Source organism: Scomber scombrus, chromosome 8 (assembly GCF_963691925.1).
Source record: "Scomber scombrus chromosome 8, fScoSco1.1, whole genome shotgun sequence".
Classification (NCBI taxonomy): Eukaryota; Metazoa; Chordata; class Actinopteri; order Scombriformes; family Scombridae; genus Scomber; species Scomber scombrus.
The window spans coordinates 11,591,068-11,648,300 of NC_084977.1; the positions used below are offsets into that span (position 1 = coordinate 11,591,068).

The 57,233-nt window shown below is 39.8% G+C and overlaps 1 protein-coding gene across 1 annotated transcript; it reads right to left on the reverse strand.

Annotated features, from left to right (window-relative positions):
* Positions 1-282: 282 nt before the first annotated feature.
* Positions 283-49,276, reverse strand: polrmt (polymerase (RNA) mitochondrial (DNA directed)). Its single transcript, XM_062423809.1, has 21 exons — positions 49,111-49,276; positions 47,461-47,559; positions 46,323-47,146; positions 45,668-45,801; positions 38,153-38,339; positions 34,904-35,053; positions 31,711-31,878; positions 31,065-31,235; positions 29,096-29,335; positions 26,458-27,243; positions 26,030-26,152; positions 23,584-23,706; positions 22,686-22,865; positions 21,551-21,637; positions 20,143-20,256; positions 11,317-11,369; positions 8,029-8,127; positions 7,575-7,647; positions 5,882-5,973; positions 4,587-4,660; positions 283-1,404 (listed from the first exon to the last, which is right to left on the reverse strand). The coding sequence occupies exons 1-21, from the start codon at positions 49,250-49,252 to the stop codon at positions 1,355-1,357; spliced, it is 3,969 nt and encodes a 1,322-aa protein (XP_062279793.1). The 5' UTR covers positions 49,253-49,276; the 3' UTR covers positions 283-1,354.
* Positions 49,277-57,233: the final 7,957 nt, after the last annotated feature.

Consider the following 57,233-nt stretch of genomic DNA (forward strand, 5'->3'; position numbering starts at 1 on the left):
GGTGATAGATGTAATAATAAAATGAGTGATCAAAGTCATGTCACCTGCACATCATAAAATATGGAGAGCATCTCTATGTGCATGTTGCCATGCAAATCATCTGAAAACCTACAGTCTAACCAGCAATATGTATGCCCCTCAAAGATTATTTCCATTTCATTACATTGTCACTCAGCCAGCTTTGTTTGGCTTTGTTTGCCTTTGAACATCGACAGCACCTTTTGTCTGAAACTGCTGTAACGTTTCCAGCGATGATCAGATAGCGCTTCTGCTATTTTTACATCTAGATGCGGCACTGGCCCAGAAAAATAAGAACCAAGTTGATTAGTGAAGCCTGCAAACCCTTTGTGGTGCATCTAAAAGGCCTTCATCTCATGATACACAATAGGATTGAAATATGCAGATATAGCTAAATAAGTAGCTGCCTCATTCATCCTGTTTAAGCACACCAAGAATACCAGCTCTTTCTTTGATCCATCAAATGAATAACACTTTTCATTTTAGGAGACACATTTATTTTAGCGCAGTCGTCAAGTGCTTAGTCACTCTGAGAAGGTGAGAAACCAGCCTCTTGACTCATCCCTCCAAGTTGCTCTTTCTCTGATAGTCCTGTATCCCCCATCACAGTAAAGTTCATCCTTCATTTACTCTTAAATGCCTCTTCAAACTTGTCCAGTGAATCCTGTCAGAGTTGAAATGTTACAACATTGTGTCAGAGAGCATCCTGCCATCCAGTGAGTGATGGGATCGATGATTAGGTGGGATGGTAGCAGCGGCGGCTCCGCGCTCAGTGGAGGTCTTCACAGCATGACAATGAACACTCACCGACGCACACAAACACACACACACCCGCACGCTCACATCCAATCACTGGCAATCACACTATGCAGGTAGAGCACCTTTGCTCAGTCTTATCGAGCAGCTGAGGTGTTGCTGACGATGGCGAGATCGACATGATTCAGTCTACAGTATAGCTTATGAACATACACACACACACACACACACACACACACACGAATACGGTCTAAGAGGTTATAAGAGGTGCTTTGTACTGATTGAAGTCTTTAACATTCCCATCCGTTGCCGATTCCCTCATCTCTCGCCTGGATGAGTGTCCCTCCCTCAACATCAGCCCAACAGTCAGTTAATCAGGCGGGTTCACTGTGTGTGAACGACTCCAGTAGTTCCAGCAGCTCATGCCAGCCTGTGGACCAGGAGCCAGGCAGGGCGCGGCTGGATCAATGCGCTAATGTCTGGGGGAGACAAAGCCAGTCCAGACCAGAGCCTTCAGCCTCCCTGCTGCACTCTGTCAATTCTACTCATCTCCCTCCACTGGCTCGCCTTCACCAGCCTCTCAGCTGAAGAAATAAGTGGATTTTTTCACCTGCTGGAGATCAAAATCACCTAGAGAGGCAAGAGGCAAAATGTCAGAGCAGGTTTAGGTATGTGGAGAGCAGTTACACAAAGTGAATTATATTATGTGCAGCAACTTTTAACATAAACATGACCTCACATATGTAAGTACTGTAACTTTCATTTCCCCAGTTTCTCCAGCAGGGAGTATTTTTGAGGTATGGTGTGAGGTATGGTGTGATGTATTATGTTCAATAATTAACCAAATTAATGATTAAATGGAGGCACTGTTAGAAATGTGACTGTTCAAGAATGAAGAACTATGTTAAGAGTTTTTGCAACAGCATTTGTGCGTTATTGGGACACAACTGTGTTGTTTAAAAAAACAACAAAAAGTGAATGACACGTGGGCTTTTTTTCATTGAAACTACAGCAGAAATCTTATCTGCTATATTTATTTGCAAGGATTTACATTTATTATGATTCAGCACTGCAGAGATACACTCATATTCTTTAAGACTCAAGTGTGTAGTCACATGATGGGTGTAGCCCATTTTATTTTCCTACTTGATGGAATGGTATTGATGGTATTTGTACTTTTTGATAGTACAAATTATTTTTTTTTTCATGGTTTGTTTCATGTCATGTCTTTCAGAAAAGCCTAGTCAGCTAAATTATTTGTTGAACAGTGACAAGCAGAGCAAGAGCACTAATTCTGCATTATATTGTTGCATCTATTTTATCATTATAATGATTTACTGTATTGTTTTTATTTAATTTATAAATCAAACACATACTTAATTTGGGTTATGCTGTGAGACTAGTCCATTGTAAATTATTTAAGCTATCATTGAGGGAGAACATGATACATTTAAACAAATTTGCGCAATGATTAATCTATTATTAATCATAAATGTAGTTAATGGTCAGGCAGCGTGATGTTAAACTAAGAATTTGTTCTGGGGTCCAGTCTACAGGCTGAATTACAATCATATGGAGGAGGAAGAGGAGAACTTTTTCTTTTTTAAAGTCAAGTCAATACCTTTCATTTTAAATGAGATACTGCTTTTTAGTGTTACTGGGCGCCAGTACATTTTCTATGAACTTTTAATACACCACTTAAATACTAATTTTAGCTCTGAATGTGTTCCTGTCTTGCACTTTGTGCTTTGCCTCTCTGACAGCTGTGCTCACCAGCAGGAGCTGCAGCCTGAATTATTGAGGAAAGCCCATAAAAAGTTAAGAACGAGAAGCTTACTGATGCAACAAAATAATGCTGACATCAATCATCAAACTAATAACTGATCAATACAGGTATGTCTAAGTTCTAGTCTCAACGTAACACATGGGTGGTATTGATATGAACTCTGTTATATAGCACTTAGTTACAACAAAAACTGTTTTTCATGAATATGCTCATTCATGCAGCAAGCGAATCCTCCATATTATACATTTTGTAGTTGACTACCTGACTTGTATTGTGTTTTTTTCTGTGTGGAGTGTCTACTGTCTTTTATCTCATGATTTATGACAACATAAATGTTTTTAAAAATTAAACATCTTTGCATTTTCTGAATTCATTTGAATGGAGGGAGAAAATGACTTATGATAGATAAAATCCTCATATAAGTTTATATGGATTAAAGATAGTTGATCCATTATCAAATCAGTTAACAGTAATGTTAACCGACGTAGGCTGCGACTTTTTTCTCAATTAATCAATTCATTGTTTAATCAATAAAACATCCAATGGTTGATAGTCGTCACAACTTCCCAGAGCCCCCTTGCTTTATAAAAACAGTCCAAAAATATTAAATTTATTTTTAATTTTATTAAATTAACTCGCAAATTCTCACATTTGAGAAGCTGGAACCAGAATATATTTTTGAAAAAATATTGTAATGACTAATCAATTATCAAAATAGTTGCTAATTTATTTACTTTTGATCAACGAATCGATTAATCCACTAGTCAGTACAATGCTAAACTGACTTGAATTAGTGCATGAAATATAGATGTTGTTTTGTTTGGGTTATGTTTATATTTATACATAAATATGAGGCTGTATGAATATATTTATTTTATTTCCATTATTAGACATCTCATGGGATATTATATGTATTTGTATGAGATCAACATAATGTGCAGTTAGATGCTGGCGAGTGACCATATTTGAATCTTCAGATTGTAGCTGATGTTTGTGTCCGAATATTTCCATGACAGATGACCAGACATGAATCATTCATTTATGGCGAGGTTCAACAAGTTTACACACAGGCACAGAGGAACGACAGGAGCACACTGAATAACTTAAAGCATTTACTGTCCTCATAATCAGCTGCTGTGTTGCCATCAAAGCCAGACTCTAGCTGTTGAAACATCAGCCTCTTTGCACAATAATGGAAGTTATTCAGTTTGCTCTCCAGCCTTTTTTCCTGACTCTGTGGTCACCTGATTCAGCTTATCCCCCTGCTGGATTACACATGGTGAAACCTGATTCACTTTAATAATAAGTTCAGGACCCTTCATTGTGAAGATTATAATGGATTTCAGTCCAGATTCATCGAGTCTGGTATTGAACATTGAACCAGTGGGCATTCAGGGACACACACACACTCACTAACACACACTGAGATACACACCACTCAGGAGCACACCTGACTGGTCTCAGCCACATAAGCTGATTATGCAGAAGAGGGACACAATTAACAGTAATCAATTTATACAACCCAGCTGTCAGTGCCAAGCAGACAGTAAGTGTACAGATGGAGATTGTGCGAGGCGGTTTTGTAGCAGCAAAGCTTTCATCCACCCGACCGACAGAGACGCTGTCTCTGTACCTTCACTCTGGACACCAGTGGTATCAAAGGAAAACAGGGGAATCTGGATCTGCTAGTGGCTACACAGGCAGAAATAAATACATCAGTCATGATTTAAACTGAATTTTAGCAAAACTCAATAACTTTTCCTGTTTTAAACGTGGACTACAGATAATGGGATAAGTGTACAGAGAATAAGCAACAACAATTAACTGTTGCTGTGACCACATATGCCAAAGATTGCGCACAAACCCAATTAAATAATATCCCTGAAGGCTTCTGCTAACCTCAAACAGAACTTGAGGACACACAGAACCTCTTCTAACCAATTAAGAAAAAAACAATACCCTGTTTGCTGCCGCCCCCCTCCCTCCCTCCAGGTGTTTGGGACAGCTGCATACTCTACAAACTGACCTGTCTGGGGCACTTTGGCCAGCAGCAGCACCAGCCTCCTGTACTCCTGGTATTTCTTGTTCTTGGCATCAGCCCTGCAACAAAGGAGAAGAATAAAAAGTTAAGACTTTACACATACACATGGAATTGTCTTGGTGCATCTAGAAGTTAGAGGTAACTGGACTTTCTGTTTGTATTTAGAAACATGCCACAATTCAGCCAAATGGCTTCATCTGTTCATACGACCGATAGTCCCTTTATTTAATCATTTAAACCTCTGCAGGTTTTTTTCACATCAAGATGTCACATTAGAGTTACTACATTGTTTAGTTGTCTTTAAAACCAAACAGCCAGTCTTGCAAGTCAGTTTACTTTGAATTAGTACATCAGAATGTGATGTTCTACAGGTGGAGCAACACACTTGTTTGTATGAGGACTTGAATGGTACACAGACAAATGACTGACTGTTAGTACTGTGAGAAGTTGAAGTACCTAAATGTAAACATTATTAGTGTTTGTATTGATGGATTACACTCGTCTTTGTGGTCACTGTGGTAATTCTCAAAAGGATCCTTCTCGAATAAAAAAAATCCAGGTGGAGTATTCAAACCTTTAAAGCAGTCTCACTGTCCAACAATGTAATTAATTAGTGAAAAATGTAAGTCCAAAGTCATTGTATTGCAAATAACGTGTTTGGGAACAGTAATGAGTCTGTGTGTGTGTTTGTGTGTGTGTGTGTGTGTGTGTGTGTGGGGGGGGGGGGGGGGGGGGGGGGAACAAAGAGGGCAAGTGCTGCTGTGGAGTCAAGCCTGTAGAGAAGGTGTCCAATTATCCAGAAGAGGAAAATCACAGTCAGTGATGATAAGCATAACCCAGCCTGAGGCCAGAAACACACATTCAGTATGAAAAAACATTTGATAAGTGGAAAGAGAAACTTGTTACGCTGATTTAACTTTTACAGTCTTATAACCTTTTATGTGTGTGTCACTTTTGGACTGATTTATGATGAGTGTACATGTCGGAGTTGCATGTATTCTGGCTTTTGTCTAAGCCATTAACATACATAAAGATCATTCTGTGTAGCGCAAGTAAACTGGCAGAGCTTAACGTCAATGATGGACAGAAAAAGAAGGAGAGATTGCAGATGGAGGGATTTAACGGAATAATACTTTGCATCAGATGAAAAATTAAATTAAAAGAAGGTAACTTTTTATTTCTATTATCATATAGATGGATGAACAAATATGATATGATGGGTGTGTATGTGAGGATGCAAATTCAAACATGTTCCTGCCCACAGGTGTGTGAACACTCACGCGAGCCCGGTGCAGTATTTCTGTAGCAGGAAGTTGGACAGCTCTTGAAGGATTGGCTGGCTGTGCAGTGCGACAAACTGTTCCCGACAGACCTGACAGGAGGAGGAAGAGGCAGAGAGAAGTGCACATTGACTTACTATGCAAGTAGAATGGAGGGCATAGTGTGAATTTTTCACATCTCTGTTGACACCTGTGGAAGTGATGTGTTCTTATTCTCTGTACTGGTTGCAGGTTATCAGGAAAACCCCCTGTGATATTGACAGGTTTCCCACTTGCAAACATTCGAGGTTGTGCACATGACACATGAACTTGTAGTGGGGAAGAAGCAGCTGGTACAGCACCAGTAATAAGAGAACCAAGGCTACACAATGTTTTTAAGGGGTGAGCTTGTGGCAAGCAGCAACTCTGTCTCTGTGGCTGAAAAACAAGTGCCAAAATCTACAGTTCCTCAAATGGCCACTTGAGGCCAGCTCCAAAAGCGAGTCAATCCCCACAGACCCCCATGTTAAAATGCTCAACTTTGCTCAAGTTTAATTCACTCTCAGGAAACTATATCAAATACAGGATTTATGAGGTGTTATTTATCACCTTCAGGAGGCCAAGATTTTTTTTCTCTGAAATATTACAATGTTAATGTGACAACTGACCACCACCTTATTAAAATCCAAGACTCAAATTTTATCACTAGAGCTAACAGAGCGGTTTCCTCTTCTTGGTACAACAAACAGTTTCCATGCTTTACTTTTACGATTCCTGCACTTTAGCGCATAAAAACAACCCTTTGTGTGGATGTCCTCATAAGCTCTCAATCATGCATACACAACACAATGATGTTCCTGAGAAACCTTTCTATACTGGCAACCTGTGCAGTCTCACCCAACACCTGCTGGGAAAGTCTCCAGCCTCATGTGACAGGGTAGCCAGTTGAAAAAATAAATGGATGAAGGAAGGATCAGTTGCCATTAAACTAAACTAGGTGTTGACTAATATATCTATGCAATACCCTTCCTTTGCTGCTGTGTTCAATTACCTGTGTAATGAGAAAGGCGTACACGCACACATCAAGAGACGGAGAATATGAGAGAGAATAAATGTACTGAGAGGGAGCTGCTTCATTGGCTGCAACTCCTCTGATATTGGGTGAAGACATAAAACTGTGGCTGTGCTCTGAAGCCACATCTACAGAAAATTGGAGCTTTATGGTAATTTGATCCATTTTATTCTATGCTGTGTCTCAGTCTGGGCCTGTTGACAAGCTAGTCTCACCAGGCAGGGGCAGACAGTTATTTATTCAGCAGCCTCTGTCTGATGGTGCTACCTGCAGCTAGCAGGTGATAAATGTATAAAGCAGCTGTGTAGTTTACCTTAACAGGAGCAATAGTCATAGATGCCACAAATTACTCTTATTACTATCATCCACTGGAAAAGTGCTAAAATAATCTTATCCTCTATAATTTTTCTGTTTCATTTCACAAAAAATGAATTGAAAAGGAGCTAAATGTAAAGACAAGAGACAGAACAATCGACTCACATGTGCCACTTTTAGCTTCATCAGCAAAAAGAGGAGAATATTAAACCCCGGTGATATATGATCAGACAGGATGGAAACAGCAATGAAAGATGACTTGGACGAGGAATGGTGAAATAATCTAGATAAGTGGAAGGGAAAAAAGGTTGTACTGTAATTAAATACCTTGTTCATGGTGTCCACGGTGAGGGCGTGTGTCCAGAAACAGTCGTGGACTGAGACGAATGTCAAACCAGCGCTAGGAGGATAGAAGAGGAAAGAGATCATGTGCAGAGATTGAAGGAGAGAGTAGACAACAACATTAAAAATAAGTAGACTTTGAAAGTAAAAGTGTACAGAATTGTATTACATAGACAATAACTGCGAAAACCATAGCTGACATTCATTTAAAGCCAGTGTGAGTTCCATCATTAATTATCAAACCTGTCTAGAGGCCAGTTCTGACATGAGCTTATATTGCGAGAAATATCATGAGACATATCATGCAACACCCATCTGAGGTGGTAATTGCATTCTCAAAGTTAGCTGAGGTCATGCATACATAGAGAGTCAATGTCAGAGACAAAGTATTACATAATACATAATATTATTCTGCAAAGACAACCTATATCACTGATACCTATAGCAGTAGAGAGAGGTCAGCATCATGTGTGTGGAGTCCAGAGAGTGGATGAAGTTTGGCGGGAAGGCATTCTTCTGTTTAACTGTGTCTGGCCTCCTGAGGAGACAGAAAGCCAAGGAGAGACATATATAATAAAACAGTTCTGCACTTTCTGTAATGGTGCCTGTACTTTGATGCTTTCTAATATCATGGGATGTTTCAGCCAAGCCAAGTCTGAAGTGGCCTCATTATGAACCGTGCTGACAGATGGTCTGCAATTCTACATTTGTTTTATTTCTCTTTACGTTTGTGTACTTATTGAGATAAAGTATTTTAGACAGCACAGCAGCAGTGTTACTAACCATAAAAAAACCCAACCCTTCTTTTAAGGGTGTTTTTAAGTCAAAGTTATTATAAATGTCCAACTAAAGTAAAGTAGTTATTACAAGAGAGATTTACATTAAATCCATTACATGTGATCCGATTTAAAATCAAAGGTGTCAGTGACTGAGGAGATATGGTGTGTCAATTAGTGAGTTTAGAGGTGCTAGTAGCTGGATTAAGTTACCAGGTTTGTTGTTTCCAGTCTTTAAACTAGCCTTTAACACAAGTATTTATGTATTATGTATTTTTCACTGTCTTTCATTTTTTCACATTCGCCTGATGGTCAGATGCTGATACAGAAAGTCTTACTAATAGTAATGATAATACCACAAATATAATGTCATTACATTATCAGGTAAAGTAATTAATAAACATATTAATGACTGCATAATTAATATTATCAATCACATTCCCCTGCTATGACTAGTCAAATTGACTGCTGTGAAGGCCTATCTGTGCGCAACTATTTCAATATAAATGTTTATTTTCTGCTACTGTATGTGACCTCTGGAGGACTCTGTGGCTCCATGCTTCTTAAACAATAGTCATTATACGAGCGTATATAGAAGTGACATAAAAAAATTAGTACGAGGTAATAGAAATTCAATGTTGCTGCTGCTGACGATACAACTGGCTGTTAAATAAGCATTCTCCCAATCTTTATCCCCATGTTCCCATTACCCTGAGCCAGTGCCATTCAAATCCTCTGGGCTGCCACAGACCAGAATGCTCCTCTAATGGGAATGGAGAAAGAGTGGAGAGAGTCTGGGCCAAACCCAAAGCTAACACACACACACACACACACACACACACACACACACACACACACACACACACACACACACACACACACACACACACACACACACACACACACACACACACACACACACACACACACACACACACACACACACACACACACACACACACACACACACACACACGAGGCCTGTCTGTCCGTCTCATTTTCCCTTCTGTCCATTTTATTTTTGGCTTGGAAATGTTTTCTTCAGAGTCCTTTTAGTTCTGCTGTTTTGGGTTTGAGCAAAACAAAAACAACATTCCTGAAAATAATTTGTTTCCATGCTTACAAAAAAACCCCATCTCTCTTTTTCTTTCCTCTTCGGTGTCACATACACACACACACACACACACACCCCTTAAATTTCATAGGTCTGGCTTGACTGGAGAGGTGCTAAGTCAGTACTTTAAGGGTTAGCACAGCTCTCTGAAGTGAAACCACTCTCCCTACGGAGCACAGGATCAGGTTGAAAGTTTACTTCATGTCACAAGTGATACTGAATGTTGGCACAGGACTCAACATTTCATATTTTCCCACTGCAGTTTAGAAGTGCACTTTTCAAGACATGAGGGACAGAGAAAAAAGGGAGGATAAAACAGGGCTTGTAGTCTGTCACCACTCGACTTGCACTTCTATTTACATATTTAATCCTGGAAAGCTTTTTTTTAGTAAGTTTAATTACATTAAGCGCAATCGTGTGTCTGTGGACATGCATGCATGTTGTAGGGGGAAAAAAACTGCCTGATTGTATCAGATCTGAGTCTTAATGTCAGCCAGTGAAACACTGATGGATTCTCTGACAGCAAATTTCAAGTTTTAAGAGAGACAGCCTCTCTAAGCAGCATCCTGCCCCCCCCTCCCCTCACTTGGTTGGATCTGCAGTGTACTGTAGACGTCAGCCTAAAGTAGACAGCTGTCAGTCTTTGTCATCTCGGTCTCTAGTGCTCTCACTCCATCTCTGCACAGCTAGTCTTCCTCGATGTCTCTCATTCTGTCTTTTTTTGTTCTCTGCTCAGCTCTATCATCCTTCCTCTGTCGTCTCTTTAAAAACTCCATCTACAATTTATTTTTATTTTTCTTTAAAAAAAAAAATCTCGCTTCACCACCATGACAGTCATTCACACCTCCTGAACACATCTAAAACTGGCTCTTTTTCAGAGAAGACCACAAAATCATGGTCTTCTTTCTCCCCAAAAGGTCAGATATCATCTTCTGGAAGTGAACTACCACTCAGTGAGTCAGACCCATGAAGGCAAAGATAAAACAACAATAATACAATGTGAAATGTGTTAAGTTCATATGTGAAATCCCAAACTCATTTATCTATCAGGCATATGTGCGCTGCAGTAAAAACAATACAAATTTAATTCTATAAGCCACCTAAGAGTTGAAGACCTACTGTAGTTGATATACGTATTTAACAAAGTAGGGCAACGTTTTCATAATCAAATAGATTTTTGTTGAACTACCACTATTTAACACATAATTAATGATATTTTGTACTTTTTCTCATGTTGTGTCCCTCAATGCAACACGTACCTCCCATTACAGAACGAATTTGGCAGTAAAACGAGTTCACATTACAATACACATCCATTAGTGACGCTTCTTCACAAAGAAGTTTTAACTACTTTTCTTTCCAATTACTTTCTGTTCGCAAAGTCTCAACTTCTGAAAGTGGGACTGATATGTTTTCAAAGACGTTTCACTCCACAATACTGATGCCATTTCCTACTTTATGACAGTTACATCCGATTTTGAGTAGGCAATTAGTGAAAATAGCCGCTGGAGACAGTGCTTTATGCCGTTGATGTTAGTGAAATTTTAAGCTAATTGCCTCATGAGAGCTCTACTTTCTACTTCCAATTACCTTTTAAAGCCAAACAGAAAGTTGTCAAACGGTCTGAAGCTACATTTTGAAGACCTGTTGTAAACACATTTTCCCCAGCCAACTATCTTCTGTTCTTGTTCCAGCTCGCTAATATCAAACTAACTGGTGACATTTCAGCACAAAATGTGAGAGAATGATGTGATAGCATTATATGTACTGTGGGTCTGTGTTAGTGTGACAGCAAAGAACCAGAAGAACAGAACAGATGTCAGATACAGATACTTACTCTTTGGAGTCATGGGTGATCTGGAGGTTGATATGCTGCATGGTACTCTTCAGCTGGAAATGCATACAAAGACAAAGAAATAAAAGGGTTGATGATGGTACTAACCTCAAGTCCAAGCACAACTCTTGATTTATATTTGAAAGACAAATAATGACACTCAGAGAGGGTTGTGGAAACAGATTTTTCTGACAGTCGACCGGTATTCGTCCCAGTATGCCAGTTACACTCCTTGCCATAATCTACTGTTTGGGCTGTAAAAAGGTGGATAGATTGTTTCAAGCTTCACACAACCCCTGTGAAAGGTCCAATAACATTTACAAGAGCTGTACGATTAACGGACAAAGGCCTGCAGGGAAATGTTGCACCTGACATGAGATTTCAAAACTGTATACTATGAAATACAGAGAGATTCACCTGGTTGTTGTGGGCTTAATCAACACTGTGTGAACTCGTTTGGAAAGGGCTTGAATGTAACTGATGTTCACTTACATGTAAAAGTTCTGCACTGCAGGTTTAAATTTTTAACATTTAAGTTTTCCAATTTTTATTTTAAGCCGTTATGCTCTGGCTCTGTTTCTTGCAAAGACTGAATGAACAAAAATTTGAATTTAAGTTATGGGTGTGCTACAGATTAATTTATTTGGTCATCAGTCAGTTTCCACATGAGGCGTTTAATGTCACAGCAGAGAATATGAGATCCCAAAGTAACCACTAACATGAGTCACATTTCCAAAAAAGTGAAACAGATTCATTCCTTGTCAGGTAACATCGCAATTTTAGTTTTAAAGAAAAACCCCTTTTTTTGTTTCTGCTTAAATTATATCTTCTGTTTATAGTTTAGAAAAATCTTTAACTGTTGTGTCCCACCCTAATATCTTGTTTCAATAATAATTACATCACATTAACTTGAATTACAAAAAAAAAAAGAATTACATCACATTAAGGATTAAAAGATACTAATTCATGCAGACACAAAGTGGCTATTTTAATCACCTGTTCTCACGTTACACACACACACACACTCTGATGCATCTAAAAATGAGTTTTCATTTAATAGGATGGAGGGCTACAGGCAGAATTAGTTCATGGTGACGCACTTCCACCATGAATGGGAAAGAAGAGCTAAAAAAAAGAAAAGAAAAGAAAAGAAGCAGCATCAAAAAAAAGTAGTTATTGATGAGGCACCAAGAGTATGCCACAGAATAAACTTCTCATTAAAAGTCAGTGGCCATCACTCATCATGACTCATGAGTCTATCAGATTTAATTAATTGAGGGAAAACTCAAAGAGCAAACGTGAATGGAACATATTACTTCTTCAATTAAACAATCCGCTATTTCTTTACATGAGAACGTCAGAAAATCCCTTCAATAGGACAATTACCCACTTAACTGTAATAACTAACCATCAGTGCAAAAGGAAAGATAAATTCAGATCCGCTAGCTATTTGCCAGTATGCACACTGTGAAGCCATCAGGCAAATACCTCCTTGCTATTTGTTTTATTCAGTCTTTTTTTTCATGCTCCCTCAGACCACAGACTTTACTGACAGTTGTTCCTTGTGGAGAGAAGTGTTCTAATCTCTCGAGCCCTGAGGGTCCGTCCACTCAGCCCTGCCAAAGCATCTGTGGCGGGCCAGTCTTCCCCTGACCCTTGGAACCATGCCTGGGTGGGAACGACAGGCTACTATCAGGAAAGAGATATGACTGGCAACAGGCAGTCAACTTCTCGTCAATGAGAGCACACTGGATTAGACTGTTTACCTTGAGTTCAGCTTACACTAATGTATCTTAGTGTACAAAGCACATTTCTGTCTAAGTACAAAGACGGTCCTTTTTACAGTGATGGGAAGCAGCTTTGAGAGGAAAATGTTTTGCTATTTCAATTAAACTACATTCAGAACTCAAAAAGACATTTAGATCCATCTGTACTCTAAAACATTGTGTGCTTTTAAAAAGTCATTAGACATTACTGGTAGTTACTATTCAGAAGATTTACCCACATTGATATGAATGAATAGAAAATATGTTTGTTCTCAATTATTAATAGATAAACATGGGGGTAGATTTGCATTCAGTTTGTTCTTTTTAGGTTATGAGAATCTGCTGTTTGTAATGCAGAGATGCAGAAAATAAATTAATTAGTGGTTCAGTGGTTACAACTGAGCCTTTTAGTGTGGAGTATTCATGCATTTGTGTAGGGTTTTTGTAAGTCTAAATTGCCCTTACTATAGCTTGCACCCTGCCTCTCACGTACAGAAATGCATGCTGGGAAAGGCATTAGCCCAACAGCAAGTCAGAGAAAGAAAAGCTAAAAGTTAATGAATTCAGTTTTTATTTTGCTCTACACTGCCAATTCACATATTTTCCAAATGTGTCTTTAGGAGAGCCACTGCCATTCTGACACCCACAGGAGCCTTCAATAACCTTGTCAGGCTCAACAGTAACTTTTGGGGCACTTGTCCTTCAGACACATCAATTTACTTTTCACTTGTCCAGGTGCAAAAGTCACTTGTCGGGGTTAAAATGACATAGCACAGAAACTAAAGACGTTATAAATTCTGTTTCACTGAGACTTTAATGCTGTTGTTCAACAACTGTGATGTGAAAACAAAAGACTTCCACACAGTTAGAGAAATAACAAGTGTAGGTCCTGGTATACGTTTAGTAACAAAAATCTAAGAGCACCACGTAGCGTTTGTGATGTTTCGGTCTTGAGGAGTTATATCCCCATGTATAGTGGGGAAAAACATTTGTTTTAAAACGGTACCCTGAATCGATTCAGTAATTAATGTCACATAACATGAAGACACCGGTCCCTAGGGGCCAGTAAATTTCTCTTTCACGTGCCCTCCAAAACTTGTCCAAGACAAGTGGACGAGCCTTACTGTCAAGCCCTGCATGTGTTTGGTGCTAACGTTCAGCTGCTTTATTTGATCTTGCTTGCTTCTCTGTTGGATGAACACAACAGTCTTTGAAGTTCACACCCCTCTGCAATTCTAACTTCCCCATTCAGCCTCTGAATCTGTAACGACCCCCTGGAAAGCTGGAAACCAAACACTTATGTAGGATGCTCTCTCGGGTGCCATACAGGTTTTAGGAGGAGTGAAATATCTTGGGGGTCAGACATTTAAAAAGGGAAAAATGCAGAGCAGAATTACAGCGTGCTATTTCAACAGTGTGCTTCTGGAAACTGATTTTTAGTAAAGTCAGCATTAACAAAAATGTTGAGCAGGGCATCAACACCTCAGCTTATAATGACATCAGGTGACACTTGTTGTCCACTGACATACTGACAGAGTGAGTGTACTTCAGATGAATTTTAATTGCATTTGAGGCTTACAGCTGTGAATGAATGTCTCCTTACTGCAGTAAAATCACAATGGGTGCTGTCAAGTTTCCCAACTGTTGTTCCATTGTTCAGTGTTTAATCTAGATGATCTCACCACTTCAGTCTGTCTCTGTTGTTTTTAAGAAGAGACATGTTTTTGATCTTGCCCAGCACTGAGATTTCATGTGACTGCATTGATTCACATTATTCACACCGCAATAATTGTTGAGTTTGTCATCACTAATTAGAGGTGCAACACATGATTATTTTCATTATCGATTCATCTGTTGAGTATTTTCTAGATTGATCTATTAGGTGTTCCGTCTACAGAATGTCAAAACATGGTGGAAAACGTAGGTCAGTGTTTTCAAAAGTTTTCTATTGTTATGATTAACAGTCCACAATCCAAACTTATTCCGTTTAGTGTCACAGAAGGCTAAAGAAACCTGACAATATTGACATTTGAGAATTTTGGCATTTTTTTTACGATTATTTTCATCGTCGATTCAACTGTTGATTACTTTTTCTATTCGTTACCTGTAGTTCTGAGAGCCCAGTGTGACATTCCTATTCAAACAGACCAACTGTTTAAAATCCAAAGATATTCACTTTAAAATTATTTAACTTCACATTTTAGAGGCACAAACCAGAGAATCTTTTCCATTTTTACTTAAACAACTGTAATGATTAATCGATGATCAGGATTGCTTCCATTACATTTTTGTCCTCAACTCTACGATTATTTAATTAGAGATAAAATGTCAGAGGTGCTGATAATTAGCTGCATGAAAAATAAAAAAGGAACGATATAACTGGATTAAAGTGACAGGTGTTCACATGGTTGGAAGTGCATTAAAGCTATGTTCAGGGAGCCAGCAGGATACTGGGTTTGGTGGTTCTGGTTGATTGCTTGAAGGTCGTTGTGTGATGAATGACAGAATCACACAATTATCAAGAAATGGTTTTAAAATAGAAGCGCAGCATGGTAAAAACCCCATTAGTTTCTGTCATGGCTGCTATCTCATCCATCATTTCTCTAGGAGGACATTGGGGGGGGGGGAGAGAGTGTCTGTCCATCATCTTCCTCTTTACATCCGCTCGTTGCATCCTAGCATAACCGGTTGAGGAAAAGCAGAAGCTGTGATGTAAAAAGGTGAGGGTGAACGAAATGGAGGTTACCTTTGGTGTGAGTAATGGACTGCCACACTGTAAATGAGGTCACTTCTGTACAATGTACTTTAGTTCATTGTAATGCATGCGTGCATGATCTGTGTTCAAGACCAGACCCTGAGGCTGTGATGAATGACACCTTGGTTAAACCAGCTGTTTAGGCTGATGTAGTCTATATCATCTGAGAACCGCACTACAGATGGTCATGGATGCAGAGAGGGGAATCCCCCATTCATCACATAGCGGTTAATAACACACGTCTCATCTATTCAAGTGGAAGCAGTTCTCCATTACACCTCACCTCTATGCTGGGATACCTGCTCCTCTACCTCTGAAGACAGCTGCAGGCTCATAGTTTCTCACACACACACACACACACACACACACACACACACACACACACACACACACACACACACACACACACACACACACACACACACACACACACACACACACACACACACACACACACACACACACACACACACACACACACACACACACACACTGACCTTTTCCAGACCCTATTTCTTCCAAACTTTCTTTTTCTGCCTCTCGGGGATGTCCTTGAAACTCAAACTGAATTTTTGATTTCACCTCAAAATGCCACAAGATTCTGCAAGATCAACGTAACACCACGCTACCCCTGGGAACGGCTCGCTCCTGTTCCAAGGCAAAAGGAGGCGTGGAGGGCATCACGCTGACATTTAGAGATACATAGTTCTCCGGAATTTGAATGAAAAGCAGACTCATTCTGATTGTAGAGACTTTCACCATCTCTGCTGTAATCCTGCTTCTATAAGAAGGAAAAGTAATCGAGCCAGACAAAAGGGATCATCTGCTTAGTTGGGTAGAAATGTGGGACTGGAATCAAAGAAATACATTTAAATAAACTAACTGGGTTTGTTATTAGCAAGATGGATTTCTTTAAAAATGTACTTAGGCATTTATTTTGTAACACATTAAGTCTAAGTTGAACTACGTATCATTGGTGATATACCACTAGGGATTCAACCCATTCACGAATTTGTGGCTGGACTGAAAAAATTGCCCAGATGTGCAAAGGTGATAGAAACCCATTCATACAGAGGCTATAACTAAAAAGATGCATCTACTAAATACTTACTTGGAGGAGGCTGATCATCATGCAAACAAGTATTTTACATTTGTAATTTAATTTTGTAGAGACCTGTTTTCCTGTTAAAGAGTCTCCTTTTGTTGAAAACAATAAACACATTAACTTCCCAGAGGGGGGTGAAATTATTTATAGGCACTGTATTGTACTTTACCATTTTACTATACTAAAAATTAAGCATCAGGGGAAATCACCAATTACCACTAAAATCCCAAAATAACCTAACTGATTCTTTCCGCATAGAGGACATTAGATCACAAGCTTTTTATCACCCTATAAACTCACAAATCCAGTCAAATCCAGCCAATCCAGCTGACGATTCCCCTGTGCCACCATTAGCTGGGAGTGAGATTTCACTGTAACCTTGCCTGGGAGCGGGAATGAAAAATAAACAAGGAATCCGAGCCAGAGTGACCTCTGATCCGATTAGTATCTCCCAATCCTGTTAGGCAGCCGCCCTGATGTATATTCATGCTCCATTCAGTTACTGTGTCTCACTCTGATTTCCTCACCTCTCATCAGTGATGAAAAATACTCGATAACACAGGTGGACATTTATTCTCATCCCTGTGTGCACACTGTTAAGAACCGGGAAACACAGACACGAACCTGCCTGATTATGTGATGCTACTATAGCTACTTCAAATTCACACTTATTGGTTTTCTTACTGTGCATCACGCCTCATTTTGAAATCTTATCTCGTCTAATTACTAATGACCCCAAAAACACAGTGGCCTTGGATTTAAGAGGCAGAGAGGAGACTGGGAGATTGAATTTAATCCAGCTACGCCGGGAAAAGGTGACCTTCCTGCAAGTTAGTTTCATTTTTGTTGCTCAGTGATGCAAGTGGATTAGAGAATTATTGCAGGGGATGAAAAGAGTCATCTGTGAAACGTAAGCTAATACCTCATTCATCCATGAACCCATCTCTTCAGTCATTCATTTATTCATCTGAGGGCCTTGAAAAAGAGCAGAGGCTAATCAGTTTCCTTGTCCTGGCTGGACATTAAAAGAAGCAGATCAAATCAAGAGAACGCGCCCTACATCTACAGAGAAGGATGCACCCACAGGGGAACCGCCATCTGCCACCCTCGCTCTCTTGCACCTGCTTATGAGGTGTCACTCCCCCTCTAAGCCAATCTTCTGCTTGATGTCATACTAAAAGAGTAGGCGGCATGCTGGGCCTGCCTATGGGCTTCCTGCCTGCCTGTGCTTGGCATGTGCTATATGTCTGTCTCCTCCTGTCACTTAGTTAATGAGCTTGAGGATATTAGAGGTCAAACGGGTTTAATATCAAGGCACACATAAACATATGTTGCCTTTTCTTTCCATGCGCACACACACACACACACACACACACACACACACACACACACACACACACACACACACACACACACACACACACACACACACACACACACACACACACACACACACACACACACACACACACACACACACACACACACACACACACACACACACACACAAAGGCACATTATTTACAGACGTGCTGGCACTCAGACATTTTATCTCCAAGACACGCTTCTGTCAGCATCTCCGTAGCAACGGAAAACTTTACTGATGTTGTTGAGCTCCATAACAGTTGGGACACTCACAGCAATCACAATACACCATCAGTGGTGTACTGATGCACCAAAACCTATCGAGACTTGGAAAGCTCAGCTGGGACATTCCACCCGCAAAAAGCAACCGGTGCTTAAAGCTCCATGATAGGTTGGGTATTCTGCATTGTAAAAAAGACTAGGACAATAATTGTCTTAGGGATGTAGCTTTCCTGTGAAGCAGAAGAAAAGCAGAGAAGACAGACAGGGAATGTGAAAGGGAGAAGAGTGAATTAAAAGAGCATAAAAACAGTCTGTGGCAAAAACAAAGGACTGGGTTGTGGATACACTAAATCCAAAGTCAGCTGACCGCATGTTCTACGAGCTCACTATTTGCTTTGAGGTATAATTGTGGACAGAAATCCAGCAGCAAAATGTTTTGAAGTTGTTCAGATAGTGATGTTGATTTTTTACTCTGCACCAACGACTCAGTGACAACCACAACATCCATCCATCCATCATCTATCCCCACATGTCCCCTTCAGTCTCACAAGAGTCTTTATGTAATCCTAGTTTGTGAGACTATCATACCAACAACAATCAACTTTTTGTTTTTGTTTTACAGTTAAGAAATCTTGAAGCCCTTTTGATGTTCATGTGTGAGCCAATGAGAGCACATTATTTATCATTTGAAAATAAAAAGGCCGGTCAAATCACATCCAAATTAATTGGACATTGGCAGTTCCCCTAAATCAAGCAAATGCTTACTGAGTCTTGCCAGACCACAATAAGTAAAGCACAATTGTGTGGGGTGGCTGTGTGAGGACAACAGCTTGCTCTTGGTAGATGTAAACACAACATTTAAACGTGAAATATAGCATATTATAAGCTGATCTGTTAGGGAAGCTGCTGTTCTTCTTATACCGCCCTGTGCAGTTTATACCTGAATATGAATATGTGCACCGGGTGACTGGATGCCCACAGTTTAAAACCAACCAACTGCCTCACAGCGAGCCAGCCAGCCTGATTTATTATCAGCTTCATCAGAAATTCCATCAAAGTCCAATGAAATATAACAAGTGGAAATTACACAGTGAAATGAGGGTTATCGTGTGATGATCCAAAGCACCTTAATAACTCATGAAAATATTATTTAGAGGCGTTTATTACTGTCCAGTATGTAAGGAAGAGATTATTGAGTGCTGTGTTCAGTGTATAGTGTGTGCTCTGAAAAGGCCAGCTGCAGATTATTTTGTGAATGTTGTGACAAAGAGCGAAGACAACACAAACAGGTGGAGAACCTCAGAAAGGTCAGCCAGTGAATTTCAGAAAATACAAACAAATGAAGACATCATACAGCATATGACAATACAGTGGTGAATTCACAAAACGCTGCAGCTTAACATCCAGATAACAGGTAAATACCTCCCACTACTGATATCAATATTACTACCAGGAGTAAAAGTTAAGCTACAGAAATAGCACAATTACTTCTTGAAAAGGGCGCTGCTTAATTACGTGTGAAATCATGTGAAAGCTCTGCAGTGTATTGAGTGATGAAAAGTGGAGGCATTTCCCACACATTCACCTTGACTCCTGTGCTTTCTGATAAGACTTACCACTTGGTTGCGTACGCGGTGGTAGGGCTGGATGATAGGTAAACCCAGGGGTGTCACCCACTCCACAGTGTGTCCAGACTTGGAGATGAGCCTGGCGCTCTCGGTCAGCCAATCCTGTATTAGAAAGGATGCCAGTAGAGGTGAAGTGAGGGCACACATTGGATTCAAGAGCATACTCAAGACAAAAAAAAAATAGCACTTAACCAATCAAGAGAGTGAATATCTGCCTATTTGCTGTGTTTGTGTGTGAATTTAGATAACAGAGCAATCAAGCGAGTTTGGACAGCTAAGTGATGAAGTTTTTGTGTTCGGCGTTAGGGTTTGTAGCTCAACTTCATGGAGCTGCAAACAGTTATTGCAGAGGAACAGTTGACTGACAAGTTATTGCTTCCTCTAAAAACTGTGGGTGCAACTGTGCTGTTTGAATAAGCATCTAGCTCAGTTTGTCTCCAAGAATGAAAGCCCTATATATGTCCCACGAGTGCCTCCTCGCACTTACAGGCACACAGAGTCGTACGTAAGGTAAATATGCCCTAGCAATTCGAGGTAGCAGTCTGGCTACTGATCAATCCATTGATTGATTAGAAGCAGACAGAGAGGGAGAGTGAGGAGTGGACAGAGAGTGGGAGTGCAGTTTGAACAGAATGAGAAGCAGCGTTGACAGAATAAATGGGAAACGTACAGGGAGCGTAAGAGAGGTCAGGGATGACAACGCTGAGGATTGATCAGCTACCTCTCTGTTGTTCATCCTTCAACTCAGTGATGCAACACACGAGAGGATGTGACCTATTTAAAAGCAGCTGGTGCACACACGTACACGCGCATGAGCGTCGGGTCGGCACAGAGACATGATGGGAAGTGTGGATATTTCATCTCAGACTGGGTTGTCCCCACACATTCCCCAAAAGGATTGAACACCCACAGTGGGTGGTGGTTCTATTAGCTTGCGGGACACCTCTCTGCCTGCGGAGATAATATACAATCCCCCACCAGGTGCACGTCCTAAATCTATAAATGGAGCCTATGTGATGAATTGGTGCCGTTGCCGGGGTAATAGTGAAGTAAACCAGTCATTAAAAGAAAAACAATCACATCCTATATTCAGTAGTAGGTCAGCAGTAGTAGAAATGGGTTATTCTATATTGTACCATTATGGAGATGGAAAAAAAGTTTTACATGCATGAGTGCGTGCTTTGTTATGTTAATGTTTGCTTATTTACACCTTAGAAGGAAATACTATTTACAGCATATGGGTGTAGATTCTTGGGGGGGAAAACAGCAGGAATTAGCATATTAAACAACATGTTTACTTAATGTAAACTGTGTTGTGCAATTAGTAACACACTTATATGTTGGATGAGATACTTTTATGTGTGTATTTGATGATATGCAGGTGTAATGAACCCACCTGGATCTCTCTGGTCCCTGTAAACATCTCCTTTAAGCCACTGAACACCATACGCACCAGGTAATTAGAAGCATCCCATATATGCTCCTGGAAAACAAGACATGATTATGCTTGTGTATTCATTCACACAGTCACACACGCACTTTTCACCTTGACCAAAAAAAAGAAGTGTAGTGTAAAAAGTATAGTGCAAATATAAATGAAAGATGTAGCAGAGCTGTATGAGAATAGTACATTTCTCATATCATTACAACAAAATGATGATCTCCTCCTCGGGAGGAGCTTCCTCATCCCCCTTCCATCCCCCTGTAATCAGTCACAATTACACTTGCCCCCTAATTCCCTGTGTAAACAATTAGGGACATTACGCAGAAGTCATTTAGCGCAGTCCTCCCGCTGTGAGATGGTAGATACACTGACAGCAGTATCATGCCGATGTCATCTATCCAGACAATGAGATTAACTCCAACTATATAGCTATTTGACAGATTATAAACACTACAGAGCCGTAAGAAGATTAAATACCTTATTTTTCCTGCCATGGTGTCATTCCACAGGATTGGTGTGCCCATCAGAGAGCCAAATCATAGTTTAATAGTTTTTAACTAAAAATAGATCCATATCGGCTGTGTGCAGGATATCAAATATACTATTGTTTTATTATACCCCTTGCCTTCCTGATACAACCATGCAATATTCAGTTTCACTACAATATGACTGTAAATAACTTGAGTAAACTAAACTGTTCTTGCTCCACTTAGCTCACTTGGTAACGGTAGGGTGGGACTTTTAATGTCAAGGGCAAAGTTGCTGAAATCCCATTGAATGCACAATCAAATGTGATGAAATTACATGCAGTCACTGTCAACTGTGTGATAAACGCACAGGCAGAAGTCAATGTGGTAATGACATGCAAGGAGGACAGCCCTCAGTAGGGAGGACCTTATACTTCATTATGAGTCCATGTGGGCTCATTGTGTGTAAGAAGTGCCTCATCTAGAGGAGATCCTGTGCTAAAAGGCCACTCTGTCTTACCAAGCTGATACCACACTATAAATAAAACTGTATGCAGTGTGAGGAATCCCCAACCTACCCCCACCACTATCACAACCGCCAGCCTCTAACACTACTGTACCTTGGGGAACTCATCAATCTCCTTCAGTCTTTTCTCTATCTGGAGCCGTCCCCCGTAGCGTGTGACCCCGTACACCACAGTCATCACGGTCTGTTTGACCACCTTCCTGCTGATGAAGCCCTCCAGGACTTGAGCTATCTTCTGGCCGTTTTCTGCATCCCGTGCTCGGAACTCCTCCACCTGAAACACATAGAAGCGTTGCATGTGGGCAGAAATGCTTAACACAGCCTCCAAGAATGCAACTGTTGTCACTTTTACTTACTGTACAAGTTGCAATCCTTGCAAGTAAACAAAGATTTATTTATCCAGGAAGCTTTCTATTTCACAAGCCTGATATAATCTACAGTATCGTCTAACAATAACTGCAATGCCCAGAGGTAAAAATATGACACTGAGATAATGTCCTGCAGCAAATTGTACTCGGCTTTCTGTCGCTGACTGACAACTCCACAATATACTTTGCAGTTACAGTCGCTGCCCTTGGAAAGCTTTGGCTTGGGACAGACTTTTCTTCCTCAGCACACTGATTCCTCCTTCCTGTGCAACACAATTAAAAGCAAATTGCGGATTCACAGCAAACTGGGGTCCTTGATTGCTTTTCATGCACACTTGCCCTTTGAGCAACTGGATATGGGAAGCAGTCTATTCTCACCACACTTTGATGCAAGGTATTAGAAACTTAGTACTATTGAATGCAAGACCTAAACTGACAAACTTAAAATATATTAGAAATGCTCAGTTCCTCACTTTCTATGAGATCTAGTAAATTATCTGAAAATTAACAGCTGAGAAACTGCAACGTGCCTTGCAATTTTGTTGTGTTGTGTAACTTCAAGTCGTTCAGTTGAAAGAAAGGGAACAAATCAGTGAAAACCAAGAACAACTCTCTGATGCTGACCTGTTGTGCTACTCCGCTGTACACATCCTGGGGCTCATCACAGGGCATGAGGTTGACTGATGTGGCACCAATAACGTCTCTGCCTAGAGCGGCATAGTGCTGGAGACCGTTACAGGAGCCGTCCTGGAGGAGAGGGGGAGTAGAAGAGAAGGACAGATTAAAGCAGTGATGTGGAGGAGAAGAGAACAGAGACGGAGAAAGAATTACAGAGATGAGCACCAAATGGGAGAGGGCAGCACATGGAGAGGAACAGGATTAAGAACTATTTAATGATTTAAAGGATGTTGAAGTGAAACACAAGATAGTGAAGAGAGAGAAGAAAACAGAAAACAAGATAAAGGGCAAGATGAATCACAGGAGCTCAGTGGGAAATGATTTGGTTGAATCTCAGTTCATAACAACATCTTCCACAGACAAAGAGTGAATATTACACTTCATGTGAGACTATCAAACCATTTCAGAGCATCTTGAATTAAAGGCTTTGTTCTAAGCAAAATCTGGACTGGATTTGTTCTGGGTTGTACACAATTAAATGATGATCCGTTATTTGTCATTCAAATGAACTGGTCAATTAAATCATTTTAGGTTCAACATTCCTAAATCTTCACTGCACACTGTCCTTTTACTTGCAATAAACTTGATAAAAGATGCAACATTTTATTCCTTAGATGTTCATCAGGTAAAACTGAGAAACAATACACATTTCAGGCAGATATAGCCAACACGTCCGCAGCTGAAGCCAATCAGTCCCACAGTCTATAGGTATTTATCCTATTAGAAGGAGCCCCTCACCATAAAAGTTAGACATTCCATAATACATACTGTAACAACTGTATCGATTTATATACAAACATTGAATAACATCATTTAAGTTAAATCAGTTTACCAAAAATCATCTTGTCCAGAATGACATCTTAAGAGGATTTTATGTAAAAAGCTAATGAAATGAAATCAAGGCTTGTTCAATGAGGAGATCCTTTGCCTAAAGCACCCCAAAAACCTCTCGCTGAAGCCCAGCAATAAAAATAACACCTTCTCTGTCACATGCATACATCTTCTAAGCCCATTCAGGTTTTCTGCCTCACCCTACATTGTTGTTGTTAGTGCAAAATAAAGTAAAGTAAACTAAACTAAACTTTAATTATATGAATATAATCATTTATGCTGTCCACTAGACTGAGCAGTTTATATGAGTGTAAGTGCATCTGGGCACTGGCGATGTCCCAGTAGTCAGCCTGTCAGGCGAGATTAAAAAGCCCAGCATAAATATTGCAGTGCGCTGGCCCGATCCTGTCCAACTTTAAGTTCCACAACAATTTCATTTCAAATTTGGCCTCAGACTCCTTTTGAGTCCTTCTGGCTGTTTGTTTCCTTATTTTACTTAATTAATCAGGGACAGTAGAAATTAATTAACATCAATATGATTTAAATTTGCCAGTTTTATCCTGAAGGGAAATTTTCATTTGAAGTTCCTTAGTAGGTTGAATTTAAAAGATTCACTTAGTGAAAACCTTGGGGCTATTGTCTTTAAAATCAGCAGAGGGGGAGAGATGCTAAATTCACTACTATGTGCTTACATTGTACTGCGTATTTTGTCTTTTTCTTTTTAAAATATGAGAGAAAGTCTGTATCTGAAGCCTAGAATCAGTGAATTATTGCCACTTGCATTACCTGCACTTTTATTAGTGCACTATAATTAACTTTGACGTACCTTTTAAAATAATATTTTAGGTATAACTAACAATCATTCAATGAATTGATATATGTGTATCTTAAATGTAAAATAAATGAGAGCCATGTACTTAAGTGCTAATAAAAGCTACAATATAACACTGGTATTACCATGTTTCTTTAGTCAATTACACAACACACAGATTATGCTTTAACCTGCAAATAACTGGATAGCTGACATAAAACAGCACAGTTAGTGTGTTATGCTGTACTAAATATGCCCCCAACAGCAGCACTATTGTAGACAATGTGTCTGCTGCTTTGGTTTGTGTAAGAGAGGGTAGGGGTTTAAATGTTCAGTCAAGTACAGCTCAAGCTAAGGTCTGTAGTCTAAGATTAGTTCTACAGGTTTATGGCATTAAAATGGCCCCAGGCAGTCTTGGTTTGTTAACTTTGATGTGCCCTCTAAACCAGCACTATAAAACATGAACGAATGGCACATCTTATTTTTAGCAGGCTATAAACTAGAATTATGATTGGCTGAAGGTGTTTTCAGATTATTTGATTTTGTACATATGCAGACACTCACGCTACAGGGGGAGTTTTCATACAATATTAAACTGTATTTTGTCAAATCAATACTACTTCACTGAAACAGATTGACAGGAATAAATGCTGACAGAGATCAAACAGGTCATTTTTGTATGACATTACAGCCTCTTGGATCACTACGCAATCCTGTAAACACATAATTCTTTTAATTGTTTGGTGGTACCTGGTGAACAGGAAAATGAGAGATGAACTGTGTCGGATCTGGAGATCTCACAGCATCGGCTATCTCCATGCAGCACGCCAGAGCCTGCCAAGGCTCATCTGCATTCATCCACCACTTCTTACCCTGAGAGATACAAACACAAGCACAATATACATTATTCTGCATACATAAACATGGCCAAAAATTTTATTTTCTGTGTTAGTCAGATATTTGACAGATATCTGTCACTGATTAAAATCGCAGTTCACTGAAGTGAGAGAGAAAGGCGTTATCCTATAATCTGCATATTTCAGAAATTGAGAATAATAGTTCTTTCTGCATTACTCTAAATGTAATTTCATATACTTCAAAACTTAGAAAGCTCTAAAAAGAAATGCTATGCGGGACTATGATGCTATGGTTGAAAAGACCAACAAAGATTGACTCACATTGAGAGGGTTGTTAGCAGAATCCAGTATGTCTTCTATGATAGTGTTGGCGTACTCCAGTCTTCCCTGTAGTGAGCTCCTCTTCTTTAACCCTGTCAGATTGACTAAGTGGATTTTTAGCCAGTCCAGGCCCTTGGGACCGAGGGGCTTCCCCTCTGCAAACAAAAGGATGGCCCGAGTCACGTCACTTCCCAGGTGATTAAAGTATGGAGGGCAGGGGTAGGTACGTCCCCGGAAATCCATGTTGTGAGGGAACCAGAAGAGCTTATCTCTCATGTGGTTGGCGATGGAGAGTTTATAGAGAGCATCCATACGTAAGCTGTGCATCTCACCGCATTTCTTTTTGGCATTGATCATCTCCCTTTTCATGGGGGCCTTCTCACTGGCGGTATAAGTGGGATCGTGGGGGTTGAAGTGAGGTATTTTGGGGGCCTCTGACATGGGAGGAGGGATGTCTAGTTTCTCACTACCACGATCATTGAAGATGGAGATAATAATATCTAGTAACGGTTTGTTGATCCTCCAGGCACAGTTACCCAGCTGGTTAAGAGAGTCTAGAACTGCATGGAGGTTCTGGCATTTGTCCAACAAAACATCATGTTGGGTGGCCCCATCCACTGTACGCATCAGCTTGGTAGGTGTCAGCAGGTAAGCTCCAAACTTGGCAGACGTCCAGGGAACAGGAGGGCACAGCATTGGAATCACGTAGGAGTCAAAGGTCAGCTTAGTCTCCATGGCCTCCTGCTGCATCTGAGTCAGGATGGGGTGGGGCTTGATGAAGCCGACCTAGAGGGTGAAAAACAGCATTGTGTGGGATCCAATTAGAAACAGAAAACTTCAAATGAGCAGACACAGAAAAGATCAGCATGAAATACAGAGACTGATGTTTCAATTACTAAAAAATTAATGATGCTTTATCTACTTAGGTTAAGAATAATCATGACATAATTCATTCCTGCCGGATATCAGTATAATTCGTACACGAACATGTCAAAGTCTGGAACAACTGGGCTAAACTCATGTTTTCATTTATATAATTCCTCCAGTTCTACAACTGCTCACCATTAAATGCCAGATCAATAAGGTAGCAACTGTATGTCCATAAACCTCCAAACTAAACATTTTGTTATAACTTCATTTAACGCAGTCAGTGAGGAGTCACAATGGCCTGGTGGTCAAGTTCAAATTTAGCTGGGGAGCTTTGTAGCATGTCATGCCCCTCTCTTTCTCCATCCCCTCAATCCCTGCTGCATCTTGACTACATATAATCAATTAAAAAGGTATAAATACTTTTGAAAAGTGGTTGCTAAAAAAAACCTTACACACTAAATCTTCAACATAAAAAATGATGACCTGGAACTTCTTTCTTTTCTTTATTGAATTATGTAAATCCCTGCCAGGAGAAGTGTAGCAGAGGGATGAATTACTACTTGTGGACTCACTGACATTGGTCTACACAAGTTTCTTCCAAGCTGTGGCTTTGATGTGCAAGCATTATTGTGTTGCAGTTCTAACTTGACACATATACAGGACACGGGGCAAAGCATAAATACCATCTCAAGGAAGAAATACAGTAACCTGACAGAAAAATGAAACACCTCAGTATTGCCTGCATGAGTCAGAATGCCACGCTGTGCTGTAAAATCATTAGGATGCTCCCCTGATGGGCTAACCTCCACAGATTAAAAAGAAAGGGGAAGGGGGAGAATGAAAAGAAAAGAAAAGGGGGGGGGCTGTGATATGAAAAATTCACAAGAATAAAATGCTGCTATAGTCAATCCCTTGGTCAAAGTGCATCAAGTTCAAAAAGTCCAAAAAAAAATCCAGAGTTCTTCCTCTCTTTACGCTTTTTTTTCGATTGACATGGTAGTAAATCAGCGAGCCAATTAAAGGGACACTAAAAAAAGGGATTAGCCTGGAACCTATTCATCTTGCTCAACTGTTCCCGCTGCCAACTCACACAGGAAAGAAATGGTTTTATAATTCTCCCTCTTTGGAGCTTCACGCTGGATAGGAGGGTGCTCAAATGTACGAGGTAACAGGCTTTAGAGTGACAGACAGTCTTGTCCAAAGTGAAGGTCATGTGTTTTCAGACATTTTCTTTGTTTCTGCTCCACTATGGTTCTTTCATTATCAACGAAAAAGTCAGCTTTAAAACCATTTAAACTTTACTGGGTTAATCTCTTAATCGTACTGTATGCACTTTTTTAAAAAGCCACAATGAATATGGTGATTTGATTTTACTGATGGAGAGTTTTCATAATGAGCAGCTCACTCTGTTTTATTTTTAATCCTTTTGAATACTACCCACAATGCTACTGCAGTGTCCAGAGGATCCTTTTAACTCTAATCCTTGACCATTTTTTTCTGCATAAATCTCAGTTGAAAGGATCTTTATTGGTCAGGGTGAATGCTCAGGAATCCTGTTACCAGGTTATCAAAGGTATTCAAAATCTGGACCTGAAAGGTTTTATTAAGGAGTAAAAAGAACCCAGAGGACCTGTATTACTGCCTGCCCTGTACCTTGCCTTTGTGACAAGACTGCTTTAACAGCATCACTACCATCCAGCCAACCATGTACTCTTTGATATCCCTGTGGAATAAGTTGGGCTTTAAAGGATTTGCACATCCACTGTACCTGTCGGGTGCTGCGAAAGGTGTACATGTGGTAGAGGATGGGGATGCGCTTCCTGTCGTAGGCCGAGTTCAGGATGTCGCTATTAATTTTAAGGTTCTTGACCATTATATCCACCAAGTAAGTGCCCAGCTCCAGAGTTACTATATATGGCCAGTGATTCTCGCCTCCATGCAGCGTGGGTCCTGAACATTGCTCTGTCTCTAGCTTACACCACTGCTCTCTGGGATGGACATCATAAACCTGGAGGGAGAGGAACAGAGTTAGAATTCAGACATTTTCCCTCATATGCACAAGATTCTAACATATGATTCTAATATTATATTTTTAAAAAGTCACACTACAATAAACTATAAAGTCTTTTTGTAGGTTGAAAGGCATATCAAGAGAATTTGTCAAACTTACTTGTGATCTAATCAGAAATAGTATTCCTCTCAAGAGACATGATAAAATACTGTAAAAGCCTGGATGTATTAAAAATTTAGCTAAAAAAGACCACAAAGCAAGAAAAAGAAAATAATGAGTAAAAGCATTATTTGTTTCAGAAGAAAGAAATCTTATGCAATCTCATCAGCATAAATCCTCAAAGTCAAAGTTAGAGTTAAGTTAGTTTCTTTTTTAGAGAGCTTGGGGTGCATCAGAAATGTGAGATTATGTCATTACAACAATATACTGTAGCAGTCTATACAGTCCAGCTTGACCTGACATGAGAGGCAGTTTAATATGTGTTATTTAGCTCTCAGAACAGATCCATAAAAACATAAATGTCTATACTGAGAATCAAGACAACTAAGTGAGAATGTTTGGTGTCATAACAACAATGGAAAATGCCTTAACAGACATCACTATAACTACAAAGGCTGTATAAAAAAAATCTTACATAAAAAAAACACCTTAACCTCTAGTTTAAGTAGCTGCTGGAGTATAATGAGCTCTTGCTCATTATGTTCTTGATGACGTTAACATTTTCCTCTCAGTGTACCTGAACCATCAAAACACTAGTGGAACACTGAGCCAGTGAAACTAGCTTTAAAAGCCCATGGAGGAAACACAGTCCTTCATTTCATAAAGAAATTGAACAGCATGTCAATGAGCAAAGTAAACAAGGCCACAAAGTATTTTATCTGCTACAAATATCCATCATGTATCACAGCCCATCAAATGTTAATCAGTGTTTAGATTGCTTATATATTTCACTGCTGATGTTGATGCCATGACAAATCAAATTACAGTTTATTATTAACTGTAGAGAGTGAGATGATTCATACTATTTACTGTTCAGCTAGATACAATATATTAATGTTGTGACTACAACATTTAGCTTCATAAGAGAGTAATATTTGAGACTTTAGGATAAGACAAGCAGCATACTGTGTGACACAAAACAAATGCAGTGATTTGCAAATAAAGAAAGCCATTGGTGACAAAAAATATCATCTTAGCTCAACATATCCTGCACTGTTTAACACATTTTAAACAAAATGAGTTGTAAATGGTTTGATTCTAAATATCAGAATTGAGAATCATAAATACTGTTTTCACACATAACTTAAGCAGCACCAATAAACTGAAATTAGTTTGCAGCTTTACAGGCCATGCAGTATTTGCTGCATTTCACAGCACAATGTGCATGTCTTAGATTTTACACTTTCAATAATGCAAATTATGTTTTTTAAATATTAATATGGAGTCACACAATTTACTTAAAAAACGTAGAGTTTAGAATTGATAACAAATAAGTTGATAGCGTGTTTAGTTTTACACATTTAAACTTTGACATTTGATTATGTATAGCACACACCTGAATCAAAAAACAATAATGCGTCTCACACTTTCCATTGTGACAGATTTCTACTCACAGCGTGTGCAAAAGAAATGAAAGCACACATTGTTCAGATAAATTGACACAAGATTCTTTTTTGTAAAAGTAAAAGTACAAATAAAGGAAGCTGCAGCATGATGATGTCTCTACCTTAGTATCTTTGGCCAGCAGGTCTGTGTAAGCGTCATAAATGTTGCCCAACTTCTTCACCGTCTCATTTTTGTGCTTCTGTCGCACAGAGTACTTGGTGTACACCCTGTTGCCAAGATCCCTGCCCAAAGTCTTCAGTGACTCTCCGCTGGGAGGTAGATTGGCAACACTCTGGACAAAAGAAGGACACAGTTCAAAAGGTCAAGTAGATACCAATATTTGTCATCTCTGGTTTAGTTGAATGAAAAAGCGATCTTTCAGTCACAGGGGAAATCAAAGTGAATACTATCTTTCCAGAATCAACACCGTATAATGTAACCTGTGCATTTGTCTGTGTCGGAAGCAAACAAATTTGATCAAAGCATGTTCCCCTTTGCTGCCAAAGATAAAGCCTGATTCTCTTCAGCTGTTGCCACTGTAAACTACTTGATTTACGTTTTGTGTTTTCCCCGATTGGTTGGGCAATGTCAAAAAAGTAAAGCAGAGATAAAAGTGACATCACTACACATCTTTATTTTTATGTTGTAGTAAAATAAACCTAGCGTCAATCAAATGCTCTCGACTCAAAACACTGACAAGACTGCGTTTAATCTTAGCTGTCTGGCATTTCATTGAGCGGTGGGCTGGGCTCGGTGGGTTGTATTACCTGTATCATGATGTCCACATACTCTCTATCCTCCAGCAGACAGAGGTAGGGATAAAGGTTAAGCTTGTAGTCCTTGATGTTGGTCTTAGCCAGGATCATCTTGCTCTCCCTCAGGGCTTGGAGGAGGATCTTCTGCCACTGTACCCGCTGCTCCGCCAGCAGCTCCCTCTAAAAAGGACAACACAAGTGAAAGTTATCCATCTAATGGCAGTGACTGACCGCAGGAAACCCATAGAGCATGGAGAAATTAAATGACCACATATTGAATGAACCAAATGGAAAGTCATTATAATTTGTGCAGCACTAGACGGGGCCACCTCGTATTAGACACAAGTAATTGTGTAACAGGACTAGGGATGTCCCGATCCAGCTTTTTGCACTTCCGATCCGATACCGATATTGTAGCTTTTAGCATCGGCCGATACCGACCGATCCAAGCATGTATTAAAGATTAAAGATATTTACTTATTTTGTTGTTATACTCATGTTGAAAAGGGTTTTACTCTTAAGAACAATTAGCCAACTTAATTAGGTTAGTTTGAATAATCCACAATGGTTGGTAATGAGAAGCTGACGTGTTTATTCTTAACAGGGTTAAATAAACACAAAATAGACAAAATAATAAATAGTCAATTAACCACACAAACTGAATTGGCATCAGTGCTCTGCTCTTGAACAACAAGAGTGTAAACTAAGGCTTAAAAAGCCATCAGTGCAAACAATATTGTAAACTGTATAAAAAAAGCAAAACATACAAAAAAGCTGAGTAGAAAATAAATAGTCAATTAACCACACAAACTGAATTGGCATCAGTGCTCTGCTCAAGAGTGTAAACCAAGGCTTAAAAAAGCCGTCAGTAAACAATATTGTAAACAATATAAAATTATATATAAAAGCAACACACACAAAACCTGAGTAGAAAATAGTCAAATTACCACACACACACTGAATTGGCTATAACAACCCAAATAACTGTCACGCCTTCTACAGTATTGCTATCTCCTCCACATTTTACTGCTTCATCTTCATCTCTATCTCCACACTCCCTTCAATTTCTACTGTTTGCCCTGGCTGCAGTCTGAGCATGATGGGGAGATTCTTCTTGCAACTTTAAATTCTTAGTTGGACATGCACAGACAGGTGGGATGCTGGACAGGTCGCTAGGTGTGCGCTAGGTGTGCGCTAGGTGTGCTGAAAAACGCGGACCGGATTTGGGGGGAAAAGCTGAAAAAAAATGGAATGTATTACCTACATCGGTGCACTGGAGTTTTTAAAACAAACTGGATCGGGAGTCCGGATCGGGATTTTCCCGTGCAGGCCGATCACATATTGATATGCATTTTTTTGCTAATATCGGCGGCCGATCCGATCCAAATATCGGATCGGGACATCCCTAAACACGACTCTGCATTCTATTGAATGGGCAGGCTTATTTGTCTGATAGCTCCAGATGAGAGTGAGTGAGAAAGAAAGACTATCTTAAGAGAAAAGACAACTGGGCTGCAGACTTATTCATCTAAGACTTAAAAGAAAAGGAAAAACCTATTGCACTGATCCCACACAGAGTCTTGGCACAGTAGAAGGGGCTGCAGTTGGGATATAATCAACTTATCAATAAATAATCAGCATTCATTAGTCAGATTCCAGCTGATTTGAGGTTAGAGGAAGATTTATACATTAGGTAAATACACTTATTTGCTTTCTAATGGGAACGCTAATTATGAGTTCCAGCTAGTTCCAGCAGGTGTCTAATTTAGCTTAGCATAGATATAGCAAGACTGGGAGTGGAGGAAAAGGCATACATGGCTCACCAGGTTGTCGTTTCACAGTGAGTTACAAGATCAAAGTCAAGCTAGACGTTTCCCCCATTCTCAATGCTAAACTAAGCTTATTGCCTGTACAAACATCAGAGTGGTAAGGATCTTTTTTATCTAACTCTCTGCAAGGGAGCAAATCCCCACATTTCCCAAAATGTCAACGTGATCTCATATTGTAGTGCATATTTCGATCTAATGCGTTTTGAATGAGCGAGAAAAAATGTTGTTTAAGCCTGCAATCAGGACAAGTATTATCTTTATCATTATGTGCTGTTTCTGTTGCATTGTAATAGATTTTGTTTTTCATAATTAACATGAAGCAACTATCAGGAAAATGTGCATCCATGGCTGCTGGGAGGTAAGCAGGTTTGTTCATGTCTGTGTGGAGGTATTGTGCCATGCATGCACATCTGGGTGTGTATGCATTAATGTTCATTCTTCTGCTGAAAAGTTTTACCGAGTCTGACTAAAGAGACACAGCCTGGATTGTAGATGGAGAGGTGACTCTGCCTTCTCCCCGGAGGCCTCCATTACAATACATTATTATTCTGCCCTGCCTGTCTGTAAATGCTTCCTGACCACCAGGGACTCTCAGCCTACTCGCTTCCCACGTAGCCCATCTGCAGAGGCAGACAACCCAGGCTGGACTGTAAATGCCAGAGTTGGAAACAAGGCACACCACAGGAATATGATGTAACCACAGAGAAAGAGAAACTTTACTCAAAGAGACAAGGGGTACCCTTAAATGTAAAAAGTACTTTAAATGTCAATAAATCATTACTACATGAAAGTTGAAAGATTAGTATAATTACTCTAAAGAAAGAGCATAGATGTTGTGCACACTCAACAATCTATATCTGACATTGTGTGCCATCACATTGAATTTTGTAGGAAAACTGCAGACCTTTATTGTCGTTTACAGGGACAAACTTATAGCACAAAACAGGAGGATGGCTCCATCCAGCACAGGAAACAACATGGTTTATAGGAAATTTAGTTTTTTTTTTTTTTCATCAAAACATTAGCTTTAGCAACAATATAAATGTAGACTGGGTGCCAATTAGAGGTACCAGTCTGTCACAAATAAATCTATTATTTTTTACTTCCTGGTCTATGAAAGAGAGAATTTAGTAGTTTCTAGTGAGATTCATGAAAAAAATAATGAATTTGTATATTACCAGTAACCAGTACAGTCTATTTCAGAGGACGGTGGTATGATTTAGATTTAAGTGAATCCGAATCCACTTATTATTAACATCTGAGTCTTCTCCATTTTGTTAAAATATTTTGAGTAATTTTGGCACCATAAAACAACATATTCACATTCCTAGCAGTCTGTATTGCGATGAAGAAGGACAACAGGTGGGTTTGTTTACCATTTTGGCCATGTTTTCAGTGACGGGCTTGGCACCCTCCACAGAGTCGATGGTGACAGTGCAGGCCTGCTCCATGTCGAGCTGTTGTTTGAAACGCTCCTGGAGCTCCACCTGAGTAAAGTCCAGTTTGGGGTACTGATGGTTTGCCCTCTGAAATACACACACACACACACACACACACACACACACACACACACACACACACACACACACACACACACACACACACACACACACACACACACACACACACACACACACACACACACACACACACACACACACACACACACAGAGGACAACAGACACAAAGACACTAAGGTTAACCTCTCAGACAACAAATATGTCAGACTTTAACTCCTTGTCTATGGTTAATTTTATTCACCTCAAACCTAAATATCACAATTAGTGACTTATTACAAAATATGACATATGAAATTGACTTTTGGCAGTTGTCTATACAATTCATTTCACAAAGTAAAGAGACTTTTCAGGCCAGTGAGCGAGTCATTAATCCATCTCATTTTGCTGCCAAGAGAGTGCTAATCTGAGCTTCAATCTCACAGTCTTTGGCTCAGTACTGCTATAAAAGTAAACAAAGAGTTCAGAGTATCTAAAAAAAAACCTCTAAAAATATGTAAAAAAACATGGTGGTTAATCAAATGGGTTATTTTAAGATTCAACTGAGGAGACATATAGCTTGGATGGTGAGGTGAGGTTGTTGGTTTCATCTCTGGTGCTCATAGCTACAAATAGTACAACAATGTGTTTGGACATGAGTATCAAACCAATCCATCAAACATTCTGGTCTACCTGAGCTAAGACTGATCAGAAATGGCCTGAACTTAAACTGCTTTGTGTATCTATTTAGTTTTATGAAATGAACCCCATACAATCTAAACACCCTGCTAGCAGACTCCTGATAGGCTGCTCCTTACAACCTACCAGAACAAGGCAGTTCACACTGACTGAGTACCTCCCAAGCAATTAACTTGACAGACATGAGCAAACAGCTTGCTACAGTAACAGAAATAAAATGTAAAGTCTATTGCTGGCATAATTGGGAGTGAGCTGGGCAGGGGGTAAAACACCATGGGATACAATCAGTACACATTGTGGAAAAGTTGTAGTCAAAGTGGATGTAGTACAGCCAGAAGAACTTTTAACTAGCCCATTGCTGACAACAGACTGTAGAGAGATAAATCAGGCCTCAGAGAGACCTAGTATGGACAGTCTAAGATAGCTTGGAACATCAGTTGCTCATTAGAAAAACTCTTGTACGGTATTAAAACTTCAGAACAGTTAATGGGCTCAGAAGCCAACACCTCATTATAAGCAGACAGGGGTGAAATCAATAGATAGCTGATGAAAAAATGTGCTGGCATCATAGTTTTGAAAGTACAGACTTGCAGCTTCTGGTTTACAAAGGAAGGCAAAAAATCAAAACATCTACTGAAGAGACAACTGTGTAACCTTATTTGAATATTTCATAAAATGGAATAATTTAATGTATTCAGTTTCTAAACCTATAGTAATGTTTTTCTTCTGGTCCCTACTGCCATGCTCAAAATCACTTCACTGGGTATATTAGCAAGGTTTGGACAGGATTCTACAAACTAGTTTTAGTAAAGCTAAGTAAATTATATTAAAAATTGTGATAAAATGGATTTTTTAAAAAGCCATATGCCCATATGAAAAAATTATCAAATGAGAGAATACAATCTCTGATGACAAGTTGAAACCAGATCAAACTGCATTTTGTACGAGCTAAATCTTAATTACCAACAAACAATATTCTAATTAAACTGTGTTTCTACTGCTATCACTGATTCAAAATCCTCCGGAGACCATCCAGACTGCTCCTCTGTTATCGAGAGGACCAGTTATTCGGACAGCCTTCCAGCCATTAAGCCAGCCTGCCAAAAAGTCACAGTCATAGTCAGACAGCCAACCTTTCAAATGCATTCGGAGGAAAAAGTACTGAAGCAATACATTTTGACCTGTTTTACATTTCACTATGTGGCATACTTTCATACTCTTATGATCAAAATATACGAGCTACTGATTGCTACCATCACACAAACACACAATGGGCCAGTAAAGAGGACCAACAATATATCAGTCAGAAGAAGACCAAAGTGAATGAGGTGCAAGGATTGAAGTTAAAAATACTGAAATTGTACAAAAAGTTGTTAATGAATCATGTGAGAATTAGGAGGAGAAAGGAGGTGGGAAAAGGGAGGAGAGGTGAGAGGGGGCGAGGCAAGGAAAGCAGAGGACCAATTAGAAAGCAGAGTTGGCTCACTATAAATAGGCCAGTGCTTGTCTGGCTGTGAAGGGGTGACAATCAAATCTTTCGTAGTCACGCTGGAGCCTTCTGACAGCTTTTCCAGCTCTCTGGTGCTTTGACTCGCAAAACACACACAAGGACCAGCCTTAAAAATAACTCTTGTCTGTATTACTTTATTAACATAAAGCCACAATAAGTTTCTAATGAAATCAACTTGACTTGTCTTTAGTGTGGCTTTTAAACTGAATGAAATATGTCTACAACAAAGGTATTTTATGATACATCATATCATTTTAAAGTAACAAAGTGGTGTAGAAAAGCATGTAACAGTAACTATAACATGCACTGAATTTAGTTTTAGATCATTTGAAGCATGAAGACAAGCAGCCCACACTTAAATGCTGGTTCAGAAGAACAGATGGTGATTTTATTTTCTATGGACCCAAGAATCCTGATAATGATAATTCTGGGATAATAACTTCACAATTAAGAATTCAAGTTTCATGTAGTCAAGCACCTTAAAAGCATTTTTAATCGTTATGAATCCTAAACCCTTCATCTCTGGATGCTCCATAGTTAACATTGGCATACCACAAGGATAACTGTCAGGTCCACTAGTACTTCTCTGCAAATCACACATCCATGTCATCATAATATTTTGCTCCCAATCTGCAATGATATGCTGATGATATTAAAATATATACATAACGTATAGTAGATAGGACAATATACTGTATGAATACCAAAGAAACATTTGCAAAATCAAGCCATATTAAATCAATATCAACCACATACTGTATGACTATAAAAATACAAAAAACTCATTTTCTAAAGAAACGTATCTCACTTTAGTCAATACAACTGGAATAACTGAATATCTTTACACATATGGTACAGTTCTATTTAAATAGTTATTGACTAACTCCAAGTAAGTAGCCTATGAGGTACAAGTCAAATACCTGTGCATAGTAGTCCTGAACCAACGAAGAAGAGCACTCCTCTGTGATCAGGTTCACGCTGGGCTGGTAGTCTGGCTGGATGGTGTGTATGGCCTTCAGCACCATGTCTCTCTCATCCTCCCGGAAGACACACTGGCTGAAGAGATTGTCCAAAGAAAGGCCATCCTCCTCTATCTGGGTCAGGCACCTTGATTGACAGGGACATACAGGGTTCCAGGTTTTACTGCCAGTTAGCAGACTTTGGCTATATTATACTGTATATCTGGGATTTCTAGGGATGCTCATCAAAACCATAACCACTATTAGTTGTCCAGGTGCAGAGATTTCTGGCTTTTAATCTTACTTAATTGGGTTTATTTGGGACAAACATGTCCAAAACTTCACAGTGACCATATGAGCCCTAGAAGCAAGCATTTCCAGTAGCATAACCAGTGAGGGAGTGTTACAGTAGCAATAAAAAGATCAGAGAGCGTCTGGTTGATGGAAGACTGAAGTCTGAAAAACACTGAAAATTAAGAGACTTTCATATGTTACTGTGACAAACCACTATCTCCTGAGCTACAGGCACACAAATATAATATTACATAATGTGATTCTCTCTACACAACAAAGCTGTGTAACTTCCTTTGTCTATGATGTTTCCCTGATGCACCCTATAATGACGATGCACAAACAGGATTTAGAATTTTTTGCCGAAATACCGGAAATATCACATTGACATTGGTATTCATACCATTTTCTCAGTACCTAGTTGTAGCACCTTTGGCAATGATTACATCCTTGAGTCTTCTTGGGTATGACTCAACAAGCTTTGCACACCTGGATTTGGGGATTTTCTGTCATTCTTCTCTGCAGATCCTCTATTTTCAGGTCTCTCCCGAGATGTTTGATTGGGTTCAAGTCAGGGCTCTGGCTGGGTCATTCAATGACATTGACTGTTGTCCCTAAGCTACCCCTGCGTTGTCAGGGCTGTGTGCTTAGGGTCATTTCCCTATTGGAAGTTAATCCTTTGGCCCAATCTTAGTCCTAAGTGCTCTAGGTCAGGTTTTTTCTCAAGGTTTGTTCCATTTAGCTTTCCCTCAACCCTGGCCAGTCTTCCAGTCCCTCCTGCTGAAAAACATCCCCACAGCATGATGCTGCCACTGTTGGGATTGTATTGGACAGGCCAGCGGTTCCTGGTTTCCTCCAGGAATAACACTCAGAATTAAGCATCATGTCTGGAGAAAAAAACAGTTCAAACTTGGTTTCAACAGACCAGAGAATCTTGTTTTCCACAGTCTGAGAGTCCATTAGGTGCTTTTTTTTTCTTCAAACTTCAGTCCGAGCACCCTACCATAAAGTCTAGATCAGTGGAGTGCTACAGTGATGGTTGAAGTTTCTCCCATCTCCACACAGGTACTCTGGAGCTCAGCCAGTGACCATTTGGTTCTTGGTTCCCTCTCTTACCGAGGCCTTTTTCCCCCGATTGCTCATTTTGGACAGGCAGACAGCCCTTCAGTTGTTCTAAACTTCTTCCATTTAAAGAGATATGGGGAACCTCTGGGGAACCTTTAATGCTGCAGAATTATTGTTCAACACAATCCTGTCCCCTGACTCCAATCGAGGTGTAGGAACATATCAAAGATGATCAAGAGAAATGAAAGGCACCTGTGCTAAATTTCAAGTGTCATAGCAAGGGTTCTGAATCCTTTTGTCAATGTGATGTTTCAGTTTTTCCTTTTTTAATAAATTTGCAAAACATTTCTTAAATTCTGTTTTCACTTTGCCATCATGGGATATTGAGTGTAAACTGATGAGATGGATTTAAATGCTTTTAGCATAAGGCTACAACAGAAGTGGAGGGGTCTGAATACTTTTTGACTGCATCGAACATGTGTGAAATATGACTATTTGTGTGCAGGGAATAGACAAAATTAGTTTGTTTCACAGTAAGTCACAGTTGGCTTGTTGATGTGGGAGGAAAAGAGAGCAGCGGTCTGTTTCCATAAAATGGACTATCTTTCTATGGGGTTACTTTAGACACTGGTTCAGATTTAGTATTCAGGAAGCTAGACAGAAAACCAGCTGATCAGATGACACAAGATGTCGATTTTTCATTTATGGAAGGACAATATAGTTATTATGATGGAACAGACTTTGGCATCTGATCATAAGTTCAAAGTTCACAACCTTTTGACCTGCCTCTTGATGTGGGAATGGGACTAAGATAATCAGATAACTTTCTGTTTTTCTGATTAATTCAGGTCATAAAAAATCCCCCCATCTGTGGGATCATTGTATATGTCTCCCCTAGCCTAATCGACAGCGGCAGAATATCAATTTAAGTATTTGCATTGACAGGCCTTTCTGTCAGACTGAAAATGTGAGTTTGATCCGGAGACAGATGGGCACTGACGACATCAGTGAAATGTTTATTTAAACAGAATCTCCCAGAGATCTCCTGCAGAGAGCACAGTCTCCATGACTGGACTGCAGAATGCAGGTAAGGCCAATGTGCAACCACTCTCTGGAATACAAATGAGGTGTAGCAGTATGATTATTTCGTAACTCAATTTCATATATATCTGTATATATGTATGTATATATATATGTATATATATAACAAGGTCTGCAAATGAATATTTTGGGGTTGGTGGAGCTTTACTCCTCTTGTGGCTTGTTGCTAAACTGAAATGAATATCTTGTTTGTGTCAATTATTTATACATTTTAACATGTATTATTATTTAGGCTGCATATTAATATTCTGATATTCAGTAAAATTGACCATGCAGTATTATTACCATGTCTGACATTCAGTGAAGCACAGACAAAGGTATTGTGGGCTATTTGTAGGACCTACAATTTGCACTTCGCAGTATATTTATATATGTTTAATTACTATTTCTTTAAAACAGGTATCTTATCTCTTGCCTCCAGGGTAAAACCGTGTTAGTGCCACGCATACTTTGAGGTGTGATACCCACTGATTGAGGAGCCTGAGAACAACACTTGGTTGCACTGCACCCTAGAGGTTAACAACATAACTACATGACTGAGCCAAGAGACAGAGGTGTGGAAAAGCCATTTGTCATCGTCCACAGAGAGTACTCTGCTTCACCCCGTACACCTTTTCCTCAAGACAATTATAAACAACAGCACGCTAATTACCATCTGGAGGAAATCCTGGCTCAGCAACTTCCACCGATTGAATTTAATCAGAAGTGAGCAGCGTTCTGCAGGTAATGGATGAATAATATGAGGAAGGAACTCTAACACAAGATACGTGTCATGTGTCTACTGTTTAATGTTATGCAGTGCGTTTGTGAATAATTCTAAAGCAAGCCAAGGAGGTCACATTTTTGAGGATTCTCATTCATGCTTTGGAGTGTCTTGAGATGCAACGTGCAATTTTGGTCTGAGTAAATGAGAGAGTCTTGAACAAAGAGAGGATTAATCCGGGTGCTGGCAGTGTGGTCCAGAGGAACAAAGAGGGCAGAGAGGTTGAAAGATAGAGCATAATCAGCCTGGTGACTGCTCTGCTGCACCCTAGGGAGCAAAGAGCTCTGGAGGACACAGCACTTACAAAGGGAAAACTTAAAGGGATAAGTGTGTGTGTGTGTGTGTGTGTGTGTGTGTGTGTGTGTGTGTGTGTGTGTGTGTGTGTGTGTGTGTGTGTGTGTGTGTGTGTGTGTGTGTGTGTGTGTGTGTGTGTGTGTGTGTGTGTGTGTGTGTGGGGAACAGATTGGTACACTGAGGGAAACTTCAGAGGCGAGTGATATTAGGAGAGTATGTTGGTCGGGCCTAATAAAGGGGAACACAGTAAAGAAAGACAACAAAACAAATGGATGACAGAGAAAATGATGACAGAGAGAAGGAGAGGGAATAGAAAAGATAGGCTGAGAGAGTGAGCAGGAGTGCACTACTGCAGAACAACAATGTCATATAGGCATCAGTTTACAGTGATCGATGGACCAACCAGATACCTACCACTAACCCCAGTGCCCTGCCATGTGTCCCACTACTGGACCACACTGCATAGGCTGGAGGAAAGTATGTGTGAGTTTCTGTGTGATTGTGTGGTTTGTTCAACAGCACTTGACATGACTGGGGCTGATGAGGCTCTCAAACAACTAATCAAGCCTGAAGTAACATGAAGGAAAGTGATAAGATCTCATCATTTCACTGCAAAATCGAGTTGTAGGAGTGGGCTATTTTGCATGGAGTAATTAGAAACTGTTTCTCAATTCACAGACTGACTCCTTTAAAAGGACACAGCCTATGAAGGTCAAGCCTTCAGAAGACTGAAAGCTGTGGGCTGATGCTATGTCTTTTCCCAAAATGCGATGTGTCTAATCTCACACAACTCAAAACCAGTAATGCTTTCAAGCAGTTCTTGTACACTCGAAAGGGAAAAACAAAAACACTCTAAAAAGTTCACCGTGGGGAAAAGGCAGACAATATACCACCTTTAAGTAAAGTAAACACTTTGGCTCAACCAAGGGAGAGATGTGTACTGAGCATTTTACTGCTGAAAACTAACTTGTGAGTGCTCTCTGATGGACACATTTTTGGCATCTGTTTAGTGGATTTGAGAATGACTGCCTGAGTACCACATCTGACTAGCACACAATGGACTGTGGGATGCTGACAGTCACAAAGTACACTACTTGTGTCCTCCAGGAGGATAGAAAAGGACCTGCCAACAGAAGAGCTTTTGTAGTAGGACAGTCCTGTTAGGCTGTCTTAAAATGCAGCCTGTGAAAGGTAGATAAAAGCAAATAAAACAAACACATTGTGCCCTGTAGTTTTTTTTTTCTAGGTATTATAACTCCATACTAATGTTAGTTAATGCTCATCATAAAAAAATAAAGTTCAATATGAGCCCTGACACTGCGTTGGTAGCAGTCCTGCTGATTGTATTGGCTGCCATCAAACAGGAATACTCACTGTGACACATGTAGTTTTCGCCTGAAGCTGTGAGCTGTGCCCAGTGGGTCCACGAGTGTTAAATGTCATACAATAAATCTAAGTGTCAAGCTGACACACAGTCAGTGGCATAACAGTTCAATTAATAATACTTAACAGTGATTTGTCAGGATGACCTACTTGTTTAGATGCAAAGGGGCTACTAGCTGTCATGGTTGTCCTTGATGATGAAAAATTGAAGGTTTTCTGATTAAAAGGAAATAAAATACAGCAAAAACATGTCAGAGTACTGCAGTCTTTTAACTATTTAATTAGTCTAAACCAGCCTCATTAACAATGTGTCTGCATGCTGCCACAAAGAAAACAATTTAAGTGGCGTTGTGAGAAGGGGTAATAATTATCAAAGAGGTTTCCAAAACCAACACAATTTTTGAGAAACAATAATACAATGCTGGGTCACAATAAAAACACCAGCCCTCCAGAGAAAGGAATAAGAAATGAGATTCAAAGTGTCAGCAACACTTTTATCTGAACTGAACACTGACAGCATTCAGCACTCAGAAAAGAGCACTCCTTCATTCACAATTGATACACAAGATGACTTGGTTTTCACAGCTGTGCAGGCAAAGCTGATATTGTTCTATCAATGTTGTATCAAGTATCGGTGTGTAGGATGTCCAATATGCACAATGTTTACAGTTATAGAGGCAGCAATGTATGTATTTTTTCTCAATTGAAGTTAAAATATTTACTTATGTAATTTTTGCTCCATGTGTTTTATTTATAATTATTCTATTCCCAGTAAAGTTTACCATTTCAGTGTACATTTTCATACCTCTATTATATACAGTCATGGCCAAAAATATTGGCACCCCTGCACTTGGACACAAAGGCACTTGCACAAAGGCATAAAAAAGCCAGACTGGAGTTTGCCAAAGCTTATGTGATGAAGCGTGAAATCCTTCTGGGAGAACATACTGTGGACAGATGAGAGCCAAAATAGAGCGTTTTGTAAAAGTACATAATGGTACTGTTTACAGAAAATGAAATGAGGCCTTCAAAGAAAAGAACAGTCCCTTTGGTCAAACATGGTGGAGGTTCACAAATGTTTTGGGGTTACTTTGCTGCTTCTGGCACCGGATGCTTTTACTGTGTGAACGGCATCATGAAATCTGACGACTACTAAAGAATTTTGGGGCGCAATGTAGTGCCAGTGTCAGAAAGCAGCGTCTCTACCAGAGGTCAGAGGTCATGGGTCTTCCAGCAGGACAATGACCCCAAACACACATCAAAAAGCACTCAGATATGGTTAAAGACAAAGTGCCGGAGAGTTCTGAAATGGCCAGCAATGAGTCCAGATGTGCATAGATGTTCAAATCTGCAAAACCTGGAGCACTTTGCAAAATTCCAGTAGAGAGGTTTAAGAAATTTGTTCATGGTAACAGAAGGCGATGGTTTCAGTAATTTTTTCCACAGGTTGTGCTACCAAATATTAAGCTGAGAGTGCCAATAATTATGTCCAGTCCATTTTTTGAGTTCTGTGTGGAATTTGATCATTTTGTGTTGTTCCAATGCAAACAAAAGAAATACACATGTGAATAAGCAGCATTTGAAGCATTTGTAATTGCAATAATTTTCTGGGACACGTAGTGCATTATCTGACAGGAGTGCAGGTGTGCCAATATTTTTGGCCATGACTGAATCTTTGTCAAAAGTTTTGATGACTATATTTGAGGGATCATTGCAAAAAAATGTGTATTTATGTATATTCTGTGTATATAAGATTATCAGGCAATATATTGATATCAGAATTGTTTTACTCCCTAATATCGGTCTCAGCACTATCGGTCAGACCCCGTTACAGACAAGTCACCAATGATTTATTTATGTCCAGTGCACTGGACATTATCTCTTTCATCTTGAATCCTTCTATGGTTTGCTGTTTTTGTGGTTGCAAACTGTATGAGATGCTGTGTTACATATGATATTAACTTGTAAGATGTAAAATTTGTATAAACATTAACTTAGTCTATATTAGGATGGGTATTGTATTTAACAGAGGCGTAGAAATATCCATATAGGGGGACACATGATGCATGATGAGATAGACAATCATTTTCAAGTAATCATCAAGTAATAGCTTCTTGACATCTGTACAACTGAAAAAGACACAAATACAGTCTATGCTGTTAAAATAGCTTAACTAACTTGCCACTAGACGGTATGTCACCGTAAACTATATGCTTGCCTTAGAGACACAATATATTATTTCCCTGACAACATATTGAGATATTGAAATAAAGTCTGTGCCAGAAGTCAGAATGGGTGTTTCAAAAGTCAAAACTATAAGGCGTGCATGACCCCTATTGGTAAGTCTAAGTATTGCCACATGCTCCCCTTTCAAATCTCTGCCTTGTGGCCCTCCAGTAACAACTCTCCTATAAAATATAAAATGATATTGAACAAATGTGTCAACTGGTCAAAAATCTGCTATCGCAAACAAAATTCTGTATGATCCTTGGTGATCAATGGGTAGGATGTGTTTGCGTGTGTTTGCGTACGTTTGCGTATGTGTGTGTGTGTGTGTGTGTGTGTGTGTCTGCGCTTACCTATTGATGACCTGTGGAGAGCAATTGGGATTGCGGCCCATACACTCCAGAGCAGCACAGTACGATCCCAGATTTGGCTTCAGACTGGCCTCTTCTAACAGTATAAACATGCGACCGATCTGATTCAGTGTTCCCTACACAGAAAGAGACACAGGAGAAATTATTATTGACAACAAGGAAACACCAACTCCTTCCAGCTGGACAAGACATTTAACTGACATGGTTTCCTTATTAAGTGTACTGCCAGAGAACCTGAGGACACGCATTTTTGTAATATAAACCGTTTTTATCATTCATAGGTGACACATCACTGGGTGCTTTCTTGCCATAAATTAGTAAGTTAGTACCTGTGTAATTATGATGGTAAATGCAGGTGCTTGCTTTTCACCTTTCACTAGATACTTAAAAAAATGTTACGCTGTGATTGGTTAACCATCCCCACAAAAATCTGCAAGCTTGCTAAACACTATTAAGTGCTCTAGTTAAAAATGGGCTGCATCCAGGTTATTGTAAGCTAAGTTGAACCTTGAAATTCTTACTGAGTCACATATGAAATACTGTTTTGTTTTTGTCTAAGATGTGTAAATGGCCTTAGCAAAGTCCACATAGGCTCAGTTTTCAAACATAGTGAAAAAATAATTGTTTTTGAACTGACCTTCTTGGCAGAGACCCTCATCATGATGTTGTAGATGTCTGTGTTGAGATGTTTACGTCGTCTCAGAACCCTGTGCTGGCTGAGCAGGAAACTGTGTGCTCGGTCAATGTGCCCCGCAAACACACTTGCCTCCAGGTAAGAGCGAATGCTGAACTGGATGTCCCCATATCCAGTTCCTTCACTGCCCTCCTGTAAAGGCTCTGGGTTACTAGCAGACGTCCACTGGTCCTCTTGTTGAGCGAGCCTCCTCTCCAGCATCTCTACCTCAGCCAACTCCGCAGCCCTTTGGTCCTCATCACCAGGAACCTGAATTTTAGAGTTCTTCCTTTTCCCCTTAGACACTTTTTGTGATGTGGCTGTTGTCCCTGCTGCAGTAGTAGCAGCAGTAGTGGTGGTAGCAACAGAAGAAACTGCGGCACGAATTTTATCAGACACTTTCATGCGACCTGTACTCTTCTTAGTCAACGGTGCAGTCTTTTTAGCTGTGGTAGAAATAGTTTTATGTGATGTACCAGGGAGCAATGAGTGGCTTTTGCTACCTTTAGATTTTGTTGCTGGTTTCTCCTTGACATTCTTCAGGTGCAGTTGTTTCTTTTTCTTTTCCTGAGTTATTTTTTCTATCCAGCGGCTGGGCTGGGATTTAGAGGTTCCTTTAACAATGACCTCTCCAGATTTAGGAATGTCAGCTGTATCCTGAGGTAGACTTTTGGGACCCCTGGCAGATGAAACCCTCCCAGGAGAAGGGACATTAACAAATTGCACCTTTGCTTGTTGGACATCTAGAATGATGTCAGATTGTAGTTGCTGGATCCTGGCATCAAGCACTTATAGGGTGAAATTAAAAAAGACATCTACAGTGAGTTAAACAAAATGACTGACTGACTTTTCAGAGCAATACATGGATATACAGAAAGCAATACAGGCTACAAGTAAAGTTTGAGACAGAGTGTATAAAGAAGAAAATCTATCAGAGAACTGGTTAGCTTTTCTCTTTACACCACTTAATATGTAGCTCAGACATTTTGATTTCATGACAATGCAATCAATTGTGTTAAATAGCATGCAAAGTACCAGGTACCTCAAGGTTAAAAATGTGGTAAAAGGACAGACTTAACATCTGTCTGGGTGAATAACATACCATCTAGCAGCTGAGACTGTTTCAGTACACGCTTCTTTGCATCTTCTACCTTTGGGATTACGAATGAGATATTTCTTCTTTGAAGCTGCAGTGGTGTCTCTAAAAAAAAAACACATACAATCACACAAAAAGAGGGTGAAAAAGTGCTTCAATTCTGCAGAGGAACATCCTGCAATAACATGTCTCTAGTTTCTGCACAAAATCAATGCAATAATTATCAACATCTCAGGCTTGGCTTTTGTGTCCTTCTGCACGTTTCTACACTTAATGTAATATTAATACTATTAATAGGGCTCTCTGCTTAGTGTGAAGTTAAAAGGCAATGACATCACATATTTTCATCAATAACAAAAGGGGGCTAAAAATGAGGATGCTATGGCGAAGTGAAGGAAGCTTTCTTACAGAGTCTCGAGCAAAATGAGTGACAGATATATCATCTGAAGTTATCACATTGAACAAATACAACTTAAAAGCCAGTCCTGACTGGTGTTCTGGTTTAATGTGTGACAGTGTGAATTGTAGTGATGACAACTGTTGAAAGCATGAACAGAACATGTAGTTGTCCTTATAAAAGCCTTAAATTATCTTAAATTGAATGTTCACCACATTATACGTTCTTCTGATTCTTTTTTCTAACATTATGTAAATTAAATGGTCTTGCCAAACAGAAGCATTCACATTCCTTTACTTTCTTTTCTGAACAGACTGGTCAAACAGGGTGGCTACTGACCATGCAAACACACAGTTTATACAATAATTAGGCATGTACTTTTAGTGTGTATACAGTAATAAAGCAGGTTAATTGGTTTACTATGGATAACGGATGATAACAGTATAAAATCCCAACTACTACGCTACGTTTTGTTTCCCACATCATGAGAAATGTTACGAGAGGTGTGCACAATTTAACTTCCTAAATTGTTAGTTTAGATTATAAACACAGATGAGTACGTATTGACTTAAATCCCCCTCTACTCAAAAAGTATGTTTGTCCCTACAGTAGGATGTTTGAACTTCACTGTGCAGAATGATGTATGTGAAGGGCTTGGCACCAGAAGGCTTTTTTCACATTCATCAAGTTTCTCCTTGCTCATTGACAATCTGATTTTAAGGTACGGAGGTGATTTGTGACATCACAAATAGTTTGGAAGCCAATCCTGTTCCAATATTTAACTTCCACAAGTGTGATGTGGAAACTTGAAACCTCCAATGCACATACATTGAGAATATATTTGCATATTTATAGAGTCTGGAGTTATAAATGAAGGGAGAGGAGGAGATGTAATGCTGTGGTGATGTTTTTTTATGGAGAGACAAAATCAGACACACATTATTTCAAAGCAGGGTATTTTATACACTGGGCTTTTAGGTCTACTAGGACACCACCACGGACACATTAAGCTGAAAGTCACCAGTTAAGACCATCATTAAAGCGAAACATCAAGTTCCAAGTCCAACAACCAAATATCCTCACTTAAAGGTCACTGTTAAAGTAGGATAAACTAGCCACTGGCTCGTTTAACATAGCATTAACTATGGGTTAAATGAATACGTAAGAACATAGACATTTAACTCAAACTTTTCCATCATCCAGCAGCTGAGTTACAGGCTGCAGTGTGTCTATAGGAGACTGAGTATCCTTCAACTCACCTGTTATCTGTCTGACTGCGCCGTTTCTTATCGACAGACACAGCCGGCAGTAGCCCACAGCAGACTCACGGACAGCACGCTTTTCAAACAGACTGCGACGATTCAGACATTTGGCAAAGGCACACACTCTGAGGAGTGACATGTTGACAGGCAATAACCGCGTTACTTCTAAGCACTACGCCGCCATTTTCCAAATAGACCAAGCTAATCGCAAGGAGCTATCCTCGCAGATTAAGGCATGGAGAGAAGATTGCAGATAAATCGAGATGTTGTTTAGTCTGAATTCGGGCTATAAGTAGAGATTTAAAGGGCTAGTGATACACACACATTAGACACTTTTGGGTATTACTGACAATATGTTTAATCTATGGATTTATCCTCTCTTTCTTCCAGCATTTTTCTCAGAATTAGCCTTTTATGTTTATTTTTGCCAATCTGGCTTTTCAGTGATTAAAGTTAAATATTAAAGTCCCCTGCACTTAAAAAGTTGTTTCTCTTCTTGTTCTTTCATTTGTATATTTGAGCTATGCGCAGAGTTTGTCACTAGAAAGTTTTCATATTCATCTGCTGAAACCACAAAATTTTCCTGTGATCATTTAAAATGTGATTTTAAAATGTGGACCCACCGGCATGATTCGTGATATCACAACTATTCTGGAAGCTGATCCCATACCAATATATCATTTACACAGGTGTGATGTGGAAATTTTAAGCCTCCAGTTTACAAACACTGAGAATAGGCTTTATAGTGAAGTAAGAGACATCTCGTGTCCAGCAGGAAAACTATTCATATCTATAGATTCTGGATTTTAATGAGGGAGAAGAAGTAGATGAAGATTTAATACATTTTAACAAGCCAACATATATTAACTTTTTTGTGGAAAACTATATCAGACATTAATTATTGTTAAAGCAAAGTATTTGTATGTGTCTTAAATGGATAGTGCATGGTGTTTGGCCTCCAGGTGGCAGTCTCACCACGGTATTTGAACAGACATGATACAGCAGACCAAGGTGAGACTTACAATGATATGCAACCGGTTTTGTTTCATATTTGCATGTAGAGTATCATGTATCCATATCATTTCCGACCCCATATCACTTCCTTTAAGTTGTAATTTTTTTGCTCAGGAAACTTTGAGGTCATTTTATGACTTGTTCTTGAGTAGTCTTTATATGCTGCACAATTACTTAGTGCAAGACTGAATATAACACCTGTAGAAGGTTTAATCCTGCACTTACTCCCATTATAGATGGTTAGGTGATATACTGTCATTCAATCTGATAGTGTTGATGTAGACATAAATAATGGATACAAACTAGAAAAGTTGGAGATTATTTTGCATAAGACCTTTCAGTGTAAATGTAAAAAATGTATTCACAGCATCTCAAACTTTGTAAGTGTTTAAACAGCCACTGAAAACTGCCACAAAAATTTAGACAGGCACATATATATATTTGCCAGTCTATGTATCTCATTCATTGAGGGGGAAAAAAAAGATATATATAATATACATATTAAATTATATTTCTTTAGTCTGTAATGATATCGCATGCAACCTGCACTCACGCTGACTTAACCAAAGCCCTCGTTACAGACTATTGAAAATTATTGTCTTCTTTTTCCATTCAACTTTTGAAGTTCAAACATCACACAGTTTAAATCAAGTGTGACTCAGCACCAAATTGAAAGTAAAAACTGAATTTATCTCATTCACATCCTGTATGCTTTCTGACCCCCAGCAGTGTCAGCCTCCCCTTGTCATGCATCCATAAAGCATTCTTAAACACTTTAGCAGCCCTTTGTGTCTCGGCAGGCTGGAGGTTAACACAAGCACTACTTGACGGGGCAAAAGGGGGGTGGGGGGGTGCTTTGGGGGCAGAGAGGGAAATGAGGTCCAGGCAGTACATCTTTTCTCAGTGGAGGCAGTGGCTGAGAGCACAGCAGTGGGTGTCTGCTGCTGAGCTGTAGGTGAGGATCAGGAGGTGTTTGTTGCCACGGTTCACGAGCAGGGCCCCTTGACAGCCTCGTTTGATGTGGTTGGCCCCTGTCGGCGGCTGGCTCTTTGCGCTGGTGTGACAGTCATTGCCGGGTGAGTGACTGTCAATGCCTCGGCCGACAAAAGAGGAGAAGACAGGCATTCATGGGGCCTGATAATGGCCAGGCCAGGACAAGGCTGCCATTCTCATACACTTTGATCATGTGGATTCTTTTGCACACCTTTGTAGGGGCTCCCTATTTGTTTAACAGATGGAGAGAGGGCTGTTTTTGAAACTGCTTCACCTGGCCAGGGAAACTTGATGGAGATACTTATCTGTGAGATGCTTGTGTTGGTAAATGCCCTTGGCATGCGAGTGTGAGCGAGTGAGTCTCTTGTGTGTGTTTGCACCTTTTACATGGAATTAGTGACCTGTCCCATGTGGAAAAAACTGCTCCTTAAGGAACTACCCCATGAGCCTCCACATATGTGACATCCAAGACAACCAAGAGTCATGTTTGGAGCTGAATTTGGAAACTTTATTAAACATATTTTTAAAATTATACTTCAGAGCTCGAGCTGAGACGAGTAGCACATTAGGGCTTTTTATGGCCTGCTGTAAACGTTCAGAGCACTGATACAAACATAAATCACAAAATTACATCACACACGTTATGTCCATTACTGTCCATTACAGTGAGACAGACATCTAAATGACCCTTCAGGCAAAGATTTTAAGATGGATTCAATTAGTGAGTCAGTTGAAATGTCTTAAGATGTGTCATGCTACCATTTACAAGTGTATCTTAATAGAATAATTAGAGAGAATCATGTATCCTCCAGACGTTAATGATGCTAGGTGAACCTCAGTACTTAAGCTGCTGTATCTACTGCAGCTACACTTCTCATTCTCATCAGGAGAATGAAGAGTGCTGAGTCAACAAATTGTACTTCCTACCTTCACCAACGCCATCCTGTTCTCTATGCCCTCTCTCGCTGTGTGTGCTTCTGGTTTATCAGATTAGCAGTGCACAGATGTTTAATCACTCCTGACAAGTCACATTTTTTTGTCATCAAACATTATTATCGGTTGGATCTGTATCGGTTGTGCTTGTTATAGTATCCTGTGAAGAACTGGGAGGCTGGATCTCTCAGAACTCTTCACAGTATCAGATAGACAACCCACTTATCATAGCGCCACTGACAATAGACAATGGTCACGAAGCAGGATATGCAAAAGACCATTTCCTCAGTGGGGCAGAGTTGTTGTGGTGGTCCGGTCAGTTCCTCAACCACGTCCGGATGTTGTCTGCCAACCACAGTAGACTGATTAAAGATATCGAGCGCACCTGTGTTGGATCTGAACCAACAGCACATGCAATATAGACATGTTGAAAGGACAAATTGCATAATCGCTGAGATTAAAAGAATTTACTGCCTGTATGAGATAACTTCCTCATGTGAGTGGAACTCTTTGCACCCTAGCATTTACACTTAGAAAAGATGGATTATTGTCTGGAAACTGTTTTATTGTAAAAAAGGAAAACAAGTACCGCAGGGCAGTATGTCAGTACACTTAAAAGCACTAGGTCAAGGGTGAGCAGCTAAAACACAACTGCAAGAGCAAAGAGTGAGAAAGAGAGAGAGAGACACACAGACTTAGCAGGCAGGCAAAACAATTAATAATAGGGAGCTATTACTGAGGGATTGTCAGTACTAGGAGGGAGGTCGGGTTTCAGACCCTTTTGAAGACTTTGATGGTACAAAACAGGCCTCATTATAGAGATATTATCTCTATTCATACACTTACAGAGCCGCTTGGATCCCTGCTGGGAAAGATTAGGTTCCTCCACTTGAGAACATCCTACTTGGGTGCCTGGCTCACAGAGTGGTGTTCTCAGCTCAGGGCACGCCCACACAGCTCAACTCAACGCTTCGCTCGGGATATGACAACCTCAGCCGAACCAAACCCAGTTTAATACAGGGAGGTGAACGCAGGCCCAAAATAATCCATCTGTAGCATACAGGCATTGAGCATGTGGGCAGTAAGGGATCACAGCTAGTGCGATTAGACAGATCAAGGATTATTTCTTTCTTGTTTAAACGGTTTCTTGTATCTGTTTCTGATATAAGAGGTTGTGCTGTGGATTATGCACTGATTTAATAACAAATTGTTAATAATCTAAGTGAGAGAAAACAGAGTTAACATTTTCAACATTTTTAAATCCCTCAGTAAGCATTAAGCAATTATTTATTAGTTACTGTAGTTTTCAACATTAAAGATGCACACACTGTAAAATATTAAGACATTAGGCTTGAAGACATTTAATAGAGGAATGCACAATGCTTGTGTCTGCTCTGGCACTGAGCTCAGAGACCAAACATTTGCTTCCAAGACACCACAAAGCAATCTGCTGCCACATCTGACATTCACATGAGGCCTGAGCTTGGTTGTTGACCTCAGGGGGCATTCTGATTTTTGAGAAGTTATGCAGTACATTGAGTGATTTTAATTATGGGAAATTATAGCAAAGGAAGGACAATTGGAACTTCGTCGGGGTTCCTTTAATGTTTTTCTATCACTTTCCCTTTCTTTCTCTTTTTGTTTTCTTTGTATGTGCGTTTGGCAGAGAGACACCACTAAAAACTAAACAAAGAACTAAAGACAAAAGAACTTGCTCTTCATCAAGTTAGACCAAGAGTAAGTAATATATCTTTATTTATCTATTTTCTAATCATATCTTTAGTATATATATGCTATAATATAAAACATGTATAATAGATTGATGAATTTGTTGTTTGAAATGAAAAGTAAAATACATTGGAAGGCATCAAGGTCATGGTAGATCTTCTTTCAAGTATGTACAATGTACTAAGCGGGCTGCCTTCTTTCCTTTAAATAATAGTATGCACAAATCTACATGGCCTTTGTCTTTTTTTCTGTACCTTTTGAGCTCCAGTACCTTTCAGCACTGAGCGATAGGTAGACATGATTTGGAATATTTCAATATATCCATTTTACTATTACTGTGCTTTGTAGATGAAAACAGACTCCTAAAAAATAGATTCCACACATTTTCATTTGGCTTTTTGCACAATGACTCGTCTGTCTCTCCACCTGACTATTAGATACACAAAGAATAGCACGTTCTGTTTTGTGACTGTAAAAGAGTCAGCAGTTATGCTCTGAAAATGATCAATGTCATACTGGAAAAGGAAAAATGGTTAAGGGGATTGGAGAGCTTATAATTGACATATGGACTCTGTTGGAGCTATGAGCTGGAAGCATCATCTGACAACCAAGCATGTGCAATTTGTCTCAATCAGCAAAGGGAAGGGGAGAGGGTAGCAACTTTTAATGTAAACGTTTGATTTGTAGTACGCTAAATTAAATGTATTCCTTCTTCAGCATAAAAATCATACCTCATACCTCATACCTCCTATTACAGAAATGAAATACACCCCATTTACCGTAACTGATTTGTTTGCAAATAGACTTTTTATTGCAGCTTCAACGATGTTGTATTGTGAGGCAGCTGTTATCCCTATAACTTTATTAAGATATATATTTTCTTAATACACTGCTGATAAAGAGAGCACAATAAATCAAACACGGAGCCAAGCCTGCAAACACTCAGATGTTCTGAAAACTATTTAGCTCTTTTCTTTTTCTTTCTTTCTTTCTTTCTTTCTTCTTTCTTTTTTTTTTTTTTTGAAGATGGGGAAAACAATTTCATACAGTGCTAACAAACAACACATTTTCAATTCTCTCTGACTCTCTCTCATACTCGTCCTTATGTTTTTTCTTACTCACAGTGCCAGTGACTAAAAACTATCCTATGCAGAAGAGATTTGACTTTCAACAAGACGAGAAAAGACGAGTTAAGAACCGGAAGATGGATATAGCCAGAGGAAGTTAACAGACATGGCAGTGTGGTTTAATTGGGGGTGAAAGACTGTGATTTTTACGAAGGGCCCACATAGATCTATGCTGAAAGTAGCTTTGATGAGAAGCCTGGCGGGCACCAAGGACCAGAACATACCGGCAGGTTGACAGGAATGGCTTGTGGAATTGGGGGGGGGGGGGGGGGGGGGGGGGGGGGGGGGGGGGGGTGTTGGTAGTTGGAGAAAGAGGTGACTGGTCTTTTTCCCATAGATTTTGTTTTATGATGGTAAGGTTTAAATAGGGGCTAGGTGGACAGCAAGTCTGTTGGGGAAGTTAACAAGCTACAGAGTGTGAAGTGACTGTCACCTTCTTCTAAGCACCAAGTCCTCAAGCACACTCCCAGCACTGGACAAGTGTGGCCTCAGGGTGGTACACATAATTGAAACAGGGACTCTTTTAAAGGGAGGTAATTGCCACCATTAACTGGACAGCCTCACATAAGAGCTTCTGCATCTTCTCTCCCTCTTTCTCTCAGTTAATGTATCTCTCTTTTTAAATCCCTTTATCTTTTTCTGAACATCAGATTCAAGAAACTGAATTGCTAGTTTTCATTTCACTTCGAATTATTTTTGTGTGTGTATGTGGAGAGGGGGGTGGGGTTCACTTATTTGTTTTATTGCCAAGAGTTGAAGAGAAGACCACTCTCATGTAAGTATGGTAGGCGAAATATCGCTGGAGCTAGCAGCCAGTTAGCATAAAAACTTGAAACATACAAAAGCTAACCTGGCTTTGTCCTACCAGCACCTAAAATTACCACACTATAGTAAAAAAAAAACTGTACAAATGACAATTCTGGTTACGTCAAGGAACATTGTGGGGACAGAGACAGGCTAGGTATTTCTCTGTCTTTCATGAACTTCTTTTTGCTAAGCTAAGTTAATAGCGCTGCTGGCTATTGCTTCATATTTATTTTAGAAACTCACAACAAGAAAGTGAGAAAATGCCAAACTTTACAATGTATTTTTTGTTCATATCATTAAGAATAATATAAACTCATCACTAACTGAAATGCTGTGGCTCAGCTTTAATGCCTTGCCCTAACAGGTTCATTACACAGCTTGTAAAAAACAGACAAGAGTGTGGGAAGTCACAAAAAAAGGTGTTCTTCATTTCCGTCCGGCTCTCCCAAATTAAACGGCAAAGATCAGAGAGGGTGTTTCATTGAAATATTAACGCAGGTGATCTGAAAGTCTCTCAGGCTTCATCTGGACTAACTCTGCTGACACTCCCGCAACCAGCTCTGTGTTTCCGACTGCTTGATGATTCAAACCAGCAGCTGTTAAAAAAAAGGAAAGGCTCCCTTAATTTGGCCCATGTGGCCACAGAGAAGAAAATAGAGCAAAGGTGTCAAAAACGGTCTCTTAGCTGGCTCTGTGGACAGTAATGGAGCTGATTTGACCGTGCTACAAAATGCTTCACTGTTAACATCAAGGAGAGATAGCAGAGGTCTTGGGATAGGAAGGGGGTGTAACTCTTTCCAGGTGTGACCATGAAAAAAAGATAATAAAATCTTCAGGTGAAAAAGCAACTTGTTTTTTCGCAGAGTAAACTTTTCGGAGAGAGAATAGAAAAGGGGATGGTTCTTGATGCAGGCTTTCTGCTATGTTTGAAATGGTTATGAATGAGTGCTGTGGCCCCACCCCACCCCTCCAACCCCCCCACCCCTCTCCTTTCAACCCCCTAGATGCTGGCCCTGCCCAGGATAAAATGCAGGACAACTCAGCCGGTGCTTCCACAGAAGAGAGGACTGACTGACTGACTGGCTGACTGCACACAGCAGAGCATGAGGCCGTTCACTTACTGCTTCACTGCCCCATGCTAGCTGACACACACTTGCTGACTGCCGCTCACTCTGACATATACAGACACACTCTCACTGCCTCTCTCTCTGTCTGTCGCAACCACACACCAGCTCTCTCCCTCCCATACTCACTCACTCACTTACTCACTCCCTCTCTTTCTCTCTGCCTCTCTCTTTCTCTCAGTATCACACACTCACACATACACACACTCACACACGCACAGTCACCAACACTCATTCAACTCCCTCTCAGCCACGGGTCAGCAGCTCAGACAGGCACCTTGTTCCTCTCCAGCTGGAAAGAGCAGAGCATCGCAAGGTGCACACACACACACACACACACACACACTCACACACACACATACACACACAAAGACACACACATACTTAATCATAG

What these genes read in the sequence shown, in the direction of transcription:
- polrmt (XM_062423809.1), bottom strand. Translation starts at nt 49,252, where the DNA reads ATGTCACTCCTCAGAGTGTGTGCCTTTGCCAAATGTCTGAATCGTCGC. An exon ending in CGCAGTCAGACAGATAACAG is followed by an intron (nt 47,560 to 49,110) that starts GTGAGTTGAAGG and finishes TTTTTTTTTTAG; the next exon opens with AGACACCACTGCAGCTTCAA. An exon ending in TCTCCACAGGTCATCAATAG is followed by an intron (nt 38,340 to 45,667) that starts GTAAGCGCAGAC and finishes CTGTCAATCAAG; the next exon opens with GTGCCTGACCCAGATAGAGG.